The sequence below is a fragment of the Oncorhynchus gorbuscha genome, unplaced genomic scaffold, assembly GCF_021184085.1.
Source record: "Oncorhynchus gorbuscha isolate QuinsamMale2020 ecotype Even-year unplaced genomic scaffold, OgorEven_v1.0 Un_scaffold_1521, whole genome shotgun sequence".
In the NCBI taxonomy this organism is placed as follows: Eukaryota; Metazoa; Chordata; class Actinopteri; order Salmoniformes; family Salmonidae; genus Oncorhynchus; species Oncorhynchus gorbuscha.
The window spans coordinates 16,809-88,897 of record NW_025746273.1 but is presented as its reverse complement, the minus strand read 5'-3'; the positions used below and the strand labels follow the sequence as shown (position 1 = coordinate 88,897).

At 51.0% G+C, this 72,089-nt stretch overlaps 1 pseudogene; it reads left to right on the top strand.

The window, feature by feature from the left end:
• The first annotated feature begins 23,200 nt into the window (after positions 1-23,200).
• On the top strand, positions 23,201-60,252 carry LOC124023165 (annotated as a pseudogene).
• Positions 60,253-72,089: the final 11,837 nt, after the last annotated feature.

Sequence of the window (72,089 nt, the reverse complement as noted above, 5' to 3'; positions counted from 1 at the left end):
AGAACAGCAGGTAGAGAGCAGCAGGTAGAGAACAGCAGATAGAGAGCAGCAGGTAGAGAACAGCAGGTAGAGAACAGCAGGTAGAGAACAGCAGGTAGAACAGCAGGTAGAGAGCAGCAGGTAGAACAGCAGGTAGAGAACAGCAGGTAGAGAACAGCAGGTAGGATGCAGCAGGTAGAGAACAGCAGGTAGAGAACAGCAGGTAGAGAGCAGCAGATAGAGAGCAGCAGGTAGAGAACAGCAGGTAGAGAACAGCAGGTAGAGAACAGCAGGTAGAGAACAGCAGGTAGGATGCAGCAGGTAGAGAACAGCAGGTAGAGAACAGCAGGTAGAGAACAGCAGGTAGAGAACAGCAGATAGAGAGCAGCAGGTAGAGAACAGCAGGTAGAGAACAGCAGGTAGAGAACAGCAGGTAGAACAGCAGGTAGAGAGCAGCAGGTAGAGAACAGCAGGTAGAACAGCAGGTAGAGAACAGCAGGTAGAGAACAGCAGGTAGAGAACAGCAGGTAGAGAGCAGCAGATAGAGAGCAGCAGGTAGAGAACAGCAGGTAGAGAACAGCAGGTAGGATGCAGCAGGTAGAGAACAGCAGGTAGAGAACAGCAGGTAGAGAACAGCAGGTAGAGAACAGCAGGTAGAACAGCAGGTAGAGAGCAGCAGGTAGAGAACAGCAGGTAGAACAGCAGGTAGAGAACAGCAGGTAGAACAGCAGGTAGGATGCAGCAGGTAGATAACAGCAGGTAGAGAACAGCAGGTAGAGAACAGCAGGTAGAACAGCAGGTAGAGAGCAGCAGGTAGAGAACAGCAGGTAGAGAGCAGCAGGTAGAGAACAGCAGATAGAGAACAGCAGGTAGAGAGCAGCAGGTAGAGAACAGCAGGTAGAGAACAGCAGGTAGAGAACAGCAGGTAGAGAGCAGCAGGTAGAGAACAGCAGGTAGAGAGCAGCAGGTAGAGAACAGCAGGTAGAGAACAGCAGGTAGGATGCAGCAGGTAGAGAACAGCGGGTAGGATGCAGCAGGTAGAGAACAGCAGGTAGAGAACAGCAGGTAGAGAACAGCAGGTAGGATGCAGCAGGTAGAGAACAGCAGGTAGGGAACAGCAGGTAGAGAACAGCAGGTAGAACAGCAGGTAGGATGCAGCAGGTAGAGAACAGCAGGTAGAACAGCAGGTAGAGAACAGCAGGTAGAGAACAGCAGGTAGGATGCAGCAGGTAGGATGCAGCAGGTAGAGAGCAGCAGGTAGGATGCAGCAGGTAGAGAACAGCAGATAGGATGCAGCAGGTAGGATGCAGCAGGTAGAGAACAGCAGGTAGAGAACAGCAGGTAGAGAGCAGCAGGTCGAGAACAGCAGGTAGAGAGCAGCAGGTAGAGAACAGCAGGTAGAGAACAGCAGGTAGAGAGCAGCAGGTAGAGAACAGCAGGTAGAGAACAGCAGGTAGAGAACAGCAGGTAGAGAACAGCAGGTAGAGAGCAGCAGGTAGAGAACAGCAGGTAGAGAGCAGCAGGTAGGATGCAGCAGGTAGAGAACAGCAGGTAGGATGCAGCAGGTAGAGAACAGCAGGTAGGATGCAGCAGGTAGAGAACAGCAGGTAGAGAACAGCAGGTAGAGAACAGCAGATAGGATGCAGCAGGTAGAGAACAGCAGGTAGACAACAGCAGGTAGAGAACAGCAGGTAGAGAACAGCAGATAGAGAGCAGCAGGTAGAGAACAGCAGGTAGAGAACAGCAGGTAGGATGCAGCAGGTAGAGAACAGCAGGTAGAGAACAGCAGGTAGAGAACAGCAGGTAGAGAACAGCAGATAGGATGCAGCAGGTAGAGAACAGCAGGTAGAGAACAGCAGATAGAGAGCAGCAGGTAGAGAACAGCAGGTAGAGAACAGCAGGTAGGATGCAGCAGGTAGAGAACAGCAGGTAGAACAGCAGGTAGAACAGCAGGTAGAGAACAGCAGGTAGAGAACAGCAGGTAGGATGCAGCAGGTAGAGAACAGCAGGTAGAGAACAGCAGGTAGGGAACAGCAGGTAGAACAGCAGGTAGAACAGCAGGTAGGATGCAGCAGGTAGAGAACAGCAGGTAGAGAACAGCAGGTAGGATGCAGCAGGTAGAGAACAGCAGGTAGAGAACAGCAGGTAGGATGCAGCAGGTAGAGAACAGCAGGTAGAGAACAGCAGGTAGAGAGCAGCAGATAGAGAACAGCAGGTAGAGAACAGCAGTTAGAGAACAGCAGGTAGAACAGCAGGTAGAGAGCAGCAGGTAGAGAACAGCAGGTAGAGAGCAGCAGGTAGAGAACAGCAGGTAGGATGCAGCAGGTAGAGAACAGCAGGTAGGATGCAGCAGGTAGAGAACAGCAGGTAGAGAACAGCAGGTAGGATGCAGCAGGTAGAGAACAGCAGGTAGGATGCAGCAGGTAGAGAACAGCAGGTAGGGAACAGCAGGTAGAGAACAGCAGGTAGGATGCAGCAGGTAGAGAACAGCAGGTAGAACAGCAGGTAGAGAACAGCAGGTAGAGAACAGCAGGTAGAGAACAGCAGGTAGAACAGCAGGTAGAGAGCAGCAGGTAGAGAACAGCAGGTAGAGAACAGCAGGTAGGATGCAGCAGGTAGGATGCAGCAGGTAGAACAGCAGGTAGAGAACAGCAGGTAGAGAACAGCAGGTAGAGAGCAGCAGGTAGAGAACAGCAGGTAGAGAACAGCAGGTAGAGAACAGCAGAAGAGAACAGCAGGTAGGATGCAGCAGGTAGAGAGCAGCAGGTAGAGAACAGCAGATAGAGAACAGCAGGTAGAGAACAGCAGGTAGGATGCAGCAGGTAGAGAGCAGCAGGTAGAGAACAGCAGATAGGATGCAGCAGGTAGAGAACAGCAGATAGGATGCAGCAGGTAGAGAATAGCAGGTAGAGAACAGCAGGTAGGATGCAGAAGGTAGAGAACAGCAGGTAGAGAGCAGCAGGTAGAGAGCAGCAGGTAGAATGCAGCAGGTAGAGAACAGCAGGTAGAGAACAGCAGGTAGAGAGCAGCAGGTAGAGAGCAGCAGGTAGGATGCAGCAGGTAGAGAACAGCAGGTAGGATGCAGCAGGTAGAGAACAGCAGGTAGGATGCAGCAGGTAGAGAACAGCAGGTAGGATGCAGCAGGTAGGGTACAGCAGGTAGAGAACAGCAGGTAGAACAGCAGGTAGAGAGCAGCAGGTAGAGAACAGCAGGTAGAGAACAGCAGGTAGAACAGCAGGTAGAGAGCAGCAGGTAGAGAGCAGCAGGTTGAGAACAGCAGGTAGAGAACTGCAGGTAGGATGCAGCAGGTAGAGAACAGCAGGTAGAGAACAGCAGGTAGAGAACAGCAGGTAGAGAACAGCAGGTAGGATGCAGCAGGTAGAGAACAGCAGGTAGAGAACAGCAGGTAGAGAGCAGCAGGTAGAGAACAGCAGGTAGAGAACAGCAGGTAGAGAACAGCAGGTAGGATGCAGCAGGTAGAGAACAGCAGGTAGCGAACAGCAGGTAGAGAACAGCAGGTAGAGAGCAGCAGGTAGAGAACAGCAGATAGAGAGCAGCAGGTAGAGAACAGCAGGTAGAGAACAGCAGGTAGAGAACAGCAGGTAGAGAACAGCAGGTAGAACAGCAGGTAGAGAGCAGCAGGTAGAACAGCAGGTAGAGAACAGCAGGTAGAGAACAGCAGGTAGGATGCAGCAGGTAGAGAACAGCAGGTAGAGAACAGCAGGTAGAGAGCAGCAGATAGAGAGCAGCAGGTAGAGAACAGCAGGTAGAGAACAGCAGGTAGAGAACAGCAGGTAGGATGCAGCAGGTAGAGAACAGCAGGTAGAGAACAGCAGGTAGAGAACAGCAGGTAGAGAACAGCAGGTAGAGAGCAGCAGGTAGAGAACAGCAGATAGAGAGCAGCAGGTAGAGAACAGCAGGTAGAGAACAGCAGGTAGAGAACAGCAGGTAGAACAGCAGGTAGAGAGCAGCAGGTAGAGAACAGCAGGTAGAACAGCAGGTAGAGAACAGCAGGTAGAGAACAGCAGGTAGAGAACAGCAGGTAGAGAGCAGCAGGTAGAGAACAGCAGGTAGAGAACAGCAGGTAGAGAACAGCAGGTAGGATGCAGCAGGTAGAGAACAGCAGGTAGAGAACAGCAGGTAGAGAACAGCAGGTAGAGAACAGCAGGTAGAACAGCAGGTAGAGAGCAGCAGGTAGAGAACAGCAGGTAGAACAGCAGGTAGAGAACAGCAGGTAGAACAGCAGGTAGGATGCAGCAGGTAGATAACAGCAGGTAGAGAACAGCAGGTAGAGAACAGCAGGTAGAACAGCAGGTAGAGAACAGCAGGTAGAGAGCAGCAGGTAGAGAACAGCAGATAGAGAACAGCAGGTAGAGAGCAGCAGGTAGAGAACAGCAGGTAGAGAACAGCAGGTAGAGAACAGCAGGTAGAGAGCAGCAGGTAGAGAACAGCAGGTAGAGAGCAGCAGGTAGAGAACAGCAGGTAGAGAACAGCAGGTAGGATGCAGCAGGTAGAGAACAGCGGGTAGGATGCAGCAGGTAGAGAACAGCAGGTAGAGAACAGCAGGTAGGATGCAGCAGGTAGGATGCAGCAGGTAGAGAACAGCAGGTAGGGAACAGCAGGTAGAGAACAGCAGGTAGAACAGCAGGTAGGATGCAGCAGGTAGAGAACAGCAGGTAGAACAGCAGGTAGAGAACAGCAGGTAGAGAACAGCAGGTAGGATGCAGCAGGTAGAGAACAACAGGTAGGATGCAGCAGGTAGAGAGCAGCAGGTAGGATGCAGCAGGTAGAGAACAGCAGATAGGATGCAGCAGGTAGGATGCAGCAGGTAGAGAACAGCAGGTAGAGAACAGCAGGTAGAGAACAGCAGGTAGAACAGCAGGTAGAGAGCAGCAGGTCGAGAACAGCAGGTAGAGAGCAGCAGGTAGAGAACAGCAGGTAGAGAACAGCAGGTAGAGAGCAGCAGGTAGAGAACAGCAGGTAGAGAACAGCAGGTAGAGAACAGCAGGTAGAGAACAGCAGGTAGAGAGCAGCAGGTAGAGAACAGCAGGTAGAGAGCAGCAGGTAGGATGCAGCAGGTAGAAAACAGCAGGTAGAGAACAGCAGGTAGGATGCAGCAGGTAGAGAACAGCAGGTAGGATGCAGCAGGTAGAGAACAGCAGGTAGAGAACAGCAGGTAGAGAACAGCAGATAGGATGCAGCAGGTAGAGAACAGCAGGTAGACAACAGCAGGTAGAGAACAGCAGGTAGAGAACAGCAGATAGAGAGCAGCAGGTAGAGAACAGCAGGTAGAGAACAGCAGGTAGGATGCAGCAGGTAGAGAACAGCAGGTAGAGAACAGCAGGTAGAGAACAGCAGGTAGAGAACAGCAGATAGGATGCAGCAGGTAGAGAACAGCAGGTAGAGAACAGCAGGTAGAGAACAGCAGGTAGAGAACAGCAGGTAGGATGCAGCAGGTAGAGAACAGCAGGTAGAGAACAGCAGGTAGAGAACAGCAGGTAGAGAACAGCAGGTAGAACAGCAGGTAGAGAGCAGCAGGTAGAGAACAGCAGGTAGAACAGCAGGTAGAGAACAGCAGGTAGAACAGCAGGTAGGATGCAGCAGGTAGATAACAGCAGGTAGAGAACAGCAGGTAGAGAACAGCAGGTAGAACAGCAGGTAGAGAGCAGCAGGTAGAGAACAGCAGGTAGAGAGCAGCAGGTAGAGAACAGCAGATAGAGAACAGCAGGTAGAGAGCAGCAGGTAGAGAACAGCAGGTAGAGAACAGCAGGTAGAGAACAGCAGGTAGAGAGCAGCAGGTAGAGAACAGCAGGTAGAGAGCAGCAGGTAGAGAACAGCAGGTAGAGAACAGCAGGTAGGATGCAGCAGGTAGAGAACAGCGGGTAGGATGCAGCAGGTAGAGAACAGCAGGTAGAGAACAGCAGGTAGAGAACAGCAGGTAGGATGCAGCAGGTAGAGAACAGCAGGTAGGGAACAGCAGGTAGAGAACAGCAGGTAGAACAGCAGGTAGGATGCAGCAGGTAGAGAACAGCAGGTAGGATGCAGCAGGTAGAGAGCAGCAGGTAGGATGCAGCAGGTAGAGAGCAGCAGGTAGGATGCAGCAGGTAGAGAACAGCAGATAGGATGCAGCAGGTAGGATGCAGCAGGTAGAGAACAGCAGGTAGAGAACAGCAGGTAGAGAACAGCAGGTAGAACAGCAGGTAGAGAGCAGCAGGTCGAGAACAGCAGGTAGAGAGCAGCAGGTAGAGAACAGCAGGTAGAGAACAGCAGGTAGAGAGCAGCAGGTAGAGAACAGCAGGTAGAGAACAGCAGGTAGAGAACAGCAGGTAGAGAACAGCAGGTAGAGAGCAGCAGGTAGAGAACAGCAGGTAGAGAGCAGCAGGTAGGATGCAGCAGGTAGAAAACAGCAGGTAGAGAACAGCAGGTAGGATGCAGCAGGTAGAGAACAGCAGGTAGGATGCAGCAGGTAGAGAACAGCAGGTAGAGAACAGCAGGTAGAGAACAGCAGATAGGATGCAGCAGGTAGAGAACAGCAGGTAGAGAACAGCAGGTAGAGAACAGCAGGTAGGATGCAGCAGGTAGAGAACAGCAGGTAGGGAACAGCAGGTAGAGAACAGCAGGTAGAACAGCAGGTAGGATGCAGCAGGTAGAGAACAGCAGGTAGAGAACAGCAGGTAGGATGCAGCAGGTAGAGAACAGCAGGTAGAGAACAGCAGGTAGGATGCAGCAGGTAGAGAACAGCAGGTAGAGAACAGCAGGTAGAGAGCAGCAGATAGAGAACAGCAGGTAGAGAACAGCAGGTAGAGAACAGCAGTTAGAGAACAGCAGGTAGAACAGCAGGTAGAGAGCAGCAGGTAGAGAACAGCAGGTAGAGAGCAGCAGGTAGAGAACAGCAGGTAGGATGCAGCAGGTAGAGAACAGCAGGTAGGATGCAGCAGGTAGAGAACAGCAGGTAGAGAACAGCAGGTAGGATGCAGCAGGTAGAGAACAGCAGGTAGGATGCAGCAGGTAGAGAACAGCAGATAGGATGCAGCAGGTAGAGAATAGCAGGTAGAGAACAGCAGGTAGGATGCAGAAGGTAGAGAACAGCAGGTAGAGAACAGCAGGTAGAGAGCAGCAGGTAGAATGCAGCAGGTAGAGAACAGCAGGTAGGATGCAGCAGGTAGAGAACAGCAGGTAGAGAGCAGCAGGTAGAGAGCAGCAGGTAGAGAGCAGCAGGTAGGATGCAGCAGGTAGAGAACAGCAGGTAGGATGCAGCAGGTAGAGAACAGCAGGTAGGATGCAGCAGGTAGAGAACAGCAGGTAGAGAACAGCAGGTAGGGTACAGCAGGTAGAGAACAGCAGGTAGAACAGCAGGTAGAGAGCAGCAGGTAGAGAACAGCAGGTAGAGAACAGCAGGTAGAACAGCAGGTAGAGAGCAGCAGGTAGAGAGCAGCAGGTTGAGAACAGCAGGTAGAGAACAGCAGGTAGGATGCAGCAGGTAGAGAACAGCAGGTAGAGAACAGCAGGTAGAGAACAGCAGGTAGAGAACAGCAGGTAGGATGCAGCAGGTAGAGAACAGCAGGTAGAGAGCAGCAGGTAGAGAACAGCAGGTAGAGAACAGCAGGTAGAGAACAGCAGGTAGGATGCAGCAGGTAGAGAACAGCAGGTAGCGAACAGCAGGTAGAGAACAGCAGGTAGAGAGCAGCAGGTAGAGAACAGCAGATAGAGAGCAGCAGGTAGAGAACAGCAGGTAGAGAACAGCAGGTAGAAAACAGCAGGTAGAGAACAGCAGGTAGAGAACAGCAGGTAGAACAGCAGGTAGAGAGCAGCAGGTAGAACAGCAGGTAGAGAACAGCAGGTAGAGAACAGCAGGTAGGATGCAGCAGGTAGAGAACAGCAGGTAGAGAACAGCAGGTAGAGAACAGCAGGTAGAGAACAGCAGGTAGAGAACAGCAGGTAGGATGCAGCAGGTAGAGAACAGCAGGTAGAGAACAGCAGGTAGAGAACAGCAGGTAGAGAACAGCAGGTAGAGAGCAGCAGGTAGAGAACAGCAGATAGAGAGCAGCAGGTAGAGAACAGCAGGTAGAGAACAGCAGGTAGAGAACAGCAGGTAGAACAGCAGGTAGAGAGCAGCAGGTAGAGAACAGCAGGTAGAACAGCAGGTAGAGAACAGCAGGTAGAGAACAGCAGGTAGAGAACAGCAGGTAGAGAGCAGCAGATAGAGAGCAGCAGGTAGAGAACAGCAGGTAGAGAACAGCAGGTAGGATGCAGCAGGTAGAGAACAGCAGGTAGAGAACAGCAGGTAGAGAACAGCAGGTAGAGAACAGCAGGTAGAACAGCAGGTAGAGAGCAGCAGGTAGAGAACAGCAGGTAGAACAGCAGGTAGAGAACAGCAGGTAGAACAGCAGGTAGGATGCAGCAGGTAGATAACAGCAGGTAGAGAACAGCAGGTAGAGAACAGCAGGTAGAACAGCAGGTAGAGAACAGCAGGTAGAGAACAGCAGGTAGAGAGCAGCAGGTAGAGAACAGCAGATAGAGAACAGCAGGTAGAGAGCAGCAGGTAGAGAACAGCAGGTAGAGAACAGCAGGTAGAGAACAGCAGGTAGAGAGCAGCAGGTAGAGAACAGCAGGTAGAGAGCAGCAGGTAGAGAACAGCAGGTAGAGAACAGCAGGTAGGATGCAGCAGGTAGAGAACAGCGGGTAGGATGCAGCAGGTAGAGAACAGCAGGTAGAGAACAGCAGGTAGAGAACAGCAGGTAGGATGCAGCAGGTAGGATGCAGCAGGTAGAGAACAGCAGGTAGGGAACAGCAGGTAGAGAACAGCAGGTAGAACAGCAGGTAGGATGCAGCAGGTAGAGAACAGCAGGTAGAACAGCAGGTAGAGAACAGCAGGTAGAGAACAGCAGGTAGGATGCAGCAGGTAGAGAACAACAGGTAGGATGCAGCAGGTAGAGAGCAGCAGGTAGGATGCAGCAGGTAGAGAACAGCAGATAGGATGCAGCAGGTAGGATGCAGCAGGTAGAGAACAGCAGGTAGAGAACAGCAGGTAGAGAACAGCAGGTAGAACAGCAGGTAGAGAGCAGCAGGTCGAGAACAGCAGGTAGAGAGCAGCAGGTAGAGAACAGCAGGTAGAGAACAGCAGGTAGAGAGCAGCAGGTAGAGAACAGCAGGTAGAGAACAGCAGGTAGAGAACAGCAGGTAGAGAACAGCAGGTAGAGAGCAGCAGGTAGAGAACAGCAGGTAGAGAGCAGCAGGTAGGATGCAGCAGGTAGAAAACAGCAGGTAGAGAACAGCAGGTAGGATGCAGCAGGTAGAGAACAGCAGGTAGGATGCAGCAGGTAGAGAACAGCAGGTAGAGAACAGCAGGTAGAGAACAGCAGATAGGATGCAGCAGGTAGAGAACAGCAGGTAGACAACAGCAGGTAGAGAACAGCAGGTAGAGAACAGCAGATAGAGAGCAGCAGGTAGAGAACAGCAGGTAGGATGCAGCAGGTAGAGAACAGCAGGTAGAGAACAGCAGGTAGAGAACAGCAGATAGGATGCAGCAGGTAGAGAACAGCAGGTAGAGAACAGCAGGTAGAGAACAGCAGATAGAGAGCAGCAGGTAGAGAACAGCAGGTAGAGAACAGCAGGTAGGATGCAGCAGGTAGAGAACAGCAGGTAGAACAGCAGGTAGAACAGCAGGTAGAGAACAGCAGGTAGGATGCAGCAGGTAGAGAACAGCAGGTAGAGAACAGCAGGTAGAGAACAGCAGGTAGGATGCAGCAGGTAGAGAACAGCAGGTAGGGAACAGCAGGTAGAGAACAGCAGGTAGGATGCAGCAGGTAGAGAACAGCAGGTAGAGAACAGCAGGTAGGATGCAGCAGGTAGAGAACAGCAGGTAGAGAACAGCAGGTAGGATGCAGCAGGTAGAGAACAGCAGGTAGAGAACAGCAGGTAGAGAGCAGCAGATAGAGAACAGCAGGTAGAGAACAGCAGGTAGAGAACAGCAGTTAGAGAACAGCAGGTAGAACAGCAGGTAGAGAGCAGCAGGTAGAGAACAGCAGGTAGAGAGCAGCAGGTAGAGAACAGCAGGTAGGATGCAGCAGGTAGAGAACAGCAGGTAGGATGCAGCAGGTAGAGAACAGCAGGTAGAGAACAGCAGGTAGGATGCAGCAGGTAGAGAACAGCAGGTAGGATGCAGCAGGCAGAGAACAGCAGGTAGGGAACAGCAGGTAGAGAACAGCAGGTAGGATGCAGCAGGTAGAGAACAGCAGGTAGAACAGCAGGTAGAGAACAGCAGGTAGAGAACAGCAGGTAGAGAACAGCAGGTAGAACAGCAGGTAGAGAGCAGCAGGTAGAGAACAGCAGGTAGAGAACAGCAGGTAGGATGCAGCAGGTAGGATGCAGCAGGTAGAACAGCAGGTAGAGAACAGCAGGTAGAGAGCAGCAGGTAGAGAACAGCAGGTAGAGAACAGCAGGTAGAGAACAGCAGAAGAGAACAGCAGGTAGGATGCAGCAGGTAGAGAGCAGCAGGTAGAGAACAGCAGATAGAGAACAGCAGGTAGAGAACAGCAGGTAGGATGCAGCAGGTAGAGAGCAGCAGGTAGAGAACAGCAGATAGGATGCAGCAGGTAGAGAACAGCAGATAGGATGCAGCAGGTAGAGAATAGCAGGTAGAGAACAGCAGGTAGGATGCAGAAGGTAGAGAACAGCAGGTAGAGAACAGCAGGTAGAGAGCAGCAGGTAGAATGCAGCAGGTAGAGAACAGCAGGTAGGATGCAGCAGGTAGAGAACAGCAGGTAGAGAGCAGCAGGTAGAGAGCAGCAGGTAGAGAGCAGCAGGTAGGATGCAGCAGGTAGAGAACAGCAGGTAGGATGCAGCAGGTAGAGAACAGCAGGTAGGATGCAGCAGGTAGAGAACAGCAGGTAGGATGCAGCAGGTAGAGAACAGCAGGTAGGGTACAGCAGGTAGAGAACAGCAGGTAGAACAGCAGGTAGAGAGCAGCAGGTAGAGAACAGCAGGTAGAACAGCAGGTAGAGAGCAGCAGGTAGAGAGCAGCAGGTTGAGAACAGCAGGTAGAGAACAGCAGGTAGGATGCAGCAGGTAGAGAACAGCAGGTAGAGAACAGCAGGTAGAGAACAGCAGGTAGAGAACAGCAGGTAGGATGCAGCAGGTAGAGAACAGCAGGTAGAGAACAGCAGGTAGAGAGCAGCAGGTAGAGAGCAGCAGGTAGAGAACAGCAGGTAGAGAACAGCAGGTAGAGAACAGCAGAAGAGAACAGCAGGTAGGATGCAGCAGGTAGAGAGCAGCAGGTAGAGAACAGCAGATAGAGAACAGCAGGTAGGATGCAGCAGGTAGAGAACAGCAGGTAGAACAGCAGGTAGAGAACAGCAGGTAGAGAACAGCAGGTAGAGAACAGCAGGTAGGATGCAGCAGGTAGAGAACAGCAGGTAGAACAGCAGGTAGAACAGCAGGTAGAGAACAGCAGGTAGAACAGCAGGTAGAACAGCAGGTAGAACAGCAGGTAGAGAACAGCAGGTAGGATGCAGCAGGTAGAGAACAGCAGGTAGGGAACAGCAGGTAGAGAACAGCAGGTAGAACAGCAGGTAGGATGCAGCAGGTAGAGAACAGCAGGTAGAGAACAGCAGGTAGAGAACAGCAGGTAGAGAACAGCAGGTAGAGAACAGCAGGTAGAGAACAGCAGGTAGAGAGCAGCAGATAGAGAACAGCAGGTAGAGAACAGCAGTTAGAGAACAGCAGGTAGAACAGCAGGTAGAGAGCAGCAGGTAGAGAACAGCAGGTAGAGAACAGCAGGTAGGATGCAGCAGGTAGAGAACAGCAGGTAGGATGCAGCAGGTAGAGAACAGCAGGTAGAGAACAGCAGGTAGGATGCAGCAGGTAGAGAACAGCAGGTAGGATGCAGCAGGTAGAGAACAGCAGGTAGGGAACAGCAGGTAGAGAACAGCAGGTAGAGAACAGCAGGTAGAACAGCAGGTAGAGAACAGCAGGTAGAGAACAGCAGGTAGAGAACAGCAGGTAGAACAGCAGGTAGAGAGCAGCAGGTAGAGAACAGCAGGTAGAGAACAGCAGGTAGGATGCAGCAGGTAGAGAACAGCAGGTAGAGAACAGCAGGTAGGATGCAGCAGGTAGAACAGCAGGTAGAGAACAGCAGGTAGAGAACAGCAGGTAGAGAGCAGCAGGTAGAGAACAGCAGGTAGAGAACAGCAGGTAGAGAACAGCAGAAGAGAACAGCAGGTAGGATGCAGCAGGTAGAGAACAGCAGGTAGAGAACAGCAGATAGGATGCAGCAGGTAGAGAACAGCAGATAGGATGCAGCAGGTAGAGAACAGCAGGTAGAGAACAGCAGGTAGGATGCAGAAGGTAGAGAACAGCAGGTAGAGAACAGCAGGTAGAGAGCAGCAGGTAGAATGCAGCAGGTAGAGAACAGCAGGTAGGATGCAGCAGGTAGAGAACAGCAGGTAGAGAGCAGCAGGTAGAGAGCAGCAGGTAGAGAGCAGCAGGTAGGATGCAGCAGGTAGAGAACAGCAGGTAGGATGCAGCAGGTAGAGAACAGCAGGTAGAGAACAGCAGGTAGGATGCAGCAGGTAGAGAACAGCAGGTAGGATGCAGCAGGTAGAGAACAGCAGGTAGGGTACAGCAGGTAGAGAACAGCAGGTAGAGAGCAGCAGGTAGAGAACAGCAGGTAGAGAACAGCAGAAGAGAACAGCAGGTAGGATGCAGCAGGTAGAGAACAGCAGGTAGGATGCAGCAGGTAGAGAGCAGCAGGTAGAGAACAGCAGATAGGATGCAGCAGGTAGAGAACAGCAGATAGGATGCAGCAGGTAGAGAACAGCAGGTAGAGAACAGCAGGTAGGATGCAGAAGGTAGAGAACAGCAGGTAGAGAACAGCAGGTAGAGAGCAGCAGGTAGAATGCAGCAGGTAGAGAACAGCAGGTAGGATGCAGCAGGTAGAGAACAGCAGGTAGAGAGCAGCAGGTAGAGAGCAGCAGGTAGGATGCAGCAGGTAGAGAACAGCAGGTAGGATGCAGCAGGTAGAGAACAGCAGGTAGAGAACAGCAGGTAGGATGCAGCAGGTAGAGAACAGCAGGTAGGATGCAGCAGGTAGAGAACAGCAGGTAGGGTACAGCAGGTAGAGAACAGCAGGTAGAGAGCAGCAGGTAGAGAACAGCAGGTAGAGAACAGCAGGTAGAACAGCAGGTAGAGAGCAGCAGGTAGAGAACAGCAGGTAGAGAACAGCAGGTAGGATGCAGCAGGTAGAGAACAGCAGGTAGAGAACAGCAGGTAGGATGCAGCAGGTAGAGAACAGCAGGTAGAGAACAGCAGGTAGAGAACAGCAGGTAGAGAACAGCAGGTAGAGAACAGCAGGTAGAGAACAGCAGAAGAGAACAGCAGGTAGGATGCAGCAGGTAGAGAGCAGCAGGTAGAGAACAGCAGATAGAGAACAGCAGGTAGAGAACAGCAGGTAGGATGCAGCAGGTAGAGAGCAGCAGGTAGAGAGCAGCAGGTAGAGAACAGCAGATAGGATGCAGCAGGTAGAGAACAGCAGGTAGAGAACAGCAGGTAGAGAGCAGCAGGTAGAGAGCAGCAGGTAGAGAACAGCAGATAGGATGCAGCAGGTAGAGAACAGCAGGTAGAGAGCAGCAGGTAGAGAACAGCAGGTAGAGAGCAGCAGGTAGAGAACAGCAGGTAGAGAACAGCAGGTAGAGAGCAGCAGGTAGAGAACAGCAGGTAGAGAACAGCAGGTAGAGAACAGCAGGTAGAGAGCAGCAGGTAGAGAACAGCAGGTAGAGAGCAGCAGGTAGGATGCAGCAGGTAGAAAACAGCAGGTAGAGAACAGCAGGTAGGATGCAGCAGGTAGAGAACAGCAGGTAGGATGCAGCAGGTAGAGAACAGCAGGTAGAGAACAGCAGGTAGAGAACAGCAGGTAGAGAACAGCAGATAGGATGCAGCAGGTAGAAAACAGCAGGTAGAGAACAGCAGGTAGGATGCAGCAGGTAGAGAACAGCAGGTAGGATGCAGCAGGTAGAGAACAGCAGGTAGGGAACAGCAGGTAGAGAACAGCAGGTAGAGAACAGGTAGAAGACAGCAGGTATAGAACAGCAGGTAGAGAACAGCAGGTAGAACAGCAGGTAGAGAGCAGCAGGTAGAGAACAGCAGGTAGAGAACAGCAGGTAGGATGCAGCAGGTAGAGAACAGCAGGTAGAGAACAGCAGGTAGAGAACAGCAGGTAGGATGCAGCAGGTAGAACAGCAGGTAGAGAACAGCAGGTAGAGAACAGCAGGTAGAGAACAGCAGGTAGAGAACAGCAGGTAGAGAACAGCAGAAGAGAACAGCAGGTAGGATGCAGCAGGTAGAGAACAGCAGGTAGGATGCAGCAGGTAGAGAACAGCAGATAGGATGCAGCAGGTAGAGAACAGCAGATAGGATGCAGCAGGTAGAGAACAGCAGGTAGAGAACAGCAGGTAGGATGCAGAAGGTAGAGAACAGCAGGTAGAGAACAGCAGGTAGAGAGCAGCAGGTAGAATGCAGCAGGTAGAGAACAGCAGGTAGGATGCAGCAGGTAGAGAACAGCAGGTAGAGAGCAGCAGGTAGAGAGCAGCAGGTAGGATGCAGCAGGTAGAGAACAGCAGGTAGGATGCAGCAGGTAGAGAACAGCAGGTAGAGAACAGCAGGTAGGATGCAGCAGGTAGAGAACAGCAGGTAGGATGCAGCAGGTAGAGAACAGCAGGTAGGGTACAGCAGGTAGAGAACAGCAGGTAGAACAGCAGGTAGAGAGCAGCAGGTAGAGAACAGCAGGTAGAGAACAGCAGGTAGAACAGCAGGTAGAGAGCAGCAGGTAGAGAACAGCAGGTAGAGAACAGCAGGTAGGATGCAGCAGGTAGAGAACAGCAGGTAGAGAACAGCAGGTAGAGAACAGCAGGTAGAGAACAGCAGGTAGGATGCAGCAGGTAGAGAACAGCAGGTAGAGAACAGCAGGTAGAGAACAGCAGGTAGAGAACAGCAGGTAGAGAACAGCAGGTAGAGAACAGCAGGTAGAGAACAGCAGAAGAGAACAGCAGGTAGGATGCAGCAGGTAGAGAGCAGCAGGTAGAGAACAGCAGATAGAGAACAGCAGGTAGAGAACAGCAGGTAGGATGCAGCAGGTAGAGAGCAGCAGGTAGAGAGCAGCAGGTAGAGAACAGCAGATAGGATGCAGCAGGTAGAGAACAGCAGGTAGAGAACAGCAGGTAGAGAGCAGCAGGTAGAGAGCAGCAGGTAGAGAACAGCAGATAGGATGCAGCAGGTAGAGAGCAGCAGGTAGAGAGCAGCAGGTAGAGAACAGCAGGTAGAGAGCAGCAGGTAGAGAACAGCAGGTAGAGAACAGCAGGTAGAGAGCAGCAGGTAGAGAACAGCAGGTAGAGAACAGCAGGTAGAGAACAGCAGGTAGAGAGCAGCAGGTAGAGAACAGCAGGTAGAGAGCAGCAGGTAGGATGCAGCAGGTAGAAAACAGCAGGTAGAGAACAGCAGGTAGGATGCAGCAGGTAGAGAACAGCAGGTAGGATGCAGCAGGTAGAGAACAGCAGGTAGAGAACAGCAGGTAGAGAACAGCAGATAGGATGCAGCAGGTAGAGAACAGCAGGTAGACAACAGCAGGTAGAGAACAGCAGGTAGAGAACAGCAGATAGAGAGCAGCAGGTAGAGAACAGCAGGTAGGATGCAGCAGGTAGAGAACAGCAGGTAGAGAACAGCAGGTAGAGAACAGCAGGTAGAGAACAGCAGATAGGATGCAGCAGGTAGAGAACAGCAGGTAGAGAACAGCAGGTAGAGAACAGCAGATAGAGAGCAGCAGGTAGAGAACAGCAGGTAGAGAACAGCAGGTAGGATGCAGCAGGTAGAGAACAGCAGGTAGAGAACAGCAGGTAGAACAGCAGGTAGAACAGCAGGTAGAACAGCAGGTAGAGAACAGCAGGTAGAGAACAGCAGGTAGAGAACAGCAGGTAGGATGCAGCAGGTAGAGAACAGCAGGTAGAGAACAGCAGGTAGAGAACAGCAGGTAGAGAACAGCAGGTAGAGAACAGCAGGTAGGGAACAGCAGGTAGAGAACAGCAGGTAGAACAGCAGGTAGGATGCAGCAGGTAGAGAACAGCAGGTAGAGAACAGCAGGTAGAGAACAGCAGGTAGGATGCAGCAGGTAGAGAACAGCAGGTAGAGAACAGCAGGTAGAGAACAGCAGGTAGAGAACAGCAGGTAGAGAACAGCAGGTAGAGAGCAGCAGATAGAGAACAGCAGGTAGAGAACAGCAGTTAGAGAACAGCAGGTAGAGAGCAGCAGGTAGAGAACAGCAGGTAGAGAGCAGCAGGTAGAGAACAGCAGGTAGGATGCAGCAGGTAGAGAACAGCAGGTAGGATGCAGCAGGTAGAGAACAGCAGGTAGAGAACAGCAGGTAGGATGCAGCAGGTAGAGAACAGCAGGTAGGATGCAGCAGGTAGAGAACAGCAGGTAGGGAACAGCAGGTAGAGAACAGCAGGTAGGATGCAGCAGGTAGAGAACAGCAGGTAGAACAGCAGGTAGAGAGCAGCAGGTAGAGAACAGCAGGTAGAGAACAGCAGGTAGAACAGCAGGTAGAGAGCAGCAGGTAGAGAACAGCAGGTAGAGAACAGCAGGTAGGATGCAGCAGGTAGAGAACAGCAGGTAGAGAACAGCAGGTAGAGAACAGCAGGTAGGATGCAGCAGGTAGAACAGCAGGTAGAGAACAGCAGGTAGAGAACAGCAGGTAGAGAGCAGCAGGTAGAGAACAGCAGGTAGAGAACAGCAGGTAGAGAACAGCAGGTAGAGAACAGCAGAAGAGAACAGCAGGTAGGATGCAGCAGGTAGAGAGCAGCAGATAGAGAACAGCAGGTAGAGAACAGCAGGTAGGATGCAGCAGGTAGAGAGCAGCAGGTAGAGAACAGCAGATAGGATGCAGCAGGTAGAGAACAGCAGATAGGATGCAGCAGGTAGAGAACAGCAGGTAGAGAACAGCAGGTAGGATGCAGAAGGTAGAGAACAGCAGGTAGAGAACAGCAGGTAGAATGCAGCAGGTAGAGAACAGCAGGTATGATGCAGCAGGTAGAAAACAGCAGGTAGAGAGCAGCAGGTAGAGAGCAGCAGGTAGGATGCAGCAGGTAGAGAACAGCAGGTAGGATGCAGCAGGTAGAGAACAGCAGGTAGAGAACAGCAGGTAGGATGCAGCAGGTAGAGAACAGCAGGTAGGATGCAGCAGGTAGAGAACAGCAGGTAGGGTACAGCAGGTAGAGAACAGCAGGTAGAGAGCAGCAGGTAGAGAACAGCAGGTAGAGAACAGCAGGTAGAGAACAGCAGGTAGAACAGCAGGTAGAGAGCAGCAGGTAGAGAACAGCAGGTAGGATGCAGCAGGTAGAGAACAGCAGGTAGAGAACAGCAGGTAGAGAACAGCAGGTAGAGAACAGCAGGTAGGATGCAGCAGGTAGAGAACAGCAGGTAGAGAACAGCAGGTAGAGAGCAGCAGGTAGAGAACAGCAGGTAGAGAACAGCAGGTAGAGAACAGCAGGTAGAGAACAGCAGAAGAGAACAGCAGGTAGGATGCAGCAGGTAGAGAGCAGCAGGTAGAGAACAGCAGATAGAGAACAGCAGGTAGAGAACAGCAGGTAGGATGCAGCAGGTAGAGAGCAGCAGGTAGAGAGCAGCAGGTAGAGAACAGCAGATAGGATGCAGCAGGTAGAGAACAGCAGGTAGAGAACAGCAGGTAGAGAACAGCAGGTAGAGAGCAGCAGGTAGAGAGCAGCAGGTAGAGAACAGCAGATAGGATGCAGCAGGTAGAGAACAGCAGATAGGATGCAGCAGGTAGAGAACAGCAGGTAGAGAACAGCAGGTAGAGAACAGCAGGTAGGATGCAGCAGGTAGAGAACAGCAGGTAGAGAACAGCAGGTAGAGAACAGCAGGTAGAGAGCAGCAGGTAGAATGCAGCAGGTAGAGAACAGCAGGTAGGATGCAGCAGGTAGAGAACAGCAGGTAGAGAGCAGCAGGTAGGATGCAGCAGGTAGAGAACAGCAGGAAGGATGCACCAGGTAGAGAACAGCAGGTAGGATGCAGCAGGTAGAGAACAGCAGGTAGAGAACAGCAGGTAGAGAGCAGCAGGTAGAGAACAGCAGGTAGAGAACAGCAGGTAGGATGCAGCAGGTAGGATGCAGCAGGTAGAGAACAGCAGGTAGAACAGCAGGTAGAGAACAGCAGATAGGATGCAGCAGGTAGAGAGCAGCAGGTAGGATGCAGCAGGTAGAGAACAGCAGATAGGATGCAGCAGGTAGAGAGCAGCAGGTAGGATGCAGCAGGTAGAGAACAGCAGGTAGAGAACAGCAGGTAGAGAACAGCAGGTAGAGAACAGCAGGTAGAGAGCAGCAGGTAGAGAACAGCAGATAGGATGCAGCAGGTAGAGAACAGCAGGTAGAGAACAGCAGGTAGAGAACAGCAGGTAGAGAGCAGCAGGTAGAGAACAGCAGATAGGATGCAGCAGGTAGAGAACAGCAGGTAGAGAGCAGCAGATAGGATGCAGCAGGTAGAGAGCAGCAGGTAGAGAACAGCAGATAGGATGCAGCAGGTAGAGAACAGCAGGTAGAGAACAGCAGGTAGAGAACAGCAGATAGGATGCAGCAGGTAGAGAACAGCAGGTAGAGAACAGCAGATAGGATGCAGCAGGTAGAGAACAGCAGGTAGAGAACAGCAGATAGGATGCAGCAGGTAGAGAACAGCAGATAGGATGCAGCAGGTAGAGAACAGCAGGTAGAGAACAGCAAGTAGAGAACAGCAGATAGGATGCAGCAGGTAGAGAACAGCAGATAGAGAACAGCAGATAGGATGCAGCAGGTAGAGAACAGCAGGTAGAGAACAGCAGATAGGATGCAGCAGGTAGAGAACAGCAGGTAGAGAACAGCAGATAGGATGCAGCAGGTAGAGAACAGCAGGTAGAGAACAGCAGATAGGATGCAGCAGGTAGAGAACAGCAGATAGGATGCAGCAGGTAGAGAACAGCAGGTAGAGAACAGCAGATAGGATGCAGCAGGTAGAGAACAGCAGATAGGATGCAGCAGGTAGAGAACAGCAGGTAGAGAACAGCAGATAGGATGCAGCAGGTAGAGAACAGCAGATAGGATGCAGCAGGTAGAGAACAGCAGGTAGAGAACAGCAGGTAGAGAGCAGCAGGTAGAGAACAGCAGGTAGAGAACAGCAGATAGGATGCAGCAGGTAGAGAACAGCAGGTAGAGAACAGCAGGTAGAGAACAGCAGGTAGAGAGCAGCAGGTAGAGAGCAGCAGGTAGAACAGCAGGTAGAATGCAGCAGGTAGAGAACAGCAGGTAGAGAGCAGCAGGTAGAGAACAGCAGGTAGGATGCAGCAGGTAGAGAGCAGCAGGTAGAGAGCAGCAGGTAGAGAACAACAGGTAGAACAGCAGGTAGAACAGCAGGTAGAGAACAGCAGGTAGAGAACAGTAGGTAGAGAACAGCAGGTAGGATGCAGCAGGTAGAGAGCAGCAGGTAGAGAACAGCAGGTAGAGAACAGCAGGTAGAGAACAGCAGGTAGAGAGCAGCAGGTAGAGAGCAGCAGGTAGAGAACAGCAGGTAGGATGCAGCAGGTAGAACAGCAGGTAGAGAGCAGCAGGTAGAGAACAGCAGGTAGAACAGCAGGTAGAGAACAGCAGGTAGGATGCAGCAGGTAGAGAGCAGCAGGTAGAGAACAGCAGGTAGAACAGCAGGTAGAGAACAGCAGGTAGAGAGCAGCAGGTAGAGAGCAGCAGGTAGAGAACAGCAGGTAGAGAACAGCAGGTAGGATGCAGCAGGTAGAGAACAGCAGGTAGGATGCAGCAGGTAGAGAACAGGAGGTAGAGAGCAGCAGGTAGAGAACAGCAGGTAGAGAACAGCAGGTAGAGAACAGCAGATAGGATGCAGCAGGTAGAGAACAGCAGATAGGATGCAGCAGGTAGAGAACAGCAGATAGGATGCAGCAGGTAGAGAACAGCAGGTAGAGATCAGCAGATAGGATGCAGCAGGTAGAGAACAGCAGATAGGATGCAGCAGGTAGAGAACAGCAGGTAGAGAACAGCAGGTAGAGAACAGCAGATAGGATGCAGCAGGTAGAGAACAGCAGGTAGAGAACAGCAGGTAGAGAACAGCAGGTAGAGAGCAGCAGGTAGAGAGCAGCAGGTAGAGAGCAGCAGGTAGAACAGCAGGTAGGATGCAGCAGGTAGAGAACAGCAGGTAGAGAGCAGCAGGTAGAGAACAGCAGGTAGGATGCAGCAGGTAGAGAGCAGCAGGTAGAGAACAGCAGGTAGAACAGCAGGTAGAACAGCAGGTAGAGAACAGCAGGTAGAGAACAGCAGGTAGAGAACAGCAGGTAGAGAGCAGCAGGTAGAGAACAGCAGGTAGAGAACAGCAGGTAGAGAACAGCAGGTAGAGAGCAGCAGGTAGAGAGCAGCAGGTAGAGAACAGCAGGTAGGATGCAGCAGGTAGAGAGCAGCAGGTAGAGAGCAGCAGGTAGAGAACAGCAGGTAGAACAGCAGGTAGAGAACAGCAGGTAGAGAACAGCAGGTAGGATGCAGCAGGTAGAGAGCAGCAGGTAGAGAACAGCAGGTAGAGAACAGCAGGTAGAGAACAGCAGGTAGAGAACAGCAGGTAGAGAGCAGCAGGTAGAGAACAGCAGGTAGGATGCAGCAGGTAGAGAACAGCAGGTAGAGAGCAGCAGGTAGAGAGCAGCAGGTAGGATGCAGCAGGTAGAGAACAGCAGGTAGAGAACAGCAGGTAGGATGCAGCAGGTAGAGAGCAGCAGGTAGAGAACAGCAGGTAGAGAACAGCAGGTAGGATGCAGCAGGTAGAGAACAGCAGGTAGGATGCAGCAGGTAGAGAGCAGCAGGTAGAGAACAGCAGATAGGATGCAGCAGGTAGAGAACAGCAGGTAGAGAACAGCAGGTAGAGAACAGCAGGTAGAGAACAGCAGGTAGAGAGCAGCAGGTAGAGAACAGCAGGTAGAGAACAGCAGGTAGAACAGCAGGTAGAGAACAGCAGGTAGAGAACAGCAGGTAGAGAGCAGCAGGTAGAGAGCAGCAGGTAGAGAACAGCAGGTAGAGAACAGCAGATAGGATGCAGCAGGTAGAGAGCAGCAGGTAGAGAACAGCAGGTAGAGAACAGCAGGTAGAGAACAGCAGATAGGATGCAGCAGGTAGAGAACAGCAGGTAGAATGCAGCAGGTAGGGAGCAACAGTGTTCTTAGTGAGGCTAACTGTCAGTGTTTGTAATGATAATGTCCCCCTCCTTGTCACTATTTGTCAAGGTACTCTGCTAGAACACTCACCTTAGTCTCTCTCTCTCTCTCTAGCCCTTCCTAGTCTTCTCTCTCTCTAAACCTTCCTAGTCTTCTCTCTCTCTAGCCCTTCCTAGTCTTCTCTCTCTTTCTCTAATCCTCCCAGCCTTCTCTCTCTCAAGCCCATCCTCCCAGCCTTCTCTCTCTCTAGCCCTTCCTAGTCTTCTCTCTCTCTGTCTAGCCCTTCCTAGTCTTCTCTCTCTCTCCCTCTAGTCCTCCCAGCCTTCTCTCTCTCAAGCCCTTCCTCCCAGCCTTCTCTCTCTCTTGCCCTTCCACCCAGCCTTCTCTCTCTCTAGCCCTTCCTCCCAGCCTTCTCTCTCTCTAGCCCTTCCCTCTAGCCTTCTCTCTCTCTAGCCCTTCCTAGTCTTCTCTCTCTCTCTCTAGCCCTTCCTAGTCTTCTCTCTCTCTCTCTAGCCCTTCCTAGTCTTCTCTCTCTCTCTCTCTAGTCCTCCCAGCCTTCTCTCTCTCAAGCCCTTCCTCCCAGTTTTCTATCTCTCAAGCCCTTCCTCCCAGCCTTATCTCTCTCTAGCCCTTCCTCCCAGCCGTCTCTCTCTAGCCCTTCCTCCCAACCTTCTCTTTCTCTAGCCCTTCCCCTAGCTTTCTCTCTCTCTAGCCCTTCCTTCCTATTCTTCTCTCTCTCTAGCCCTTCCTCCCAGCCTTCTATCTAGCCCTTCCTCCCAGCCTTCTCTCTATATAGCCCTTCCTCCCAGCCTTCTCTCTATCTAGCCCTTCCTCCCGGCCTTCTCTCTATGTAGCCCTTCCTCCCAACATTCTCTCTCTCTACTACCCCTTCCTCCCAGCCTTCTCTCTATCTAGCCCTTCCCCCTAGCCTTCTCTGTCTTCCTCTCTCTAGCCCTTCCTCCCTCGAGCCCTTCTCTCTCTAGCCCTTCCTCCCAGCCTTCTCTCTCTCTAGCCCTTCCTCCCAGCCTTCTCTCTCTCTAGCCCTTCCTCCCAGCCGTCTCTCTCTAGCCCTTCCTCCCAACCTTCTGTCTCTCTAGCCCTTCCCCTAGCTTTCTCTCTCTCTAGCCCTTCCTTCCTATTCTTCTCTCTCTAGCCCTTCCTCCCAGGCTTCTATCTAGCCCTTCCCCTAGCCTTCTCTCGCTCTTCCTCCCTCTAGCCCTTCCTCCCTCTAGCCCTTCTCTCTCTCTAGCCCTTCTCTCTCTCTAGCCCTTCCTCCCTCTAGCACTTCTCTCACCTGTTTTCTTCATTCTCTCTAATCCATGTTTCCCTCTCTCTCTGGCTGGCCCATTCTCTCTCTGGCTGACCCACCAGGCAGTATGCCAACAGAGGGAGGGAGGGAAGGAAAGGAGAGAGGGAAGGAGGGGGAGTACCATACCCAGTATGCCAACGGAGGGAGGGAAGGAAAGGAGAGAGGGAGGGAAGGAAAGGAGAGAGGGAGGAGAGTAACATACCCAGTATGCCAACGGAGGGAGGGAGGGAAGGGAGAGAGGGAGGGAAGGAAAGGAGAGAGGGAGGGGAGTACCATACCCAGTATGCCAACGGAGGGAGGGAATGAAAGGAGGGAGGGAGAGGGAGTGGGAAGGGGAGTACCATACCCAGTATGCCAACGGAGGGAGGGAGGGAGAGGGGGACCGAGGGGGAGTACCATACCCAGTATGCCAACGGAGGGAGGGAAGGAAAGGAGGGAGGGGGAGTACCATGCCCAGTATGCTGAGGGAGGGAAGGAGGGAGGGGAGTACCATACCCAGTATGCCGAGGGAGGGAGGGAGGGAGAGAGGGAGGGGAGTACCATACCCAGTATGCCGAGGGAGGGAGGGGGAGTACCATACCCAGTATGCCGAGGGAGGGAGGGGGAGAGGGAGGGGAGTACCATACCCATTATGCCGAGAGAGTGAGGGGAGTACCATACCCAGTATGCCGAGGGAGGGAGGGGAGTACCATACCCAGTATGCCGAGGGAGGGAGGGAAGGAAAGGAGAAAGAGAACCATATACCAACCCCTCACAACACACAGCCAGCCGACCTGACTAGAGCCCTTTGAGAGCCCTGGATATCCAACACACCACTTTGGAGCAACACGGTCAGATTGTTACTGCTACTACCCACAAACCCCTCAGCACTACTCCAGGACAGAGACATGAACCCCCTCCTGACCCAGGCTGTCCAGACTGAGGAAGATGCTGAAACGGAAGGTAGGTAGCTAGAGCTGTCAGATCCACACGCCTACAGAACAGATGGGTCAACTATGTTGGTTATTTCTGTACATATCAAAAGCGTCGATAGTTGGTAGATTGGTTGTTATTCATTCATTGATGGTCACTATGAGCGGTGAGTCGTGTTTTATAGGGCTTTATAGACGTGTTTATAGCATTGAAATCGGGTACATTGACACAGACACACACACACACACAGAGACACACAGGCTGTGAAGTGATTTAAGAGCTCTTCTCTGTCTCTCCCCTCACTAGCTTACATAACTGGTATACCAGCTGCATGTCTGTGTCAGAGAGGCCGCAAATAACCTGCCAGGCGCTAATCGACTACATAGAGAGGTTATGTTACTGGACTGAGGGGCTACTGAGGGGCTAGGCTACTGAGGGGCTAGGTTACTGAGGGGTTAGGCTACTGAGGGGCTAGGCTACTGAGGGGCTAGGTTACTGGGGGGTTAGGTTACTGGGGGGCTAGGTTACTGAGGGGCTAGGCTACTGAGGGGCTAGGTTACTGAGGGGCTAGGTTATTGAGGGGCTAGGTTACTGAGGGGCTAGGCTACTGAGGGAATAGGCTACTGAGGGGCTAGACTACTGAGGGGCTAGGTTACTGAGGGGCTAGGTTACTGAGAGGCCACTGAGGGACTAGGCTACTGAGGAACTAGGCTACTGAGGGGCTAGGCTACTGAGGGGCTAGGTTACTGAGGGGCTAGGCTACTGAAGGGCTAGGTTACTGAGGGGCTACTGAGGGGCTAGGCTACTGAGGGGCTAGGTTACTGAGGGGCTAGGCTACTGAGTGGTTAGGCTACTGAGGGGCTAGGCTACTGAGGGGCTAGGCTACTGAGGGGCTAGGCTACTGAGGGGCTAGGCTACTGAGGGGCTAGGCTACTGAGGGGCTAGGTTACTGAGGGGCTAAGTTACTGAGGGGCTAGGCTACTGAGGGGCTAGGTTACTGAGGGGCTAGGCTACTGAGGGGCTAGGTTACTGAGGGACTAGGCTACTGAGGGGCTAGGTTACTGAGAGGCTAGGTTACTGAGGGGCTAGGCTACTGAGGGGCTAGGCTACTGAGAGGTTAGGCTACTGAGGGGCTAGGCTACTGAGAGCTTAGGCTACTGAGGGACTAGGTTACTGAGGGGTTAGGCTACTGAGGGGCTAGGCTACTGAAGGGCTAGGCTACTGAGGGACTAGGTTATTGAGGGGTTAGGCTACTGAGGGGCTAGGCTACTGAAGGGCTAGGCTACTGAGGGACTAGGTTATTGAGGGGTTAGGCTACTGAGGGGCTAGGTTACTGAGGGGCTAGGCTACTGAGGGGCTAGGCTACTGAGGGGCTAGGCTACTGAGGGGCTAGGCTACTGAGGGGCTAGGTTACTGAGGGGCTAGGCTACTGAGGGGCTAGGTTATTGGGGGGTTAGGTTACTGAGGGACTAGGCTACTGAGGGGCTAGGTTACTGAGGGGCTGGGTCAGCTAGCCGTGTAGAGGGGTTATGTTACTCTACTGAGGGACTAGGTTACTGGACTGGGTCAGCTAGCTGTGTAGAGGGGTTATGTTACTCTACTGAGGGACTAGGTTACTGAGGGACTAGGCTACTGAGGGGCTAGGTTACTGAGGGGCTGGGTCAGCTAGCCGTGTAGAGGGGTTATGTTACTCTACTGAGGGACTAGGTTACTGGACTGGGTCAGCTAGCCGTGTAGAGGGGTTATGTTACTCTACTGAGGGACTAGGTTACTGGACTGGGTCAGCTAGCTGTGTAGAGGGGTTATGTTACTCTACTGAGGGACTAGGTTACTGGACTGGGTCAGCTAGCCGTGTAGAGGGGTTATGTTACTCTACTGAGGGACTAGGTTACTGGACTGGGTCAGCTAGCTGTGTAGAGGGGTTATGTTACTCTACTGAGGGACTAGGTTACTGGACTGGGTCAGCTAGCTGTGTAGAGGGGTTATGTTACTCTACTGAGGGACTAGGTTACTGGACTGGGTCAGCTAGCTGTGTAGAGGGGTTATGTTACTCTACTGAGGGACTAGGTTACTGGACTGGGTCAGCTAGCTGTGTAGAGGGGTTATGTTACTCTACTGAGGGACTAGGTTACTGGACTGGGTCAGCTAGCTGTGTAGAGGGGTTATGTTACTCTACTGAGGGACTAGGTTACTGGACTGGGTCAGCTAGCTTTAAATGGAAGATGTGGATGATGGGATACGTCTACAACCTGAGACTGTACTGAGAGAGAGGATGATGGGATACGTCAACAACCTGAGACTGTACTGAGAGGACAACCTGAGACTGTCCTGAGAGAGAGGATGATGGGATACGTCTACAACCTGAGACTGTACTGAGAGGATGATGGGATACGTCTACAACCTGAGACTGTCCTGAGAGAGAGGATGATGGGATACGTCTACAACCTGAGACTGTACTGAGAGAGAGGATGATGGGATACGTCTACAACCTGAGACTGTACTGAGAGAGAGGATGATGGGATACGTCTACAACCTGAGACTGTACTGAGAGAGAGGATGATGGGATACGTCTACAACCTGAGACTGTACTGAGAGAGAGGATGATGGGATACGACAACAACCTGAGACTGTACTGAGAGAGAGGATGATGGGATACGTCTACAACCTGAGACTGTACTGAGAGAGAGGATGATGGGATACGTCTACAACCTGAGACTGTCCTGAGAGAGGATGATGGGATACCTCAACAACCTGAGACTGTACTGAGAGAGAGGATGATGGGATACGTCTACAACCTGAGACTGTACTGAGAGGATGATGGGATACCTCAACAACCTGAGACTGTGATGGGATACGTCTACTGAGAGAGAGGATGATGGGATACGACTGAACCTGAGACTGTACTGAGAGAGAGGATGATGGGATACGTCTACAACCTGAGACTGTACTGAGAGAGAGGATGATGGGATACGTCTACAACCTGAGACTGTACTGAGAGGACAAACCTGAGACTGTACTGAGAGAGAGGATGATGGGATACGTCAACAACCTGAGACTGTACACAGAGAGAGGATGATGGGATACCTCAACAACCTGAGACTGTACTGAGAGAGAGGATGATGGGATACGTCTACAACCTGAGACTGTACTGAGAGGATGATGGGATACGTCTACAACCTGAGACTGTACTGAGAGGACAACCTGAGACTGTACTGAGAGAGAGAGGATGATGGGATACGTCTACAACCTGAGACTGTACCGAGAGAGAGGATGATGGGATACGTCTACAACCTGAGACTGTACTGAGAGGATGATGGGATACGTCTACAACCTGAGACTGTACTGAGAGAGAGGATGATGGGATACGTCTACAACCTGAGACTGTACTGAGAGGATGATGATGGGATACGTCTACAACCTGAGACTGTACTGAGAGAGAGGATGATGGGATACGTCTACAACCTGAGACTGTACTGAGAGAGAGAGGATGATGGGATATGTCAACAACCTGAGACTGTCCTGAGAGAGAGGATGATGGGATACGTCTACAACCTGAGACTGTACTGAGAGAGAGGATGATGGGATACGACAACAACCTGAGACTGTACTGAGAGAGAGGATGATGGGATACGTCTACAACCTGAGACTGTACTGAGAGAGAGGATGATGGGATACGTCTACAACCTGAGACTGTCCTGAGAGAGGATGATGGGATACCTCAACAACCTGAGACTGTACTGAGAGAGAGGATGATGGGATACGTCTACAACCTGAGACTGTACTGAGAGGATGATGGGATACCTCAACAACCTGAGACTGTACTGAGAGAGAGGATGATGGGATACGTCTACAACCTGAGACTGTACTGAGAGAGAGGATGATGGGATACGACAACAACCTGAGACTGTACTGAGAGAGAGGATGATGGGATACGTCTACAACCTGAGACTGTACTGAGAGAGAGGATGATGGGATACGTCTACAACCTGAGACTGTACTGAGAGGACAACCTGAGACTGTACTGAGAGAGAGGATGATGGGATACGTCAACAACCTGAGACTGTACACAGAGAGAGGATGATGGGATACCTCAACAACCTGAGACTGTACTGAGAGGGAGGATGATGGGATACGTCAACAACCTGAGACTGTACTGAGAGAGAGGATGATGGGATACGCCTACAACCTGAGACTGTACTGAGAGAGAGGATGATGGGATACGTCTACAACCTGAGACTGTACTGAGAGGATGATGGGATACGCCAACAACCTGAGACTGTACTGAGAGAGAGGATGATGGGATACCTCAACAACCTGAGACTGTACTGAGAGAGAGGATGATGGGATACGTCAACAACCTGAGACTGTACTGAGAGAGAGGATGATGGGATACGTCTACAACCTGAGACTGTACTGAGAGGATGATGGGATACGCCAACAACCTGAGACTGTACTGAGAGAGAGGATGATGGGATACGCCTACAACCTGAGACTGTACTGAGAGGACAACCTGAGACTGTACTGAGAGAGAGGATGATGGGATACGTCTACAACCTGAGACTGTACTGAGAGGATGATGATGGGATACGTCTACAACCTGAGACTGTACTGAGAGAGAGGATGATGGGATACGTCTACAACCTGAGACTGTACTGAGAGAGAGGATGATGGGATACGTCTACAACCTGAGACTGTACTGAGAGAGAGGATGATGGGATACCTCAACAACCTGAGACTGTCCTGATAGAGAGAGGATGATGGGATACGACAACAACCTGAGACTGTACTGAGAGAGAGGATGATGGGATACCTCAACAACCTGAGACTGTCCTGATAGAGAGAGGATGATGGGATACGACAACAACCTGAGACTGTACTGAGAGAGAGGATGATGGGATACCTCAACAACCTGAGACTGTACTGAGAGGATGATGATGGGATACGTCTACAACCTGAGACTGTACTGAGAGAGAGGATGATGGGATACGTCTACAACCTGAGACTGTACTGAGAGGACAACCTGAGACTGTACTGAGAGGACAACCTGAGACTGTACTGAGAGAGAGGATGATGGGATACGTCTACAACCTGAGACTGTACTGAGAGAGAGAGGATGATGGGATACGTCTACAACCTGAGACTGTACTGAGAGGACAACCTGAGACTGTACTGAGAGAGAGGATGATGGGATACGTCTACAACCTGAGACTGTACTGAGAGAGAGGATGATGGGATACGTCTACAACCTGAGACTGTCCTGAGAGAGAGGATGATGGGATACGTCTACAACCTGAGACTGTCCTGAGAGAGAGGATGATGGGATACGTCTACAACCTGAGACTGTCCTGAGAGAGAGGATGATGGGATACGTCAACAACCTGAGACTGTACTGAGAGAGAGGATGATGGGATACCTCAACAACCTGAGACTGTACTGAGAGGATGATGATGGGATACGTCTACAACCTGAGACTGTACTGAGAGAGAGGATGATGGGATACGTCTACAACCTGAGACTGTACTGAGAGGACAACCTGAGACTGTACTGAGAGGACAACCTGAGACTGTACTGAGAGAGAGGATGATGGGATACGTCTACAACCTGAGACTGTACTGAGAGAGAGAGGATGATGGGATACGTCTACAACCTGAGACTGTACTGAGAGGACAACCTGAGACTGTACTGAGAGAGAGGATGATGGGATACGTCTACAACCTGAGACTGTCCTGAGAGAGAGGATGATGGGATACGTCTACAACCTGAGACTGTCCTGAGAGAGAGGATGATGGGATACGTCTACAACCTGAGACTGTACTGAGAGAGAGGATGATGGGATACGTCTACAACCTGAGACTGTCCTGAGAGAGAGGATGATGGGATACGTCTACAACCTGAGACTGTCCTGAGAGAGAGGATGATGGGATACGTCTACAACCTGAGACTGTACTGAGAGAGAGGATGATGGGATACGTCTACAACCTGAGACTGTACTGAGAGGACAACCTGAGACTGTACTGAGAGAGAGGATGATGGGATACGTCTACAACCTGAGACTGTACTGAGAGAGAGGATGATGGGATACGTCTACAACCTGAGACTGTACTGAGAGAGAGGATGATGGGATACGTCTACAACCTGAGACTGTACTGAGAGGACAACCTGAGACTGTACTGAGAGAGAGGATGATGGGATACGTCTACAACCTGAGACTGTACTGAGAGGATGATGGGATACGCCAACAACCTGAGACTGTACTGAGAGAGAGGATGATGGGATACCTCAACAACCTGAGACTGTACTGAGAGAGAGGATGATGGGATACCTCAACAACCTGAGACTGTACTGAGAGAGAGAGGATGATGGGATACGTCTACAACCTGAGACTGTACTGAGAGAGAGAGGATGATGGGATACGTCTACAACCTGAGACTGTACTGAGAGGATGATGGGATACGTCTACAACCTGAGACTGTCCTGAGAGAGAGGATGATGGGATACGTCTACAACCTGAGACTGTACTGAGAGAGAGGATGATGGGATACGTCTACAACCTGAGACTGTCCTGAGAGAGAGGATGATGGGATACGTCTACAACCTGAGACTGTCCTGAGAGAGAGGATGATGGGATACGTCTACAACCTGAGACTGTACTGAGAGAGAGGATGATGGGATACGTCTACAACCTGAGACTGTACTGAGAGGACAACCTGAGACTGTACTGAGAGAGAGGATGATGGGATACGTCTACAACCTGAGACTGTACTGAGAGAGAGGATGATGGGATACGTCTACAACCTGAGACTGTACTGAGAGAGAGGATGATGGGATACGTCTACAACCTGAGACTGTACTGAGAGGACAACCTGAGACTGTACTGAGAGAGAGATGATGGGATACGTCTACAACCTGAGACTGTACTGAGAGGATGATGGGATACGCCAACAACCTGAGACTGTACTGAGAGAGAGGATGATGGGATACCTCAACAACCTGAGACTGTACTGAGAGAGAGGATGATGGGATACGTCAACAACCTGAGACTGTACTGAGAGAGAGGATGATGGGATACGTCTACAACCTGAGACTGTACTGAGAGAGAGGATGATGGGATACGTCTACAACCTGAGACTGTACTGAGAGAGAGAGGATGATGGGATACGTCTACAACCTGAGACTGTACTGAGAGAGAGAGGATGATGGGATACGTCTACAACCTGAGACTGTACTGAGAGGATGATGGGATACGTCTACAACCTGAGACTGTACTGAGAGAGAGGATGATGGGATACGTCTACAACCTGAGACTGTACTGAGAGAGAGAGGATGATGGGATACGTCTACAACCTGAGACTGTACTGAGAGAGAGGATGATGGGATACGTCTACAACCTGAGACTGTACTGAGAGGACAACCTGAGACTGTACTGAGAGAGAGGATGATGGGATACGTCTACAACCTGAGACTGTACTGAGAGAGAGGATGATGGGATACGTCTACAACCTGAGACTGTACTGAGAGAGAGGATGATGGGATACGTCTACAACCTGAGACTGTACTGAGAGGACAACCTGAGACTGTACTGAGAGAGAGGATGATGGGATACGTCTACAACCTGAGACTGTACTGAGAGGATGATGGGATACGCCAACAACCTGAGACTGTACTGAGAGAGAGGATGATGGGATACCTCAACAACCTGAGACTGTACTGAGAGAGAGGATGATGGGATACCTCAACAACCTGAGACTGTACTGAGAGAGAGGATGATGGGATACGTCAACAACCTGAGACTGTACTGAGAGAGAGGATGATGGGATACGTCTACAACCTGAGACTGTACTGAGAGAGAGGATGATGGGATACGTCTACAACCTGAGACTGTACTGAGAGGGAGAGGATGATGGGATACGTCTACAACCTTAGACTGTACTGAGAGAGAGGATGATGGGATACGTCTACAACCTGAGACTGTACTGAGAGAGAGAGGATGATGGGATACGTCTACAACCTGAGACTGTACTGAGAGGATGATGGGATACGTCTACAACCTGAGACTGTCCTGAGAGAGAGGATGATGGGATACGTCTACAACCTGAGACTGTCCTGAGAGAGAGGATGATGGGATACGTCAACAACCTGAGACTGTCCTGAGAGAGAGGATGATGGGATACGTCAACAACCTGAGACTGTACTGAGAGAGAGGATGATGGGATACGTCTACAACCTGAGACTGTACTGAGAGAGAGGATGATGGGATACGTCTACAACCTGAGACTGTACTGAGAGAGAGGATGATGGGATACGTCTACAACCTGAGACTGTACTGAGAGGACAACCTGAGACTGTACTGAGAGAGAGGATGATGGGATACGTCTACAACCTGAGACTGTACTGAGAGAGAGGATGATGGGATACGTCTACAACCTGAGACTGTACTGAGAGAGAGGATGATGGGATACGTCTACAACGTGAGACTGTACTGAGAGAGAGGATGATGGGATACGTCTACAACCTGAGACTGTACTGAGAGGACAACCTGAGACTGTACTGAGAGAGAGGATGATGGGATACGTCTACAACCTGAGACTGTACTGAGAGAGAGGATGATGGGATACGTCTACAACCTGAGACTGTACTGAGAGAGAGGATGATGGGATACGTCAACAACCTGAGACTGTACTGAGAGAGAGGATGATGGGATACCTCAACAACCTGAGACTGTACTGAGAGGATGATGGGATACGTCTACAACCTGAGACTGTCCTGAGAGAGAGGATGATGGGATACCTCAACAACCTGAGACTGTACTGAGAGAGAGGATGATGGGATACGCCAACAACCTGAGACTGTACTGAGAGAGAGAGGATGATGGGATACGTCTACAACCTGAGACTGTACTGAGAGAGAGGATGATGGGATACGTCTACAACCTGAGACTGTACTGAGAGAGAGAGGATGATGGGATACGTCTACAACCTGAGACTGTACTGAGAGGATGATGGGATACGTCTACAACCTGAGACTGTACTGAGAGAGAGGATGATGGGATACGTCTACAACCTGAGACTGTACTGAGAGAGAGAGGATGATGGGATACGTCTACAACCTGAGACTGTACTGAGAGGATGATGGGATACGTCTACAACCTGAGACTGTACTGAGAGGACAACCTGAGACTGTACTGAGAGAGAGGATGATGGGATACGTCTACAACCTGAGACTGTACTGAGAGAGAGGATGATGGGATACGTCTACAACCTGAGACTGTACTGAGAGAGAGGATGATGGGATACGTCTACAACCTGAGACTGTACTGAGAGGACAACCTGAGACTGTACTGAGAGAGAGGATGATGGGATACGTCTACAACCTGAGACTGTACTGAGAGGATGATGGGATACGCCAACAACCTGAGACTGTACTGAGAGAGAGGATGATGGGATACCTCAACAACCTGAGACTGTACTGAGAGAGAGGATGATGGGATACCTCAACAACCTGAGACTGTACTGAGAGAGAGGATGATGGGATACGTCAACAACCTGAGACTGTACTGAGAGAGAGGATGATGGGATACGTCTACAACCTGAGACTGTACTGAGAGAGAGGATGATGGGATACGTCTACAACCTGAGACTGTACTGAGAGAGAGAGGATGATGGGATACGTCTACAACCTGAGACTGTACTGAGAGAGAGAGGATGATGGGATACGTCTACAACCTGAGACTGTACTGAGAGGATGATGGGATACGTCTACAACCTGAGACTGTCCTGAGAGAGAGGATGATGGGATACGTCTACAACCTGAGACTGTACTGAGAGAGAGGATGATGGGATACGTCTACAACCTGAGACTGTCCTGAGAGAGAGGATGATGGGATACGTCTACAACCTGAGACTGTCCTGAGAGAGAGGATGATGGGATACGTCTACAACCTGAGACTGTACTGAGAGAGAGGATGATGGGATACGTCTACAACCTGAGACTGTACTGAGAGGACAACCTGAGACTGTACTGAGAGAGAGGATGATGGGATACGTCTACAACCTGAGACTGTACTGAGAGAGAGGATGATGGGATACGTCTACAACCTGAGACTGTACTGAGAGAGAGGATGATGGGATACGTCTACAACCTGAGACTGTACTGAGAGGACAACCTGAGACTGTACTGAGAGAGAGGATGATGGGATACGTCTACAACCTGAGACTGTACTGAGAGGATGATGGGATACGCCAACAACCTGAGACTGTACTGAGAGAGAGGATGATGGGATACCTCAACAACCTGAGACTGTACTGAGAGAGAGGATGATGGGATACCTCAACAACCTGAGACTGTACTGAGAGAGAGGATGATGGGATACGTCAACAACCTGAGACTGTACTGAGAGAGAGGATGATGGGATACGTCTACAACCTGAGACTGTACTGAGAGAGAGGATGATGGGATACGTCTACAACCTGAGACTGTACTGAGAGAGAGAGGATGATGGGATACGTCTACAACCTGAGACTGTACTGAGAGAGAGAGGATGATGGGATACGTCTACAACCTGAGACTGTACTGAGAGGATGATGGGATACGTCTACAACCTGAGACTGTACTGAGAGAGAGGATGATGGGATACGTCTACAACCTGAGACTGTACTGAGAGAGAGAGGATGATGGGATACGTCTACAACCTGAGACTGTACTGAGAGAGAGGATGATGGGATACGTCTACAACCTGAGACTGTACTGAGAGGACAACCTGAGACTGTACTGAGAGAGAGGATGATGGGATACGTCTACAACCTGAGACTGTACTGAGAGAGAGGATGATGGGATACGTCTACAACCTGAGACTGTACTGAGAGAGAGGATGATGGGATACGTCTACAACCTGAGACTGTACTGAGAGGACAACCTGAGACTGTACTGAGAGAGAGGATGATGGGATACGTCTACAACCTGAGACTGTACTGAGAGGATGATGGGATACGCCAACAACCTGAGACTGTACTGAGAGAGAGGATGATGGGATACCTCAACAACCTGAGACTGTACTGAGAGAGAGGATGATGGGATACCTCAACAACCTGAGACTGTACTGAGAGAGAGGATGATGGGATACGTCAACAACCTGAGACTGTACTGAGAGAGAGGATGATGGGATACGTCTACAACCTGAGACTGTACTGAGAGAGAGGATGATGGGATACGTCTACAACCTGAGACTGTACTGAGAGAGAGAGGATGATGGGATATGTCTACAACCTGAGACTGTACTGAGAGGATGATGGGATACGTCTACAACCTTAGACTGTACTGAGAGAGAGGATGATGGGATACGTCTACAACCTGAGACTGTACTGAGAGAGAGAGGATGATGGGATACGTCTACAACCTGAGACTGTACTGAGAGGATGATGGGATACGTCTACAACCTGAGACTGTCCTGAGAGAGAGGATGATGGGATACGTCTACAACCTGAGACTGTACTGAGAGAGAGGATGATGGGATACGTCAACAACCTGAGACTGTCCTGAGAGAGAGGATGATGGGATACGTCAACAACCTGAGACTGTACTGAGAGAGAGGATGATGGGATACGTCTACAACCTGAGACTGTACTGAGAGAGAGGATGATGGGATACGTCTACAACCTGAGACTGTACTGAGAGAGAGGATGATGGGATACGTCTACAACCTGAGACTGTACTGAGAGGACAACCTGAGACTGTACTGAGAGAGAGGATGATGGGATACGTCTACAACCTGAGACTGTACTGAGAGAGAGGATGATGGGATACGTCTACAACCTGAGACTGTACTGAGAGAGAGGATGATGGGATACGTCTACAACGTGAGACTGTACTGAGAGAGAGGATGATGGGATACGTCTACAACCTGAGACTGTACTGAGAGGACAACCTGAGACTGTACTGAGAGAGAGGATGGTGGGATACGTCTACAACCTGAGACTGTACTGAGAGAGAGGATGATGGGATACGTCTACAACCTGAGACTGTACTGAGAGAGAGGATGATGGGATACGTCAACAACCTGAGACTGTACTGAGAGAGAGGATGATGGGATACCTCAACAACCTGAGACTGTACTGAGAGGATGATGGGATACGTCTACAACCTGAGACTGTCCTGAGAGAGAGGATGATGGGATACCTCAACAACCTGAGACTGTACTGAGAGAGAGGATGATGGGATACGCCAACAACCTGAGACTGTACTGAGAGAGAGAGGATGATGGGATACGTCTACAACCTGAGACTGTACTGAGAGAGAGGATGATGGGATACGACAACAACCTGAGACTGTACTGAGAGAGAGGATGATGGGATACGTCTACAACCTGAGACTGTACTGAGAGAGAGGATGATGGGATACGACAACAACCTGAGACTGTACTGAGAGAGAGGATGATGGGATACGTCTACAACCTGAGACTGTACTGAGAGGATGATGGGATACGTCAACAACCTGAGACTGTACTGAGAGAGAGGATGATGGGATACGCCTACAACCTGAGACTGTACTGAGAGAGAGGATGATGGGATACCTCAACAACCTGAGACTGTACTGAGAGGATGATGGGATACGCCAACAACCTGAGACTGTACTGAGAGAGAGGATGATGGGATACCTCAACAACCTGAGACTGTACTGAGAGAGAGGATGATGGGATACGCCAACAACCTGAGACTGTACTGAGAGAGAGAGATGATGGGATACGTCTACAACCTGAGACTGTACTGAGAGAGAGAGGATGATGGGATACGTCTACAACCTGAGACTGTACTGAGAGGATGATGGGATACGTCTACAACCTGAGACTGTACTGAGAGAGAGGATGATGGGATACGTCTACAACCTGAGACTGTACTGAGAGAGAGAGGATGATGGGATACGTCTACAACCTGAGACTGTACTGAGAGAGAGGATGATGGGATACGTCTACAACCTGAGACTGTACTGAGAGGACAACCTGAGACTGTACTGAGAGAGAGGATGATGGGATACGTCTACAACCTGAGACTGTACTGAGAGAGAGGATGATGGGATACGTCTACAACCTGAGACTGTACTGAGAGAGAGGATGATGGGATACGTCTACAACCTGAGACTGTACTGAGAGGACAACCTGAGACTGTACTGAGAGAGAGGATGATGGGATACGTCTACAACCTGAGACTGTACTGAGAGGATGATGGGATACGCCAACAACCTGAGACTGTACTGAGAGAGAGGATGATGGGATACCTCAACAACCTGAGACTGTACTGAGAGAGAGGATGATGGGATACCTCAACAACCTGAGACTGTACTGAGAGAGAGGATGATGGGATACGTCAACAACCTGAGACTGTACTGAGAGAGAGGATGATGGGATACGTCTACAACCTGAGACTGTACTGAGAGAGAGGATGATGGGATACGTCTACAACCTGAGACTGTACTGAGAGGGAGAGGATGATGGGATACGTCTACAACCTGAGACTGTACTGAGAGAGAGAGGATGATGGGATAGGTCTACAACCTGAGACTGTACTGAGAGGATGATGGGATACGTCTACAACCTTAGACTGTACTGAGAGAGAGGATGATGGGATACGTCTACAACCTGAGACTGTACTGAGAGAGAGAGGATGATGGGATACGTCTACAACCTGAGACTGTACTGAGAGGATGATGGGATACGTCTACAACCTGAGACTGTCCTGAGAGAGAGGATGATGGGATACGTCTACAACCTGAGACTGTCCTGAGAGAGAGGATGATGGGATACGTCAACAACCTGAGACTGTCCTGAGAGAGAGGATGATGGGATACGTCAACAACCTGAGACTGTACTGAGAGAGAGGATGATGGGATACGTCTACAACCTGAGACTGTACTGAGAGAGAGGATGATGGGATACGTCTACAACCTGAGACTGTACTGAGAGGACAACCTGAGACTGTACTGAGAGAGAGGATGATGGGATACGTCTACAACCTGAGACTGTACTGAGAGAGAGGATGATGGGATACGTCTACAACCTGAGACTGTACTGAGAGAGAGATGATGGGATACGTCTACAACGTGAGACTGTACTGAGAGAGAGGATGATGGGATACGTCTACAACCTGAGACTGTACTGAGAGGACAACCTGAGACTGTACTGAGAGAGAGGATGATGGGATACGTCTACAACCTGAGACTGTACTGAGAGAGAGGATGATGGGATACGTCTACAACCTGAGACTGTACTGAGAGAGAGGATGATGGGATACGTCAACAACCTGAGACTGTACTGAGAGAGAGGATGATGGGATACCTCAACAACCTGAGACTGTACTGAGAGGATGATGGGATACGTCTACAACCTGAGACTGTCCTGAGAGAGAGGATGATGGGATACCTCAACAACCTGAGACTGTACTGAGAGAGAGGATGATGGGATACGCCAACAACCTGAGACTGTACTGAGAGAGAGAGGATGATGGGATACGTCTACAACCTGAGACTGTACTGAGAGAGAGGATGATGGGATACGACAACAACCTGAGACTGTACTGAGAGAGAGGATGATGGGATACGTCTACAACCTGAGACTGTACTGAGAGAGAGGATGATGGGATACGACAACAACCTGAGACTGTACTGAGAGAGAGGATGATGGGATACGTCTACAACCTGAGACTGTACTGAGAGGATGATGGGATACGTCAACAACCTGAGACTGTACTGAGAGAGAGGATGATGGGATACGCCTACAACCTGAGACTGTACTGAGAGAGAGGATGATGGGATACCTCAACAACCTGAGACTGTACTGAGAGGATGATGGGATACGCCAACAACCTGAGACTGTACTGAGAGAGAGGATGATGGGATACCTCAACAACCTGAGACTGTACTGAGAGAGAGGATGATGGGATACGCCAACAACCTGAGACTGTACTGAGAGAGAGAGGATGATGGGATACGTCTACAACCTGAGACTGTACTGAGAGAGAGAGGATGATGGGATACGTCTACAACCTGAGACTGTACTGAGAGGATGATGGGATACGTCTACAACCTGAGACTGTACTGAGAGAGAGGATGATGGGATACGTCTACAACCTGAGACTGTACTGAGAGAGAGAGGATGATGGGATACGTCTACAACCTGAGACTGTACTGAGAGAGAGGATGATGGGATACGTCTACAACCTGAGACTGTACTGAGAGGACAACCTGAGACTGTACTGAGAGAGAGGATGATGGGATACGTCTACAACCTGAGACTGTACTGAGAGAGAGGATGATGGGATACGTCTACAACCTGAGACTGTACTGAGAGAGAGGATGATGGGATACGTCTACAACCTGAGACTGTACTGAGAGGACAACCTGAGACTGTACTGAGAGAGAGGATGATGGGATACGTCTACAACCTGAGACTGTACTGAGAGGATGATGGGATACGCCAACAACCTGAGACTGTACTGAGAGAGAGGATGATGGGATACCTCAACAACCTGAGACTGTACTGAGAGAGAGGATGATGGGATACCTCAACAACCTGAGACTGTACTGAGAGAGAGGATGATGGGATACGTCAACAACCTGAGACTGTACTGAGAGAGAGGATGATGGGATACGTCTACAACCTGAGACTGTACTGAGAGAGAGGATGATGGGATACGTCTACAACCTGAGACTGTACTGAGAGGGAGAGGATGATGGGATACGTCTACAACCTGAGACTGTACTGAGAGAGAGAGGATGATGGGATACGTCTACAACCTGAGACTGTACTGAGAGGATGATGGGATACGTCTACAACCTTAGACTGTACTGAGAGAGAGGATGATGGGATACGTCTACAACCTGAGACTGTACTGAGAGAGAGAGGATGATGGGATACGTCTACAACCTGAGACTGTACTGAGAGGATGATGGGATACGTCTACAACCTGAGACTGTCCTGAGAGAGAGGATGATGGGATACGTCTACAACCTGAGACTGTCCTGAGAGAGAGGATGATGGGATACGTCAACAACCTGAGACTGTCCTGAGAGAGAGGATGATGGGATACGTCAACAACCTGAGACTGTACTGAGAGAGAGGATGATGGGATACGTCTACAACCTGAGACTGTACTGAGAGAGAGGATGATGGGATACGTCTACAACCTGAGACTGTACTGAGAGGACAACCTGAGACTGTACTGAGAGAGAGATGATGGGATACGTCTACAACCTGAGACTGTACTGAGAGAGAGGATGATGGGATACGTCTACAACCTGAGACTGTACTGAGAGAGAGGATGATGGGATACGTCTACAACGTGAGACTGTACTGAGAGAGAGGATGATGGGATACGTCTACAACCTGAGACTGTACTGAGAGGACAACCTGAGACTGTACTGAGAGAGAGGATGATGGGATACGTCTACAACCTGAGACTGTACTGAGAGAGAGGATGATGGGATACGTCTACAACCTGAGACTGTACTGAGAGAGAGGATGATGGGATACGTCAACAACCTGAGACTGTACTGAGAGAGAGGATGATGGGATACCTCAACAACCTGAGACTGTACTGAGAGGATGATGGGATACGTCTACAACCTGAGACTGTCCTGAGAGAGAGGATGATGGGATACCTCAACAACCTGAGACTGTACTGAGAGAGAGGATGATGGGATACGCCAACAACCTGAGACTGTACTGAGAGAGAGAGGATGATGGGATACGTCTACAACCTGAGACTGTACTGAGAGAGAGGATGATGGGATACGACAACAACCTGAGACTGTACTGAGAGAGAGATGATGGGATACGTCTACAACCTGAGACTGTACTGAGAGAGAGGATGATGGGATACGACAACAACCTGAGACTGTACTGAGAGAGAGGATGATGGGATACGTCTACAACCTGAGACTGTACTGAGAGGATGATGGGATACGTCAACAACCTGAGACTGTACTGAGAGAGAGGATGATGGGATACGCCTACAACCTGAGACTGTACTGAGAGAGAGGATGATGGGATACCTCAACAACCTGAGACTGTACTGAGAGGATGATGGGATACGCCAACAACCTGAGACTGTACTGAGAGAGAGGATGATGGGATACCTCAACAACCTGAGACTGTACTGAGAGAGAGGATGATGGGATACGCCAACAACCTGAGACTGTACTGAGAGAGAGAGGATGATGGGATACGTCTACAACCTGAGACTGTACTGAGAGAGAGAGATGGGATACGTCTACAACCTGAGACTGTACTGAGAGGATGATGGGATACGTCTACAACCTGAGACTGTACTGAGAGAGAGGATGATGGGATACGTCTACAACCTGAGACTGTACTGAGAGAGAGAGGATGATGGGATACGTCTACAACCTGAGACTGTACTGAGAGAGAGGATGATGGGATACGTCTACAACCTGAGACTGTACTGAGAGGACAACCTGAGACTGTACTGAGAGAGAGGATGATGGGATACGTCTACAACCTGAGACTGTACTGAGAGAGAGGATGATGGGATACGTCTACAACCTGAGACTGTACTGAGAGAGAGGATGATGGGATACGTCTACAACCTGAGACTGTACTGAGAGGACAACCTGAGACTGTACTGAGAGAGAGGATGATGGGATACGTCTACAACCTGAGACTGTACTGAGAGGATGATGGGATACGCCAACAACCTGAGACTGTACTGAGAGAGAGGATGATGGGATACCTCAACAACCTGAGACTGTACTGAGAGAGAGGATGATGGGATACCTCAACAACCTGAGACTGTACTGAGAGAGAGGATGATGGGATACGTCAACAACCTGAGACTGTACTGAGAGAGAGGATGATGGGATACGTCTACAACCTGAGACTGTACTGAGAGAGAGGATGATGGGATACGTCTACAACCTGAGACTGTACTGAGAGGGAGAGGATGATGGGATACGTCTACAACCTGAGACTGTACTGAGAGAGAGAGGATGATGGGATACGTCTACAACCTGAGACTGTACTGAGAGGATGATGGGATACGTCTACAACCTTAGACTGTACTGAGAGAGGATGATGGGATACGTCTACAACCTGAGACTGTACTGAGAGAGAGAGGATGATGGGATACGTCTACAACCTGAGACTGTACTGAGAGGATGATGGGATACGTCTACAACCTGAGACTGTCCTGAGAGAGAGGATGATGGGATACGTCTACAACCTGAGACTGTCCTGAGAGAGAGGATGATGGGATACGTCAACAACCTGAGACTGTACTGAGAGAGAGGATGATGGGATACGTCAACAACCTGAGACTGTACTGAGAGAGAGGATGATGGGATACGTCTACAACCTGAGACTGTACTGAGAGAGAGGATGATGGGATACGTCTACAACCTGAGACTGTACTGAGAGGGAGAGGATGATGGGATACGTCTACAACCTGAGACTGTACTGAGAGAGAGAGGATGATGGGATACGTCTACAACCTGAGACTGTACTGAGAGGATGATGGGATACGTCTACAACCTTAGACTGTACTGAGAGAGAGGATGATGGGATACGTCTACAACCTGAGACTGTACTGAGAGAGAGGATGATGGGATACGTCTACAACCTGAGACTGTACTGAGAGGATGATGGGATACGTCTACAACCTGAGACTGTCCTGAGAGAGAGGATGATGGGATACGTCTACAACCTGAGACTGTCCTGAGAGAGAGGATGATGGGATACGTCAACAACCTGAGACTGTCCTGAGAGAGAGGATGATGGGATACGTCAACAACCTGAGACTGTACTGAGAGAGAGGATGATGGGATACGTCTACAACCTGAGACTGTACTGAGAGAGAGGATGATGGGATACGTCTACAACCTGAGACTGTACTGAGAGAGAGGATGATGGGATACGTCTACAACCTGAGACTGTACTGAGAGAGAGGATGATGGGATACGTCTACAACGTGAGACTGTACTGAGAGAGAGGATGATGGGATACGTCTACAACCTGAGACTGTACTGAGAGGACAACCTGAGACTGTACTGAGAGAGAGGATGATGGGATACGTCTACAACCTGAGACTGTACTGAGAGAGAGGATGATGGGATACGTCTACAACCTGAGACTGTACTGAGAGAGAGGATGATGGGATACGTCAACAACCTGAGACTGTACTGAGAGAGAGGATGATGGGATACCTCAACAACCTGAGACTGTACTGAGAGGATGATGGGATACGTCTACAACCTGAGACTGTCCTGAGAGAGAGGATGATGGGATACCTCAACAACCTGAGACTGTACTGAGAGAGAGGATGATGGGATACGCCAACAACCTGAGACTGTACTGAGAGAGAGAGGATGATGGGATACGTCTACAACCTGAGACTGTACTGAGAGAGAGGATGATGGGATACGAACCTGAGACTGTACTGAGAGAGAGAGGATGATGGGATACGTCTACAACCTGAGACTGTACTGAGAGGATGATGGGATACGTCTACAACCTGAGACTGTACTGAGAGAGAGGATGATGGGATACGTCTACAACCTGAGACTGTACTGAGAGAGAGAGGATGATGGGATACGTCTACAACCTGAGACTGTACTGAGAGGATGATGGGATACGTCTACAACCTGAGACTGTACTGAGAGGACAACCTGAGACTGTACTGAGAGAGAGGATGATGGGATACGTCTACAACCTGAGACTGTACTGAGAGAGAGGATGATGGGATACGTCTACAACCTGAGACTGTACTGAGAGAGGATGATGGGATACGTCTACAACCTGAGACTGTACTGAGAGGACAACCTGAGACTGTACTGAGAGAGAGGATGATGGGATACGTCTACAACCTGAGACTGTACTGAGAGGATGATGGGATACGCCAACAACCTGAGACTGTACTGAGAGAGAGGATGATGGGATACCTCAACAACCTGAGACTGTACTGAGAGAGAGGATGATGGGATACGTCTACAACCTGAGACTGTACTGAGAGAGGATGATGGGATACGTCAACAACCTGAGACTGTACTGAGAGAGAGGATGATGGGATACGTCTACAACCTGAGACTGTACTGAGAGAGAGGATGATGGGATACGTCTACAACCTGAGACTGTACTGAGAGAGAGAGGATGATGGGATACGTCTACAACCTGAGACTGTACTGAGAGAGAGAGATGATGGGATACGTCTACAACCTGAGACTGTACTGAGAGGATGATGGGATACGTCTACAACCTGAGACTGTCCTGAGAGAGAGGATGATGGGATACGTCTACAACCTGAGACTGTACTGAGAGAGAGGATGATGGGATACGTCTACAACCTGAGACTGTCCTGAGAGAGAGGATGATGGGATACGTCTACAACCTGAGACTGTCCTGAGAGAGAGGATGATGGGATACGTCTACAACCTGAGACTGTACTGAGAGAGAGGATGATGGGATACGTCTACAACCTGAGACTGTACTGAGAGGACAACCTGAGACTGTACTGAGAGAGAGGATGATGGGATACGTCTACAACCTGAGACTGTACTGAGAGAGAGGATGATGGGATACGTCTACAACCTGAGACTGTACTGAGAGGACAACCTGAGACTGTACTGAGAGAGAGGATGATGGGATACGTCTACAACCTGAGACTGTACTGAGAGGATGATGGGATACGCCAACAACCTGAGACTGTACTGAGAGAGAGGATGATGGGATACCTCAACAACCTGAGACTGTACTGAGAGAGAGGATGATGGGATACCTCAACAACCTGAGACTGTACTGAGAGAGAGGATGATGGGATACGTCAACAACCTGAGACTGTACTGAGAGAGAGGATGATGGGATACGTCTACAACCTGAGACTGTACTGAGAGAGAGGATGATGGGATACGTCTACAACCTGAGACTGTACTGAGAGAGAGAGGATGATGGGATACGTCTACAACCTGAGACTGTACTGAGAGAGAGAGGATGATGGGATACGTCTACAACCTGAGACTGTACTGAGAGGATGATGGGATACGTCTACAACCTGAGACTGTACTGAGAGAGAGGATGATGGGATACGTCTACAACCTGAGACTGTACTGAGAGAGAGGATGGGATACGTCTACAACCTGAGACTGTACTGAGAGAGAGGATGATGGGATACGTCTACAACCTGAGACTGTACTGAGAGGACAACCTGAGACTGTACTGAGAGAGAGGATGATGGGATACGTCTACAACCTGAGACTGTACTGAGAGAGAGGATGATGGGATACGTCTACAACCTGAGACTGTACTGAGAGAGAGGATGATGGGATACGTCTACAACCTGAGACTGTACTGAGAGGACAACCTGAGACTGTACTGAGAGAGAGGATGATGGGATACGTCTACAACCTGAGACTGTACTGAGAGGATGATGGGATACGCCAACAACCTGAGACTGTACTGAGAGAGAGGATGATGGGATACCTCAACAACCTGAGACTGTACTGAGAGAGAGGATGATGGGATACCTCAACAACCTGAGACTGTACTGAGAGAGAGGATGATGGGATACGTCAACAACCTGAGACTGTACTGAGAGAGAGGATGATGGGATACGTCTACAACCTGAGACTGTACTGAGAGAGAGGATGATGGGATACGTCTACAACCTGAGACTGTACTGAGAGAGAGAGGATGATGGGATACGTCTACAACCTGAGACTGTACTGAGAGGATGATGGGATACGTCTACAACCTTAGACTGTACTGAGAGAGAGGATGATGGGATACGTCTACAACCTGAGACTGTACTGAGAGAGAGAGGATGATGGGATACGTCTACAACCTGAGACTGTACTGAGAGGATGATGGGATACGTCTACAACCTGAGACTGTCCTGAGAGAGAGGATGATGGGATACGTCTACAACCTGAGACTGTCCTGAGAGAGAGGATGATGGGATACGTCAACAACCTGAGACTGTCCTGAGAGAGAGGATGATGGGATACGTCAACAACCTGAGACTGTACTGAGAGAGAGATGATGGGATACGTCTACAACCTGAGACTGTACTGAGAGAGAGGATGATGGGATACGTCTACAACCTGAGACTGTACTGAGAGGACAACCTGAGACTGTACTGAGAGAGAGGATGATGGGATACGTCTACAACCTGAGACTGTACTGAGAGAGAGGATGATGGGATACGTCTACAACCTGAGACTGTACTGAGAGAGAGGATGATGGGATACGTCTACAACGTGAGACTGTACTGAGAGAGAGGATGATGGGATACGTCTACAACCTGAGACTGTACTGAGAGGACAACCTGAGACTGTACTGAGAGAGAGGATGATGGGATACGTCTACAACCTGAGACTGTACTGAGAGAGAGGATGATGGGATACGTCTACAACCTGAGACTGTACTGAGAGAGAGGATGATGGGATACGTCAACAACCTGAGACTGTACTGAGAGAGAGGATGATGGGATACCTCAACAACCTGAGACTGTACTGAGAGGATGATGGGATACGTCTACAACCTGAGACTGTCCTGAGAGAGAGGATGATGGGATACCTCAACAACCTGAGACTGTACTGAGAGAGAGGATGATGGGATACGCCAACAACCTGAGACTGTACTGAGAGAGAGAGGATGATGGGATACGTCTACAACCTGAGACTGTACTGAGAGAGAGGATGATGGGATACGACAACAACCTGAGACTGTACTGAGAGAGAGGATGATGGGATACGTCTACAACCTGAGACTGTACTGAGAGAGAGGATGATGGGATACGACAACAACCTGAGACTGTACTGAGAGAGAGGATGATGGGATACGTCTACAACCTGAGACTGTACTGAGAGGATGATGGGATACGTCAACAACCTGAGACTGTACTGAGAGAGAGGATGATGGGATACGCCTACAACCTGAGACTGTACTGAGAGAGAGGATGATGGGATACCTCAACAACCTGAGACTGTACTGAGAGGATGATGGGATACGCCAACAACCTGAGACTGTACTGAGAGAGAGGATGATGGGATACCTCAACAACCTGAGACTGTACTGAGAGAGAGGATGATGGGATACGCCAACAACCTGAGACTGTACTGAGAGAGAGAGGATGATGGGATACGTCTACAACCTGAGACTGTACTGAGAGAGAGGATGATGGGATACGACAACAACCTGAGACTGTACTGAGAGAGAGGATGATGGGATACGTCTACAACCTGAGACTGTACTGAGAGAGAGATGATGGGATACGACAACAACCTGAGACTGTACTGAGAGAGAGGATGATGGGATACGTCTACAACCTGAGACTGTACTGAGAGGATGATGGGATACGTCAACAACCTGAGACTGTACTGAGAGAGAGGATGATGGGATACGCCTACAACCTGAGACTGTACTGAGAGAGAGGATGATGGGATACGTCTACAACCTGAGACTGTACTGAGAGGATGATGGGATACGCCAACAACCTGAGACTGTACTGAGAGAGAGGATGATGGGATACCTCAACAACCTGAGACTGTACTGAGAGAGAGGATGATGGGATACGTCAACAACCTGAGACTGTACTGAGAGAGAGGATGATGGGATACGTCTACAACCTGAGACTGTACTGAGAGGATGATGGGATACGCCAACAACCTGAGACTGTACTGAGAGAGAGGATGATGGGATACGCCTACAACCTGAACTGTACTGAGACTGTACTGAGAGAGAGGATGATGGGATACGTCTACAACCTGAGACTGTACTGAGAGAGAGGATGATGGGATACCTCAACAACCTGAGACTGTCCTGATAGAGAGAGGATGATGGGATACGACAACAACCTGAGACTGTACTGAGAGAGAGGATGATGGGATACCTCAACAACCTGAGACTGTCCTGATAGAGAGAGGATGATGGGATACGACAACAACCTGAGACTGTACTGAGAGAGAGGATGATGGGATACCTCAACAACCTGAGACTGTACTGAGAGGATGATGATGGGATACGTCTACAACCTGAGACTGTACTGAGAGAGAGGATGATGGGATACGTCTACAACCTGAGACTGTACTGAGAGGACAACCTGAGACTGTACTGAGAGGACAACCTGAGACTGTACTGAGAGAGAGGATGATGGGATACGTCTACAACCTGAGACTGTACTGAGAGAGAGAGGATGATGGGATACGTCTACAACCTGAGACTGTACTGAGAGAGAGAGGATGATGGGATACGTCTACAACCTGAGACTGTACTGAGAGGATGATGGGATACGTCTACAACCTGAGACTGTCCTGAGAGAGAGGATGATGGGATACGTCTACAACCTGAGACTGTCCTGAGAGAGAGGATGATGGGATACGTCAACAACCTGAGACTGTCCTGAGAGAGAGGATGATGGGATACGTCAACAACCTGAGACTGTACTGAGAGAGAGGATGATGGGATACGTCTACAACCTGAGACTGTACTGAGAGAGAGGATGATGGGATACGTCTACAACCTGAGACTGTACTGAGAGAGAGGATGATGGGATACGTCTACAACCTGAGACTGTACTGAGAGGACAACCTGAGACTGTACTGAGAGAGAGGATGATGGGATACGTCTACAACCTGAGACTGTACTGAGAGAGAGGATGATGGGATACGTCTACAACCTGAGACTGTACTGAGAGAGAGGATGATGGGATACGTCTACAACGTGAGACTGTACTGAGAGAGAGGATGATGGGATACGTCTACAACCTGAGACTGTACTGAGAGGACAACCTGAGACTGTACTGAGAGAGAGGATGATGGGATACGTCTACAACCTGAGACTGTACTGAGAGAGAGGATGATGGGATACGTCTACAACCTGAGACTGTACTGAGAGAGAGGATGATGGGATACGTCAACAACCTGAGACTGTACTGAGAGAGAGATGATGGGATACCTCAACAACCTGAGACTGTACTGAGAGGATGATGGGATACGTCTACAACCTGAGACTGTCCTGAGAGAGAGGATGATGGGATACCTCAACAACCTGAGACTGTACTGAGAGAGAGGATGATGGGATACGCCAACAACCTGAGACTGTACTGAGAGAGAGAGGATGATGGGATACGTCTACAACCTGAGACTGTACTGAGAGAGAGGATGATGGGATACGACAACAACCTGAGACTGTACTGAGAGAGAGGATGATGGGATACGTCTACAACCTGAGACTGTACTGAGAGAGAGGATGATGGGATACGACAACAACCTGAGACTGTACTGAGAGAGAGGATGATGGGATACGTCTACAACCTGAGACTGTACTGAGAGGATGATGGGATACGTCAACAACCTGAGACTGTACTGAGAGAGAGGATGATGGGATACGCCTACAACCTGAGACTGTACTGAGAGAGAGGATGATGGGATACGTCTACAACCTGAGACTGTACTGAGAGGATGATGGGATACGCCAACAACCTGAGACTGTACTGAGAGAGAGGATGATGGGATACCTCAACAACCTGAGACTGTACTGAGAGAGAGGATGATGGGATACGTCAACAACCTGAGACTGTACTGAGAGAGAGGATGATGGGATACGTCTACAACCTGAGACTGTACTGAGAGGATGATGGGATACGCCAACAACCTGAGACTGTACTGAGAGAGAGGATGATGGGATACGCCTACAACCTGAGACTGTACTGAGAGGACAACCTGAGACTGTACTGAGAGAGAGGATGATGGGATACGTCTACAACCTGAGACTGTACTGAGAGGATGATGATGGGATACGTCTACAACCTGAGACTGTACTGAGAGAGAGGATGATGGGATACGTCTACAACCTGAGACTGTACTGAGAGAGAGGATGATGGGATACGTCTACAACCTGAGACTGTACTGAGAGAGAGGATGATGGGATACCTCAACAACCTGAGACTGTCCTGATAGAGAGAGGATGATGGGATACGACAACAACCTGAGACTGTACTGAGAGAGAGGATGATGGGATACCTCAACAACCTGAGACTGTCCTGATAGAGAGAGGATGATGGGATACGACAACAACCTGAGACTGTACTGAGAGAGAGGATGATGGGATACGTCTACAACCTGAGACTGTACTGAGAGAGAGGATGATGGGATACCTCAACAACCTGAGACTGTACTGAGAGAGAGGATGATGGGATACGTCTACAACCTGAGACTGTACTGAGAGGACAACCTGAGACTGTACTGAGAGAGAGGATGATGGGATACGTCTACAACCTGAGACTGTACTGAGAGAGAGAGGATGATGGGATACGTCTACAACCTGAGACTGTACTGAGAGGACAACCTGAGACTGTACTGAGAGAGAGGATGATGGGATACGTCTACAACCTGAGACTGTACTGAGAGAGAGGATGATGGGATACGCCAACAACCTGAGACTGTACTGAGAGAGAGGATGATGGGATACGCCTACAACCTGAGACTGTACTGAGAGAGAGAGGATGATGGGATACGTCTACAACCTGAGACTGTACTGAGAGGACAACCTGAGACTGTACTGAGAGGACAACCTGAGACTGTACTGAGAGGACAACCTGAGACTGTACTGAGAGGACAACCTGAGACTGTACTGAGAGGATGATGGGATACGTCTACAACCTGAGACTGTACTGAGAGAGAGGATGATGGGATACGTCTACAACGTGAGACTGTACTGAGAGAGAGGATGATGGGATACGTCTACAACCTGAGACTGTACTGAGAGAGAGGATGATGGGATACGTCTACAACGTGAGACTGTACTGAGAGAGAGGATGATGGGATACGTCTACAACCTGAGACTGTACTTTAAGAAATATATACTTTTATTTTACTTGGCAAGTCAGTTAAGAACAAATTCTTATTTTTCAAACACGCCCTGTTCAGGGGCAGAATGACAGAGTTGTACCTTGTTAGCTCGGGGATTTGAACTTGCAACCTTCCGGTTACTAGCCCAACGCTCTAACCACTAGGCTACCCTGCCGCCCGTGAGAGAGAGGATGATGGGAAATAGTTCCATTTCACGTGTCCTACATAGAATAAATATGATTTAATTGTGTTGCCAGGTGTGGATGTGGATGCTGAGCTGGCAGCTGCCATCATGTCCAGGAGGATCATCCAGTCTCTGATCACCATGGAAGCCTGGGAGGGATACACCTTCGCTGACCATCAGATCAAGATCAAGGAGTCACATGACCTCTACGGCGCTGTGATGTGGCCCTCGGTACAACAAGCGCCTTCCGCCCACCTTCATCATCCTCACTAACACTACCCTTATGGTCACCTTCATCATCCACACTAACACTACCCTTATGCTCACCTTCATCAACCTCACTAACACTACCTCTATGCCCACCTTCATCATCCTCACGAACGCTACCTCTACGCCCACCTTCATCATCCTCACGAACGCTACCTCTACGCTCACCTTCATCATCCTCACTAACACTACCACTCACCTTCATCATCCTCACTAACACTACCCTACCGCTCACCTTCATCATCCTCACTAACACTACCCTTAGGGGTACCTTCATCATCCTCACTAACACTACCCTTATGCTCACCTTCATCATCCTCACTAACACTACCCTTACACTCACCTTCATCATCCTCACTACCCTACCGCTCACCTTCATCATCCTCACTAACACTACCCTTACGCTAAGTTTCATCTTCATCACCCTCATTAACACTACCCTTATGGTCACCTTCATCATCCTCACGAACACTATCCTTATGGTCACCTTCATCATCCTCACTAACACTACCCTTATGGTCACCTTCATCATCCTCACTAACACTACCACTCACCTTCATCATCCTCACTAACACTACCCTTCACTCACCTTCATCATCCTCACTAACACTACCCTACCGCTCACCTTCATCATCCTCACTAACACTACCCTTATGGTCACCTTCATCATCCTCACTAAACACTACCCTTATGGTCACCTTCATCATCCTCACTAACACTACCCTACCACTCACTTTCATAATCTTCACTAACACTACCCTTATGGTCACCTTCATCATCTTCACCACCACTACCCTTATGGTCACCTTCATCATCCTCACTAACACTACCCTTATGGTCACCTTCATCATCCTCACTAACACTACCCTACCGCTCACCTTCATCATCCTCACTAACACTACCCTACCACTCACCTTCGTCATCCTCACTAACACTACCCTTATGGTCACCTTCATCATCCTCACTAACACTACCCTTATGGTCACCTTCATCATCCTCACTAACACTACCCTTATGGTCACCTTCATCATCCTCACTAACACTACCCTACCACTCACCTTCGTCATCCTCACTAACACTACCCTTATGGTCACCTTCATCATCCTCACTAACACTACCCTTATGGTCACCTTCATCATCCTCACTAACACTACCCTACCACTCACCTTCGTCATCCTCACTAACACTACCACTCACCTTCATCATCCTCACTAACACTACCACTCACCTTCATCATCCTCACTAACACTACCCTTATGGTCACCTTCATCATCCTCACTAACACTACCCTTCACTCACCTTCATCATCCTCACTAACACTACCCTACCACTCACCTTCATCATCCTCACTAACACTACCCTACCACTCACCTTCATCATCCTCACTAACACTACCCTACCGCTCACCTTCATCATCCTCACTAACACTACCCTACCACTCACCTTCATCATCCTCACTAACACTACCCTACCACTCACCTTCATCATCCTCACTAACACTACCCTACCACTCACCTTCATCATCCTCACTAACACTACCCTACCGCTCACCTTCATCATCCTCACTAACACTACCCTTATGGTCACCTTCATCATCCTCACTAACACTACCCTACCACTCACCTTCATCATCCTCACCAACACTACCCTACCACTCACCTTCATCATCCTCACTAACACTACCCTTATGGTCACCTTCATCATCCTCACTAACACTACCCTACCACTCACTTTCATCATCTTCACCAACACTACCCTACCACTCACCTTCATCATCCTCACTAACACTACCCTTATGGTCACCTTCATCATCTTCACTAACACTACCCTTATGGTCACCTTCATCATCTTCACCAACACTACCCTTATGGTCACCTTCATCATCCTCACCAACACTACCCTACCACTCACTTTCATCATCTTCACCAACACTACCCTTATGGTCACCTTCATCATCTTCACCAACACTACCTTTATGGTCACCTTCATCATCTTCACCAACACTACCTTTATGGTCACCTTCATCATCTTCACCAACACTACCCTTATGGTCACCTTCATCATCCTCACTAACACTACCCTTATGGTCACCTTCATCATCCTCACTAACACTACCCTTATGGTCACCTTCATCATCCTCACTAACACTACCCTTATGGTCTCTTCATCATCCTCACTAACACTACCCTACCGCTCACCTTCATCATCCTCACTAACACTACCCTACCACTCACTTTCATCATCTTCACTAACACTACCCTTATGGTCACCTTAATCATCCTCACTAACACTACCCTTATGGTCACCTTCATCATCCTCACTAACACTACCCTTATGGTCACCTTCATCATCCTCACTAACACTAGCCTTATGGTCACCTTCATCATCATCATTAACACTAGCCTTATGGTCACCTTCATCATCCTCACTAACACTACCCTACCGCTCACCTTCATCATCCTCATTAACACTACCCTTATAATATAATAATAATATAATAATAATAATAATAATATATATAATAATATAATAATATAAATAATAATATATGCCATTTAGCAGACGCTTTTATCCAAAGCGACTTACAGTCATGTGTGCATACATTCTACGTATGGGTGGTCCCGGGGATCGAACCCACTACCCTGGCGTTACAAGCGCCATGCTCTACCAACTGAGCTACAGAAGGACCTTCATCATCCTCACTAACACTACCCTACCGCTCACCTTCATCATCCTCATTAACACTACCCTTATGGTCACCTTCATCATCCTCACTAACACTACCCTTATGGTCACCTTCATCATCCTCACTAACACTACCCTTACACTAATCTTCATCACAATCATTACTTTTAAATTCCACTTTTTTCCTCACCATGTACATCTTCATCCATCAACTTAATTTTTATAAAAGTCCTGTTAGTTCACATTGCATTGTGTTTATTTCCCATCAGGCCATAGTGCTGTGTTACTTCCTGGATACGCACCGTGACACGTACAACCTGCTGGACAAGAACGTCATCGAGCTGGGCGCCGGGACCGGTCTGGTCTCCATAGTTACAAGCCTTCTAGGTGAGACAATCTTGTATTTACAAAGTCTCATGGGTGGTCAGACACCAGACACCCTCCTCGTATCACTGAGCTGTCCTGGGGGGTCCCAGACACCCTCCTCGTATCACTGAGCTGTCCTGGGGGGTCCCAGACACCCTCCTCGTATCACTGAGCTGTCCTGGGGGGTCCCAGACACCCTCCTCGTATCACTGAGCTGTCCTGGGGGGTCCCAGACACCCTCCTCGTAACACTGAGCTGTCCTGGGGGGCCCCAGACACCCTCCTCGTATCACTGACCTGTCCTGGGGGGTCCCAGACACCCTCCTCGTATCACTGAGCTGTCCTGGGGGGTCCCAGACACCCTCCTCGTATCACTGAGCTGTCCTGGGGGGTCCCAGACACCATCCTCGTATCACTGAGCTGTCCTGGGGGGTCCCAGACACCCTCCTCGTATCACTGAGCTGTCCTGGGGGGTCCCAGACACCCTCCTCGTATCACTGAGCTGTCCTGGGGGGTCCCAGACACACGCCACGTATCACTGAGCTGTCCTAGGGGGTCCCAGACACCCTCCTCGTATCACTGAGCTGTCCTGGGGGGTCCCAGACACACGCCTCGTATCACTGAGCTGTCCTGGGGGGTCCCAGACACACGCCACGTATCACTGAGCTGTCCTGGGGGCCCCAGACACACGCCTCGTATCACTGAGCTGTCCTGGGGGGTCCCAGACACCCTCCTCGTATCACTGAGCTGTCCTGGGGGGTCCCAGACACACGCCTCGTATCACTGAGCTGTCCTGGGGGGTCCCAGACACACGCCACGTATCACTGAGCTGTCCTGGGGGCCCCAGACACCCTCCTCGTATCACTGAGCTGTCCTGGGGGGTCCCAGACACCCTCCTCGTATCACTGAGCTGTCCTGGGGGGCCCCAGACACCCTCCTCGTATCACTGACCTGTCCTGGGGGGTCCCAGACACCCTCCTGGTATCACTGAGCTGTCCTGGGGGGTCCCAGACACCCTCCTCGTATCACTGAGCTGTCCTGGGGGGTCCCAGACACCCTCCTCGTATCACTGAGCTGTCCTAGGGGGTCCCAGACACCCTCCTCGTATCACTGAGCTGTCCTGAGGGGTCCCAGACACACGCCTCGTATCACTGAGCTGTCCTGGGGGGTCCCAGACACACGCCACGTATCACTGAGCTGTCCTGGGGGTCCCAGACACACGCCTCGTATCACTGAGCTGTCCTGGGGGGTCCCAGACACCCTCCTCGTATCACTGAGCTGTCCATGGGGGGTCCCAGACACACGCCTCGTATCACTGAGCTGTCCTGGGGGGTCCCAGACACACGCCACGTATCACTGAGCTGTCCTGGGGGCCCCAGACACCCTCCTCGTATCACTGAGCTGTCCTGGGGGGTCCCAGACACCCTCCTCGTATCACTGAGCTGTCCTAGGGGGTCCCAGACACCCTCCTCGTATCACTGAGCTGTCCTGGGGGGTCCCAGACACCCTCCTCGTATCACTGAGCTGTCCTGGGGGGTCCCAGACACCCTCCTCGTATCACTGAGCTGTCCTGGGGGGTCCCAGACACCCTCCTCGTATCACTGAGCTGTCCTGAGGGGTCCTAGACACACGCCTCGTATCACTGAGCTGTCCTGGGGGGTCCCAGACACACGCCACGTATCACTGAGCTGTCCTGGGGGCCCCAGACACACGCCTCGTATCACTGAGCTGTCCTGGGGGGTCCCAGACACCCTCCTCGTATCACTGAGCTGTCCTGGGGGGTCCCAGACACACGCCTCGTATCACTGAGCTGTCCTGGGGGGTCCCAGACACACGCCACGTATCACTGAGCTGTCCTGGGGGCCCCAGACACCCTCCTCGTATCACTGAGCTGTCCTGGGGGGTCCCAGACACCGTCCTCGTATCACTGAGCTGTCCTGGGGGGCCCCAGACACCCTCCTCGTATCACTGAGCTGTCCTGGGGGCCCCAGACACCCTCCTCGTATCACTGAGCTGTCCTGGGGGGTCCCAGACACCCTCCTCGTATCACTGAGCTGTCCTAGGGGGTCCCAGACACCCTCCTCGTATCACTGAGCTGTCCTGGGGGGTCCCAGACACCCTCCTCGTATCACTGAGCTGTCCTGGGGGGTCCCAGACACCCTCCTCGTATCACTGAGCTGTCCTGGGGGGTCCCAGACACCCTCCTCGTATCACTGAGCTGTCCTGAGGGGTCCCAGACACACGCCTCGTATCACTGAGCTGTCCTGGGGGGTCCCAGACACACGCCACGTATCACTGAGCTGTCCTGGGGGCCCCAGACACACGCCTCGTATCACTGAGCTGTCCTGGGGGGTCCCAGACACCCTCCTGGTATCACTGAGCTGTCCTGGGGGGTCCCAGACACCCTCCTCGTATCACTGAGCTGTCCTGGGGGGTCCCAGACACCCTCCTCGTATCACTGAGCTGTCCTAGGGGGTCCCAGACACCCTCCTCGTATCACTGAGCTGTCCTGGAGGGGTCCCAGACACACGCCTCGTATCACTGAGCTGTCCTGGGGGTCCCAGACACACGCCACGTATCACTGAGCTGTCCTGGGGGTCCCAGACACACGCCTCGTATCACTGAGCTGTCCTGGGGGGTCCCAGACACCCTCCTCGTATCACTGAGCTGTCCATGGGGGGTCCCAGACACACGCCTCGTATCACTGAGCTGTCCTGGGGGGTCCCAGACACACGCCACGTATCACTGAGCTGTCCTGGGGCCCCAGACACCCTCCTCGTATCACTGAGCTGTCCTGGGGGTCCCAGACACCCTCCTCGTATCACTGAGCTGTCCTAGGGGGTCCCAGACACCCTCCTCGTATCACTGAGCTGTCCTGGGGGGTCCCAGACACCCTCCTCGTATCACTGAGCTGTCCTGGGGGGTCCCAGACACCCTCCTCGTATCACTGAGCTGTCCTGGGGGGTCCCAGACACCCTCCTCGTATCACTGAGCTGTCCTGAGGGGTCCTAGACACACGCCTCGTATCACTGAGCTGTCCTGGGGGGTCCCAGACACACGCCACGTATCACTGAGCTGTCCTGGGGGCCCCAGACACACGCCTCGTATCACTGAGCTGTCCTGGGGGGTCCCAGACACCCTCCTCGTATCACTGAGCTGTCCTGGGGGGTCCCAGACACACGCCTCGTATCACTGAGCTGTCCTGGGGGGTCCCAGACACACGCCACGTATCACTGAGCTGTCCTGGGGGCCCCAGACACCCTCCTCGTATCACTGAGCTGTCCTGGGGGGTCCCAGACACCGTCCTCGTATCACTGAGCTGTCCTGGGGGGCCCCAGACACCCTCCTCGTATCACTGAGCTGTCCTGGGGGCCCCAGACACCCTCCTCGTATCACTGAGCTGTCCTGGGGGTCCCAGACACCCTCCTCGTATCACTGAGCTGTCCTAGGGGTCCCAGACACCCTCCTCGTATCACTGAGCTGTCCTGGGGGGTCCCAGACACCCTCCTCGTATCACTGAGCTGTCCTGGGGGGTCCCAGACACCCTCCTCGTATCACTGAGCTGTCCTGGGGGGTCCCAGACACCCTCCTCGTATCACTGAGCTGTCCTGAGGGGTCCCAGACACACGCCTCGTATCACTGAGCTGTCCTGGGGGGTCCCAGACACACGCCACGTATCACTGAGCTGTCCTGGGGGCCCCAGACACACGCCTCGTATCACTGAGCTGTCCTGGGGGGTCCCAGACACCCTCCTCGTATCACTGAGCTGTCCTGGGGGGTCCCAGACACACGCCTCGTATCACTGAGCTGTCCTGGGGGGTCCCAGACACACGCCACGTATCACTGAGCTGTCCTGGGGGCCCCAGACACCCTCCTCGTATCACTGAGCTGTCCTGGGGGGTCCCAGACACCCTCCTCGTATCACTGAGCTGTCCTGGGGGGCCCCAGACACCCTCCTCGTATCACTGAGCTGTCCTGGGGGCCCCAGACACCCTCCTCGTATCACTGAGCTGTCCTGGGGGGTCCCAGACACCCTCCTCGTATCACTGAGCTGTCCTAGGGGGTCCCAGACACCCTCCTCGTATCACTGAGCTGTCCTGGGGGGTCCCAGACACCCTCCTCGTATCACTGAGCTGTCCTGGGGGTCCCAGACACCCTCCTCGTATCACTGAGCTGTCCTGGGGGGTCCCAGACACCCTCCTCGTATCACTGAGCTGTCCTGAGGGGTCCCAGACACACGCCTCGTATCACTGAGCTGTCCTGGGGGGTCCCAGACACACGCCACGTATCACTGAGCTGTCCTGGGGGCCCCAGACACACGCCTCGTATCACTGAGCTGTCCTGGGGGGTCCCAGACACCCTCCTCGTATCACTGAGCTGTCCTGGGGGGTCCCAGACACACGCCTCGTATCACTGAGCTGTCCTGGGGGGTCCCAGACACACGCCACGTATCACTGAGCTGTCCTGGGGGCCCCAGACACCCTCCTCGTATCACTGAGCTGTCCTGGGGGGTCCCAGACACCCTCCTCGTATCACTGAGCTGTCCTGGGGGGCCCCAGACACCCTCCTCGTATCACTGACCTGTCCTGGGGGGTCCCAGACACCCTCCTCGTATCACTGAGCTGTCCTGGGGGGTCCCAGACACCCTCCTCGTATCACTGAGCTGTCCTGGGGGGTCCCAGACACCCTCCTCGTATCACTGAGCTGTCCTAGGGGGTCCCAGACACCCTCCTCGTATCACTGAGCTGTCCTGAGGGGTCCCAGACACACGCCTCGTATCACTGAGCTGTCCTGGGGGGTCCCAGACACACGCCACGTATCACTGAGCTGTCCTGGGGGTCCCAGACACACGCCTCGTATCACTGAGCTGTCCTGGGGGGTCCCAGACACCCTCCTCGTATCACTGAGCTGTCCATGGGGGGTCCCAGACACACGCCTCGTATCACTGAGCTGTCCTGGGGGGTCCCAGACACACGCCACGTATCACTGAGCTGTCCTGGGGGCCCCAGACACCCTCCTCGTATCACTGAGCTGTCCTGGGGGGTCCCAGACACCCTCCTCGTATCACTGAGCTGTCCTAGGGGGTCCCAGACACCCTCCTCGTATCACTGAGCTGTCCTGGGGGGTCCCAGACACCCTCCTCGTATCACTGAGCTGTCCTGGGGGGTCCCAGACACCCTCCTCGTATCACTGAGCTGTCCTAGGGGGTCCCAGACACCCTCCTCGTATCACTGAGCTGTCCTGGGGGTCCCAGACACCCTCCTCGTATCACTGAGCTGTCCTGGGGGGTCCCAGACACCCTCCTCGTATCACTGAGCTGTCCTGGGGGGTCCCAGACACCCTCCTCGTATCACTGAGCTGTCCTGGGGGGTCCCTCCTTGTTCGTGTGTTTTTGTTGTTTTAGTTTTTCGGGCCCATCCAATCAATCAATCAAATGTATTTATAAAGCCCTACGTAGATCAGCTGATATCTCAAAGTGCTCTCCAGAAACCCAGCCTAAAACCCCAAACATCAAGCAATGCAGGTGTAGAAGCACGGTGGCTAGGAAAAACTCCCTAGAAAGGCCAGAACCTAGGAAGAAATCTAGAGAGGAACCAGGCTATGTGGGGTGGCCAGTCCTCTTCTGGCTGTACCGGGTGGAGATTATAACAGAACATGTCCAAGATGTTCAAATGTTCATAGATGACCAGCAGGGTCAAATAGTAATAATTACAGTGGTTGTAGAGGGTGCAACAGGTCAGCACCTCATGAGTAAATGTCAGTTGGCTTTTCATAGCCGATCATTGAGAGGATCTCTACCGCTCCTGCTGTCTCTAGAGAGTTGAAAACAGCAGGTCTGGGACAGGTAGCACGTCTGGTCCGGTGAAACCGCCCTCTTCAGAGGACAGACATCTCCTTCCTGTTTGGTAACTGGTGTTTTTTCCCTAGGTGCCAAGGTGACGTCCACAGACCTTCCGGAGGTGCTGAGTAACTTGCAGTATAACGTCCTGCGTAACACCAGGGGTTCCTGTAGACACGCTCCTCGTGTCACTGAGCTGTCCTGGGGAAGGAGCTGGAACAACACTTCCTCGGGCTGCCTGTCACTACGACTACGTGTTCGCTGCCGATGTGGTGTACTGCCACCCCTACCTGGCGGAGCTCTTGGACACCTTCGATCACCTGTGTCAGGACGGGACAGAGATCCTCTGGGCCATGAGGTTCCGTCTGGACAGAGAGAACCAGTTCGTAGAACGGTTCCAGACCAGGTTCCATCTGGATGAACTGTACGATCTGCCCAGTCTCAGTATCAAACTGTACCGAGCATCAAGGAAGGAGATGGGGAGGAAGACACGATCTGGAGAGGCAGCTTAATACTACCATGCTCTACGGAAGCAGTCTGAGACACTGCAGGGGGATGGAGAGATGGGGATGTGAATGTGTGTTCTTTGATTGAATCCCGGCCACTCACTCAGAGAACAAGCCCCTCCCCACCCCGCCAAGCCCCTCCCCACCCAGCCCCTCCCCACCCAGCCAAGCCCCTCCCCACCCAGCCAAGCACCTCCCCTCCCCACCCAGCCCCTCCCACCCCGCCAAGCCCCTCCCCACCCAGCCAAGCCCCTCCCCACCCAGCCAAGCCCCTCCCCAACCCGCCAAACCCCTCCCCACCCAGCCAAGCCCCTCCCCACCCAGCCCCTCCCTCAACAAAGGCATTGTCGAGAAGCGCATTACACTTAACTCTTGAAGGTAATTTACCCTTGATGGTTACTGTCCTCTTTACGGAGATACCTTTCCTCTTTACAGAGGTTACTGTCCTCTTTACGGAGTGATCTTTCCTCTTTACAGAGGTTACTGTCCTCTTTACGGAGACTACTGTCCTCTTTATGGAGATACCTTTCCTCTTTACAGAGGTTACTGTCCTCTTTACGGAGTGACCTTTCCTCTTTACAGAGGTTACTGTCCTCTTTACGGAGTGACCTTTCCTCTTTACGGAGACTACTGTCCTCTTTATGGAGGTACCTTTCCTCTTTACAGAGGTTACTGTCCTCTTTACGGAGACTACTGTCCTCTTTACAGAGGTTACTGTCCTCTTTACAGAGGTTACAGTCGTCTTTACGGAGTGACCTTTCCTCTTTACGGAGACTACTGTCCTCTTTATGGAGATACCTTTCCTCTTTACAGAGGTTACTGTCCTCTTTACGGAGACTACTGTCCTCTTTACAGAGGTTACTGTCCTCTTTACGGAGGTTACTGTCCTCTTTACGGAGACTACTGTCCTCTTTACAGAGGTTACTGTCCTCTTTACGGAGGTTACTGTCCTCTTTACGGAGACTACTGTCCTCTTCACAGAGACTACTGTCCTCTTTACGGAGACTACTGTCCTCTTTACAGAGTCTACTGTCCTCTTTACGGGGGTTACTGTCCTCTTTACGGAGTGACCATTCCTCTTTACAGAGGTTACTGTCCTCTTTACGGAGACTACTGTCCTCTTTACAGAGGTTACTGTCCTCTTTACGGAGACTACTGTCCTCTTTACAGAGGCTACTGTCCTCTTTACAGGGGTTACTGTCCTCTTTACGGAGACTACTGTCCTCTTTACAGAGGTTAATGTCCTCTTTACGGAGGTTACTGTTCTCTTTAAGGAGGTTACTGTTCTCTTTACAGAGGTTACTGTTCTCTTTACAGAGTCTACTGGCCTCTTTACGGAGGTTACTGTCCTCTTTACGGAGTGACCTTTCCTCTTTACGGAGACTATTGTCCTCTTTATGGAGATACCTTTCCTCTTTACAGAGGTTACTGTCCTCTTTACGGAGGTTACTGTCCTCTTTACGGAGGTTACTGTCCTCTTTACGGAGGTTACTGTCCTCTTTACAGGGGTTACTGTTCTCTTTACAGAGTCTACTGTCCTCTTTACGGGGGTTACTGTCCTCTTTACGGAGTGACCTTTCCTCTTCACGGAGACTACTGTCCTCTTTACAGAGTCTACTGTCCTCTTTACGGGGACTACTGTCCTCTTTACAGAGGTTACTGTCCTCTTTACGGAGGTTACTGTCCTCTTTACGGAGGTTACTGTCCTCTTTACGGAGGTTACTGTCCTCTTTACGGAGGTTACTGTCCTCTTTACGGAGGTTACTGTCCTCTTTACAGAGGTTACTGTCCTCTTTACGGAGGATACTGTCCTCTTTACGGAGGTTACTGTCCTCTTTACGGAGGTTACTGTCCTCTTTACGGAGGTTACTGTCCTTTTTACGGAGGTTACTGTCCTCTTTACAGAGGTTACTGTCCTCTTTACGGAGGATACTGTCCTCTTTACGGAGGTTACTGTCCTCTTTACGGAGGCTACTGTTCTCTTTACAGAGGCTACTGTTCTCTTTACAGAGTCTACTGTCCTCTTTACGGAGAGTACTGTCCTCTTTACGGGGTTTACTGTCCTCTTTACGGAGGTTACTGTCCTCTTTGCGGAGACTACTGGAACTCTCCTTCCCTTCATATCTGGGTCTTGAACTCTCCTTCCCTTCATGTCTGGGCCTTGAACTCCCCTTCATATCTGGGTCTTGAACTCTCCTCCCCTTCATGTCTGGGCCTTGAACTCTCCTTCCCTTCATGTCTGGGCCTTGAACTCCCCTTCATGTCTGGGTCTTGAACTCCCCTTCATATCTGGGCCTTGAACTCCCCTTCATGTCTGGGCCTTGAACTCTCCTTCCCTTCATGTCTGGGTCTTGAACTCTCCTTCTCTTCATGTCTGGGTCTTGAACTCTCCTTCCCTTCATGTCTGGGTCTTGAACTCTCCTTCCCTTCATGTCTGGGTCTTGAACTCTCCTTCCCTTCATGTCTGGGCCTTGAACTCTCCTCTCCCCTTCATATCTGGGTCTTGAACTCTCCTTCATGTCTGGGCCTTGAACTCCCCTTCATGTCTGGGCCTTGAACTCTCCTTCATGTCTGGACCTTGAACTCTCCTTCATGTCTGGGCCTTGAACTCTCCTTCATGTCTGGGCCTTGAACTCTCCTTCATGTCTGGGCCTTGAACTCTCCTTCATATATGGGTCTTGAACTCTCCTTCTCTTCACGTCTGGGCCTTGAACTCCCCTTCATGTCTGGGCCTTGAACTCCCCTTCATGTCTGGGCCTTGAACTCTCCTCCCCTTCATATCTGGGCCTTGAACTCCCCTTCATGTCTGGGCCTTGAACTCCCCTTCATGTCTGGGCCTTGAACTCCCCTTCATGTCTGGTCCTTGAACTCCCCTTCATGTCTGGGCCTTGAACTCCCCTTCATGTCTGGGCCTTGAACTCCCCTTCATGTCTGGGCCTTGAACTCCCTTCATGTCTGGACCTTGAACTCCCCTTCATGTCTGGACCTTGAACTCCCTTTCATGTCTGGGCCTTGAACTCCCCTTCCCTTCACGTCTGGGCCTTGAACTCTCCTTCCTTCACGTCTGGGCCTTGAACTCTCCTTCCCTTCATATCTGGGCCTTGAACTCTCCTTCCCTTCACGTCTGGGCCTTGAACTCTCCTTCCCTTCACGTCTGGGCCTTGAACTCTCCTTCCCTTCATGTCTGGGCCTTGAACTCTCCTCTCTTCATGTCTGGGTCTTGAACTCTCCTTCCCTTCATGTCTGGGCCTTGAACTCTCCTCTCTTCATGTCTGGGCCTTGAACTCTCCTTCCCTTCATATCTGGGCCTTGAACTCCCCTTCATGTCTGGGTCTTGAACTCTCCTTCATGTCTGGACCTTGAACTCTCCTCCCCTTCATGTCTGGGCCTTGAACTCTCCTTCCTTCATGTCTGGACCTTGAACTCTCCTTCTCTTCATGTCTGGGCCTTGAACTCTCCTTCCCTTCATGTCTGGACCTTGAACTCTCCTTCCCTTCATGTCTGGACCTTGAACTCTCCTTCATGTCTGGACCTTGAACTCTCCTCTCCATGTCTGGGCCTTGAACTCCCCTTCATGTCTGGGCCTTGAACTCTCCTCCCTTCATGTCTGGGCCTTGAACTCTCCTTCCCTTCATGTCTGGGCCTTGAACTCTCCTTCCCTTCATGTCTGGACCTTGAACTCTCCTTCCCTTCATGTCTGGACCTTGAACTCTCCTTCATGTCTGGGCCTTGAACTCTCCTCTCCATGTCTGGGCCTTGAACTCTCCTTCATGTCTGGACCTTGAACTCTCCTCCCCCTTCATGTCTGGGCCTTGAACTCTCCTTCCCTTCATGTCTGGGCCTTGAACTCTCCTTCCCTTCATGTCTGGACCTTGAACTCTCCTTCCCTTCATGTCTGGACCTTGAACTCTCCTTCATGTCTGGGCCTTGAACTCTCCTCTCCATGTCTGGGCCTTGAACTCCCCTTCATGTCTGGGCCTTGAACTCTCCTTCCCTTCATATCTGGGCCTTGAACTCTCCTTCCCTTCATGTCTGGACCTTGAACTCTCCTTCATGTCTGGGCCTTGAACTCTCCTCTCCATGTCTGGGCCTTGAACTCCCCTTCATGTCTGGGCCTTGAACTCTCCTCTCTTCATGTCTGGGCAGATCAGTATTTTATTGTTTTCTCTGTTATTCAGTTTAATCTCTGATTGAAGATGTATAGTGTCTGCTATCAACACCTGCTGTGTTGCTGTACATATCAAGACCTGCTTCACCTGTTGTGTTGCTGTAAATAAACAAGACCTGCTTCACTTGATGTGTTGCTGTACATAAACAAGACCTGCTTCACCTGATGTGTTGTTGTACATAAGAACCTGCTTCACCTGATGTGTTGCTGTACATAAGAACCTGCTTCACCTGATGTGTTGCTGTACATAAGAACCTGCTTCACCTGATGTGTTGCTGTACATAAACAAGACCTGCTTCACCTGATGTGTTGCTGTACATAAGAACCTGCTTCACCTGATGTGTTGCTGTAAATAAACAAGACCTGCTTCACCTGATGTGTTGCTGTACATAAACAAGACCTGCTTCAAGACCTGCTACATTATAAACACCTCTGGTCTGTAAATACAGTACATGATAAACACCTCTGGTCTGTAAATACAGTACATTATAAACACCTCTGGTCTGTAAATACAGTACATTATAAACACCTCTGGTCTGTCAATACAGTACATTATAAACACCTCTGGTCTGTAAATACAGTACATTATAGACCATTCTGGTCTGTAAATACAGTACATTATAAACACCTCTGGTCTGTAAATACAGTACATTATAAACACCTCTGGTCTGTAAATACAGTACATTATAAACACCTCTGGTCTGTAAATAGTTCTGGATAAGAAGTGGTTTCATCTGTCAGTCTGCTGAAGAGAAAAGGATTTGGGTCAGAGATGGATTGAAGTGAGATGGTCCACCCATCAGTACGACCCGTCTGCCCTTTAGGTCCCAGAGGGAGATCCATGGAGACTCTAATTTCCCATCCGGAGACATCTGAAGACATACCTCATCCTCTCTGTCATCCCTCATACTATTTCAAACACACCCCCCCATAACACTACAACACTAGGCCCCCTACCACAACTAAACATACCCCCCCATAACACTACAACACCAGGCCCCCTACCACAACTAAACATACCCCCCATAACACTACAACACCAGGCCCCCTACCACAACTAAACATACTTCTATAACACTACAACACCAGGCCCCCCACTACAACACCAGCCCCCTACCACAACTAAACATACCCCCATAACACTACAACACCAGGCCCCCTACCACAACTAAACATACCCCCCCATAACACTACAACACCAGCCCCCTACCACAACTAAACATACCCCCATAACACTACAACACTAGGCCCCCTACCCCCTACCATAACACTAAAACACCAGGCTCCCCCCATAACACTACAACACCAGACCCCCTACCACAACTAAACATACCCCCCCATAACACTACAACACCAGACCCCTACCACAACTAAACATACCCCCCATAACACTACAACACCAGGCCCCCTACCACAACTAAACATACCCCCCATAACACTACAACACCAGGCCCCCTACCACAACTAAACATACCCCCATAACACTACAACACTAGGCCCCCTACCACAACTAAACATACCCCCCATAACACTACAACACCAGGCCCCTACCACAACTAAACATACCCCCCCCCATAACACTACAACACCAGGCCCCCTACCACAACTAAACATACCCCCATAACACTACAACACCAGGCCCCCCCAACTAAACATACCCCCCATAACACTACAACACCAGGCCCCCTACCACAACTATACTTCCCCATAACACTACAAAATACCAGGCTCCCTACCACAACAAACATACCCCCCCCCATAACACTACAACACCAGGCACCCCCCATAACACTACAACACCAGGCTAAACTAAACATACCCCCCATAACACTACAACACCAGGCCCCTACCACAACTAAACATACCCCCCCCCATTACACTACAACACCAGGCCCCCTACCACAACTAAACATACCCCCCCCCATAACACTACAACACCAGGCCCCCTACCACAACTAAAAACCCCCCCATAACACTACAACACCAGACCCCCACCCCCAACTAAACATACCCCCATAACACTACAACACCAGGCCCCCTACCACAACTAAACATACCCCCATAACACTACAACACCAGACCCCTACCACAACTAAACATACCCCATAACACTACAACACCAGACCCCCTACCAACTAAACATACCCCCATAACACTACAACACCAGGCCCCCCCCCATAACACTACAACACCAGGCCCCTACTACAAACTAAACATACCCCCATAACACTACAACACCAGGCCCCCTATAACACTACAACACCAGGCCCCCCCCCATAACACTACAACACCAGGCCCCTACCACAACTAAACATACTTCCCATAACACTACAACACCAGGCCCCCCCCCATAACACTACAACACCAGGCCCCCTACCACAACTAAACATACCCCCATAACACCAGAACACCAGGCCCCCTACCACAACTAAACATACCCCCCCATAACACTACAACACCAGGCCCCTACCACAACTAAACATACCCCATAACACTACAACACCAGGCCCCCCCCCATAACACTACAACACCAGGCCCCCCATAACACTACAACACCAGGCCCCCTACCACAACTAAACATACCCCCCATAACACTACAACACCAGGCCCCCTATAACACTACAACACCAGGCCCCCCATAACACTACAACACCAGGCCCCTACCACAACTAAACATACCCCCCATAACACTACAACACCAGGCCCCCCCTATAACACTACAACACCAGGCCCCCCCCCATAACACTACAACACCAGGCCCCCCACAACTAAACATACCCTATAACACTACAAATACCAGACCCCTACCACAACTAAACATACCCCCCATAACACTACAACACCAGGCCCCCCCATAACACTACAACACCAGGCCCCCCCCCCATAACACTACAACACCAGGCCCCCTACCACAACTAAACATACCCCCCCCCATAGCACTACAACACCAGACCCCTACCACAACTAAACATACCCCCCCATAACACTACAACACCAGGCCCCCTACTCCCCCCATAACACTACAACACCAGGCCCCCCTATAACACTACAACACCAGGCCCCCTACCACAACTAAACATACCCCCCCCCATAGCACTACAACACCAGACCCCCTACCACAACTAAACATACTTCCCCATAACACTACAACACCAGGCCCCCATAACACTACAACACCAGCCCCCCTCCCCATAACACTACAACACCAGGCCCCTACCACAACTAAACATACCCCCCCATAGCACTACAACACCAGACCCCCTACCACAACTAAACATACCCCCCATAACACTACAACACCAGACCCCCCATAACACTACAACACCAGGCTCCCTACCACAACTAAACATACCCCCCCCCATAACACTACAACACCAGACCCCCCAACTAAACATACCCCCCATAACACTACAACACCAGACCCCCTACCACAACTAAACATACCCCCATAACACTACAACACCAGGCCCCCTACCACAACTAAACATACCCCCCCCATAACACTACAACACCAGGCCCCTACCACAACTAAACATACCCCCCCCATAACACTACAACACCAGGCCCCCTACCACAACTAAACATACCCCCCCATAACACTACAACACCAGACCCCCTACCACAACTAAACATACCCCCCCCATAACACTACAACACCAGGCCCCTACCACAACTAAACATACCCCCTCCCCATAACACTACAACACCAGGCCCCCTACCACAACTAAACATACCCCCCCATAACACTACAACACCAGGCCCCTACCACAACTAAACATACCCCCCCATAACACTACAACACCAGGCCCCCCATAACACTACAACACCAGGCCCCTACCACAACTAAACATACCCCCCATAACACTACAACACCAGGCCCCCCTATAACACTACAACACCAGGCCCCCCATAACACTACAATACCAGGCCCCCCCCCATAACACTACAACACCAGGCCCCTACCACAACTAAACATACCCCCCCCCATAGCACTACAACACCAGACCCCTACCACAACTAAACATACTTCCCCCCATAACACTACAACACCAGGCCCCCCCCCCATAACACTACAACACCAGGCCCCCTACCACAACTAAACATACCCCCCCATAACACCAGAACACCAGGCCCCCTACCACAACTAAACATACCCCCCTATAACACTACAACACCAGGCCCCCTACCACAACTAAACATACCCCCATAACACTACAACACCAGGCCCCCCCCATAACACTACAACACCAGCCCCCCCCCATAACACTACAACACCAGGCCCCCTACCACAACTAAACATACCCCCCCCATAGCACTACAACACCAGACCCCTACCACAACTAAACATACCCCCATAACACTACAACACCAGACCCCCATAACACTACAACACCAGGCCCCTACCACAACTAAACATACCCCCCCCCATAACACTACAACACCAGACCCCCAACTAAACATACCCCCCATAACACTACAACACCAGACCCCCTACCACAACTAAACATACCCCCCCATAACACTACAACACCAGGCCCCCTACCACAACTAAACATACCCCCCATAACACTACAACACCAGGCCCCCTACCACAACTAAACATACCCCCCATAACACTACAACACCAGGCCCCTACCACAACTAAACATACCCCCCCCCATAACACTACAACACCAGACCCCCTACCACAACTAAACATACTTCCCCCCCCCATAACACTACAACACCAGGCCCCCTACCACAACTAAACATACCCCCCCCCATAACACTACAACACCAGGCCCCCTACCACAACTAAACATACCCCCCATAACACTACAACACCAGGCCCCCTACCACAACTAAACATACCCCCCATAACACTACAACACCAGGCCCCCTACCACAACTAAACATACCCCCCCCCATAACACTACAACACCAGGCCCCCTACCACAACTAAACATACCCCCCCCCCCATAACACTACAACACCAGGCCCCCTACCACAACTAAACATACCCCCCATAACACTACAACACCAGGCCCCCCCTACCACAACTAAACATACCCCCCCATAACACTACAACACCAGGCCCCTACCACAACTAAACATACCCCCATAACACTACAACACCAGGCCCCCTACCACAACTAAACATACAATCAGTTCACCCGGCAACCTCTGCCCTCTATGATAGGTTAAATCTAGAAATGTCTTGCTATTGGTTACCAAGTCAAAACCAGTATAAAAGGTCACAGTACAACAATACTACAACAACATACTGGAATGGGGGTTGGTCACAGTACAACAATACTACAACAACATACTGGAATGGGGGTTGGTCACAGTACAACAATACTACAACAACATACTGGAATGGGGGTTGGTCACAGTACAACAATACTACAACAACATACTGGAATGGGGTTGGTCACAGTACAACAATACTACAACAACATACTGGAATGGGGTTGGTCACAGTACAACAATACTACAACAACATACTGGAATGGGGGGTTGGTCACAGTACAACAATACTACAACAACATACTGGAATGGGGGTTGGTCACAGTACAACAATACTACAACATACTGGAATGGGGGTTGCCTCCAAGCTGCCATTTGAATCAGTTCACCCGGAAACCTCTGCCCTCTATGATAGGTTAAATCTAGAAATGTCTTGCTATTGGTTACCAAGTCAAAACCAGTATAAAAGGTCACAGTACAACAATACCACAACAGAATCAGACACTGACATCACTCCCTCTCTCTGTGGACCAGCCATTTCCTTTGGCCCTGTCCCCCTCATCAGACCCCCTCATGCCGAGCTATGTAGGGCAGAGGCAGGGGCATACCAAGGACCTCTGACAAAAGGGTTTCAGGCTGGATAAGATTTGGTTTTAACGGTCATATCAGAAACCCGAGAGCTGGCGTATTCAGGTCAAATTCTCTTAGCCAGGCCAAACGCTGACGAAATCAAACCGTTTTAATGGAGGTCAGAGTTACAAATTCCCCCTGATGACCTGTCTTGGGGTCTGCCCGGGGTCTGACATATGAGATTGCACTGCATAAAGCCATATTCTGTTACCCCTGTCCTCTGGTGAAGCTATGGAGTCCAGGTTCAGTTGCAGCCGGCCGCGACCGGGAGACCCATCGGGCGGTGCACAATTGTCCCAGCGTCGTCCGGGTTAGAGGAGGGTTTGTCCCAGCGCCGGCCGGGTTAGGGGAGGGTTTGTCCCAGCGTCGTCCGGGTTAGGGGAGGGTTTGGCCCAGCGTCGGGGAGGGTTTGGCCTCGTGTCGTCCGGGTTAGAGGAGGGTTTGGCCCAGCGCCGTCCAGGTTAGGGGAGGGTTTGTCCCAGCGTCGTCCGGGTTAGGGGAGGGTTTGTCCCAGCGTCGTCCGGGTTAGAGGAGGGTTTGTCCCAGCGTCGTCCGGGTTAGGGAAGGGTTTGTAGGGGAGGGTTTGTAGGGGAGGGTTTGGCCCAGCGTCGTCCGGGTTAGGGAAGGGTTTGTAGGGGAGGGTTTGTAGGGGAGGGTTTGGCCCAGCGTCATCCGGGTTAGGGGAGGGTTTGTCCCAGCGTCATCCGGGTTAGGGAAGGGTTTGTAGGGGAGGGTTTGTAGGGGAGGGTTTGGCCCAGCGTCGTCCGGGTTAGGGAAGGGTTTGTAGGGGAGGGTTTGTAGGAGAGGGTTTGTAGGGGAGGGTTTGGCCCAGCGTCGTCCGGGTTAGGGAAGGGTTTGTAGGGGAGGGTTTGTAGGGGAGGGTTTGTAGGGGAGGGTTTGTAGGGGAGGGTTTGACCCAGCGCCGTTCCGGGTTAGGGAAGGGTTTGTAGGGGAGGGTTTGTAGGGGAGGGTTTGTAGGGGAGGGTTTGTAGGGGAGGGTTTGGCCCAGCGCCGTCCGGGTTAGGGGAGGGTTTGTAGGGGAGGGTTTGGCCCAGCGCCGTCCGGGTTAGAGGAGGGTTTGTCCCAGCGTCGTCCGGGTTAGGGGAGGGTTTGTCCCAGCGTCGTCCGGGTTAGGGGAGGGTTTGGCCCAGCGCCGTCCGGGTTAGAGGAGGGTTTGTCCCAGCGTCGTCCGGGTTAGGGGAGGGTTTGTCCCAGCGTCGTCCGGGTTAGGGGAGGGTTTGTCCCAGCGCCGTCCGGGTTAAGGGGGGTTTGTCCCAGCGCCGTCCGGGTTAGGGGAGGGTTTGTCCGGCATGGATGTCCTCGTCCCATTGCTCACTAGCGACTCTTGTGGTGGGCCGGGCGCAGTGCACACTGAGACGATCGCCGGGTGTACGGCGTTTCCTCCGACACATTGGTGCTGTTGACTTCCGGGTTAAGTGGGCATTGTGTCAAGGAGCAGTGCGGTTGCAACTACCAATTAATTGGGGAGAAAAAGGGGTAAAAAAAAATATATATATATATATATATATATATACTAATTTGACTCTGTCATTTGTTGGCGATATCCAATATGTATTGATAGGAGAAGGGCAATGGCCAAGTAAAGTTGACCAAGTGGATTCCTCAAACTTGGCATCAGTCAAACTTGAGACAGTGGTATTTTGGTGATCCAAGCAAACCCGGGAACCAGAGAACTCCCTGTTTTTAATTAGCCTCATTTCTAAGTGTCCCTATAAGGAGACTAAATCAGACCCAGAGGTCAAGACTGTTACTAAACCTGCTACAGACATACCAGAGTCAAGCCAACACAGGTCACGACTCAGGACAGATAGTACAGCCACATACACTGAGTGGACAAAACATTAAGAACACCTGCTCTTTCCATGACATAGACTGACCAGTTTAATCCAGGTGAAAGATCCCAAATCCACTTCAATCAGTGT